Source organism: Chaetodon auriga, chromosome 11 (assembly GCF_051107435.1).
Source record: "Chaetodon auriga isolate fChaAug3 chromosome 11, fChaAug3.hap1, whole genome shotgun sequence".
Taxonomy (NCBI): domain Eukaryota; kingdom Metazoa; phylum Chordata; class Actinopteri; order Chaetodontiformes; family Chaetodontidae; genus Chaetodon; species Chaetodon auriga.
Genome location: NC_135084.1, coordinates 3,707,136 through 3,774,665, shown reverse-complemented (window position 1 = coordinate 3,774,665; position 67,530 = coordinate 3,707,136). Strand labels below are relative to the sequence as shown.

Sequence of the window (67,530 nt, the reverse complement as noted above, 5' to 3'; positions counted from 1 at the left end):
ATCTGAATTGTGTCTACTCGGTTTTGAGGTACACATTTCTGGTGTTTGTGATCCCCCTATGGGTCAGGCTCAAAATGCCTCACTAGGCCTATTCCCAATCATGGCCTGAAGATATGTGCCAAGGTTTAAAATCACTGGGCAAAAAATTAACAAGTTATGGCCATTTTCCTGCTAAGCTCCAACCCTCCCAGTGTGTTTTTGGTAATGGCGGCCATGTTTTTAAACCCATCATTCTCATTTTTAATAAAAATATTTATCATATTCCAGCAATGCTGTATACCCAATTTGATGTTGATAGAGTGAAAATTCAAGAAGTTCTATTCCAATTACTGTTTTTCAAAAAAATCTACTAGGACTTTTATGGTCCGTGAGGCTTTTTTGAAGAGCACATTGAGCTGGACTTGTGTGTCCAGTTTCAAGTCAGTTGGACCTACATGTGAGGGGCGTGGTCTGCCCAAAATGGATTTTGTTTTACCTAAAGTACAGCGCCACCATTGGGCTCACAGAGCAGATGTCAGATCATTTCCACTTATTGAGCTGAGTTTCATGTTTCTAGCTCGTTCCAGCTCACAGCACAAATAATGATAACAATAATAATGATAATAATAATAGAAGGAAGAAGAAAAAGAAGACAAAACTGGCATAAACGCACTTGAACCGTAAATATTCATTATAGCAGCTTCAGAGAAGCATTGGCCATGGGTACAAAGCTTCTCTGAACTGTGATCATACTGAACAACTGAAGTTGTTTACATGTTGTTGAGAGTACTGGGTGCTGTCATGTGTTGATGTTCTATGTTTCCAACTGTTTAGGCCTGTGAAACATCAGGCAATGATATAACTGAGCAATCACCGGGCAAACCTGACGTCTACCTAACCCTGATGATGGTTTAAAGTGAAACTGAAAGTCCAAAACATAAAATATTCCTCAAGCTTTTTTGAAGAATCTCTACTTTTATACAGAACCATTGTATCATCTCAACTTCCTCCAGTCAGACAGACACACACACACACACACACACACACACACACACACAATCCATCAACTTGCAGAGTAGTTATAATAATACTGCTGGTTTACCGACTGTAGTGAACACAGTGCAGCAGAAGAACATGGAGCCAAAAAAAGTCCACCGGTCAGGTCTCTGGAGCCATATGGACTTGAACCCATCACGCATCTTAGTCTCGACTTTCTTCACTATGTCTTGTTGCGTGTAGGCGGCGTTATCTGAAAATCAGAAAATGTTTGGTGTAGAACAAATGAATTAGGGCTCGCACTGTGCCATTGTGCCATGTTCCATTAATGACTTAACATGGTTAGCATCACAGAAATACTCATTTCCAAGGTGCAAATTGTGGATTATTTATCAGCACTAGAATGCAAAGAGGAAGAAAAACCCGTCACATATTTAATCAGTGTCGGCAGAAGTGACTTCTCAGCGTTTGGTTGCTGATATTAGGTGGTGCCACAACTTATTTGTGACTATCGACATTAGTAGGCACTTACCGCTGAAGTTCTGGACCGTGCTGACAATCTGATCCAGGAACTCAGTGTACTCTTGCTGAGTAACATTGGTGGACGCGTTTCCTCCCTCAATGTGCTGGAACATGAGCGCACCCAGCGACGCGTATGCCACCAAAGAGAGACACAGCAAAAGATGAGGAAAGAACCTCCAGAAACGCGCAGCGCATTTCCTGGACTCGGCTTTAGCGCTAATCCCTCTCTTCAGCGCCACTGACATCTTCTTCTGCTTCTCCTTCCACGGCAGCTGCTGCTGTGCCGTCCCTGCGCAGAGCGGCTGTGCGTCCGTCAGCTTGGCTTTCTGCTCCAGCACTGTGCGCGGAGGCTGCCGACGCAGTAAACACAGCACATCATCCATGCACACATTACAAACACTGCGGTGAGGCCTCCGGGGAGATCCGTTATTGACTCTCTACCTTATTACTCCCTCCCTGACTGGCCGTGGTCACCGACCAGCCTTCACAACCATTTACACAGGGGAAGTAAATCACCAAACCAAGATGAATGTGCTAAATGTCATCCCAGCTATCCAAATAGAGGATATTTTGTTAATACTGAATTGGGATAAAGCTAGGAGAATGAACCTGTATATAGTGAAAGTAAATTTGATTAGTTGTGATCAATTCCACACAATTTCTTCTATCTACTTTTACATCACTGATGATGTGTCTGAGTGCATCTGGGAATGTATTTTGGACACTGTTAGCATCTCCGCATGGGAATATAAACAACAACAAGAAAGGTTTGAGAACCACTGGACTAATCTTTAACAATGTATTTCATAAAGTTTTTATGTAACATGACAAGTCATGTTTTTATGCACCATAGCAAATCGGCTTGATTCACTCCAGTCTTTTGGAGGTCTCACTGAGTGCAAATGCAATTCTGTCCGTTTGATCTCTGAAAACAAATGGTCTTGCCTTTTGTCAAGCCATAGGGGCAACAGGTGCTGCAGGATTTCTATATTTAGTGAACCATGCAAGGGTCAATTATGGGTCAAAGTCAATGAACAACTGGGGCCTCTTTCTGTAAATACTTCATTATATTTGGAATGTCACTACTTTTAACTTGAAACTGGCGATAGGCAAAATTTACAGTGAGGTGAACAACACTGAGCTGATCACATATTCATTTATAGGAGGTGAACTTCTGAATTTTTGCACTGGAGACAATGTATTTTTCTAAAGCGTGGAACTAGCACGTTATCAACAAGACACTGGCCCAAAGCACTAGCGCGTGTGATCTAATACAACAGCATAAACTGCAGCCACAGTAATGACCATAATTGAACCAACGCCTCTTTGATTTAATTGTGACAATTATAGACTTACTGTTTTTGATTTAATTGTGTCTGCACTTAGATCAATCAAATCTAAATTAAGGAAGACACTGTAGGAAATCAGGAAATTGGTCCTGAAGGAGACCAACATGCTACAAGCAAAGATAAATTTATCTGATGAGGTAAAGTTGCAAAAATGGCAAGAGCAATAATAAAATGATTATATTACATGTTTTTATCAATCATTGTGAGAAATACATTCCTTCCCTAAAATGTTTTACCACACTGATAATATGTAGTGTCTTCAATGTCCAATAGAGCTTTGTGTCAGTAGATAACAGCATGTAAATGCTTTTTTAATAATGCTTTAGATATCTGCCCAAAACATACAGCATAACTGTTCCTAATCACAGTGTACCAGCACAGTCCGTAATGATACATTTGTGTAGGTACAAGGAAACAAATGTGAAGGTAATGAATAAGGCATTAACAAACTGGCAGTTTTTCATACTGTTGGTATCTTTGAACTGCCAGGTACCAGCTTACAGTATGACCTACTGAGCAACAATCTGAAGGAATTTAAAGACGACCCAAGGTGGGTATGTAGGGTAACTATTCTGGGGTATATGAGCGTGACCATCTGTGAGAGCTGCAAACAGATCATAAAAGTTAAGTTTTGGATGCAAGTTGAAATTGTCTGAAAATAGGCTAGAAGAGATGTGCTGAGTTTGAAAACTATGAGGTGACTGATATGTCATGTCATATTCTAATTTTGATATTGAGCACTTACTTTCAGTAAAGTTTTGCAATGACTGTAGTGCTCATGTCCTGTACTGTTCATGTCAGATCATCTTGTACATCTGCCCAGGCTGTTAGATGGACATGTCTGGTTTCCAGTCCAGCTGTATTTACTGTATAAAGTTCACCATAAAAAGATGCACTTACTGTACTCCATAACAACATGAACAGCACCCTGTGTAACAACAGCATCAAGTCCCCTGTAACTACAATGTTGTACCTCATAAGTAGATCTATGACTTTACTCTTTTTGTTATTATCTGTTCCCCTCTAGTGTTGGTAAGTATTATATGGCAATTTTGAAATGAATCACAGCCGATTTATAAAGTGTGACAGAACTTATTACCCAGTCCATCCAGACGCACAACTTTGGTGCTGAGTTGCTCATAAAAAGTTGTTACAAAATACTTTAAGTATAACTTTCCCAAATTATCACCTCCCTATTCTCTAACATTAAATATTTTTCCCATTCCTGCATTTATGTGTCACCACATACTCAACTGGTACATCATCACAACAACAACAATATATTAACTGACATACTTGTGAATAAAGGAACTCAAGAGAAAAGAGAAGTTTGATGCTAAAGAAACTGGACAGCTTTGAGTTCTGTGTTGTGCCTTGAGTTACAGTAAATGCTAATCTTTTAAATACTTTATTTATACATTTTCAGAACAGAACAACAAGGTACATAAAAACCCAAGCAATTACCTCCCTCTTCCCACCCCCTCCCCCAAAGCAGGTTGGGGAAAAAAAAAAAAAAAAAGGTGAGGGCTGTACGATGTACTCTATAAAAGCAGTTCCTATGGCCATCCAGGACTGTAATAAAATTATACTTAAAAAAAAATTAGACAAAAAAATATTCAAACATAATCAGGACATTGTATGATCAAGAAATGGTTGCCATGTCTGATGGAATTTTTCTGATGACCTTGATGTCTCAAATTGAATTTTTTCAATAAATAAGGTGTTTGAGAGCTCTGTGAGCCAGGCTTCAAAACTTGGAGATATATCTTTGTTCCAGACTTTAAGAATGATTTTCTTAGCAATAACCATCCCATACTGTATTGACAGAGCCTTCCAGTGGCTAAGAGTCTCAAGCTGGTGAGACCAGCCAAGGATGCCTGTCTCTGGGTCTGGAGGGAGATCATATCCATAAACCTCAGAGTAAAGGTGAAAAATTTCCCCCCAAAATCTATGAAGTTTATTGCAGAACCAAAACATATGTGCCAGTGTACCATCGAACTGCTTACATTTTACACATTACAGTGGTGAAGTGGATGAAAAGAATGAATGCAGTTTAACACGTGAATAATGGAGTCTATGTATAACCTTATATTGAATTAGCTGGTGTCTTGAGTTAATTGAACATGTGTGTATATTAGAAAGACATTTACACCATGCATCCTCTGAGATGACCTATTTCCTTCTCCCAACACTCTCTCACATGTTGTGTGCTTGGAGCGGTTTGAGCTGCAAACACATTTACAAACATGGACACCAGCTTTCTGGTCTCAGGTTCCTTTGCTAGAAGAGAGTAGAGTAAATGCTAATCTTATCATGCTTTTTACATGGAGGTGTGAAAAGTTAGCAAATCACTATTTCATTGTGAATTCAGTCATAAGTTTTACGGACACATTTTTGTATCCTAGTGTAATGAAGAAGTGAACAGATTGGATGGATGGGTGATGATTGGATGGATGATGGTTGGATGGATGGATGATGTTGGATGAGATTATCTGATCAATAACATAGTCATTAATAGTTTCAAATACGGTTGATGGCAGTGCTTATTATAAGTTATTATCCATTACTATCCATTAATTCTAATGGAGCTGAAGGCATGCTTCAATATTCTAGTAAGTTAGTTGATGATGAAATCTGTTGTGTACATTTGCAAAAGTAGTTCTCAGTTTAATGTAATCGTGACCATAAATGGTGTAAAACAGGCATACTGCAACACAGGGGAGGTCCAGGGAATGTTGGCTTCCCTCTTAAACGCACTACTTGAACAGCTCTCATGTCTGCTCATCATCAGTGGAATAAACACTCTGGTTAAGATAAACACCCATCAGAAAGTCACTGTGCTCTGGCCTTTACTCATCACATTAACAGCAACACCATACCAAAGCAAATAGAGAAGAAACACAGTGATGCTGTCCGTATCTTTGGACACCATGTCCTAGGCATAGCTTTTAAAGGCGAAATAAGTCAGCTGTGTTTGTGTTAATATGACTTATTTTGAGATAAATTTGAAACAAACCTTACTCAGGCTTGCCAAATCACTGTTGCCTGTGTTTATGTTTGAGGTTAATTTTTAAAGAACACACCACATGACAGTTTCAACATGACACATGTGGACCATACTGAAAACCACAAGCCAGTGGTCTGACAGTGCTTGTCAAATGGGTGCAAGGGGGTGGCCCGTGTCATATTAAAACACCAAGATAAAGGCTTCTAATGAAAACTCAAGTAGAAACGCTAAAATTCTCAAAACATGCAGAATGCAGTCTAATGAAGTTTTGCTGGGAAACACAAAAGCTAAAGACAGATTTATACCCGTGTTGTGGCGTTAAAGTCCTAGCGGCTGCAGCTACAGGCAGAGGCTCCATAGCTAAGCTGTAGTTGATGCAGACCTCCTAAAAAGGTGACCATATGTTGGAGCTACAGCAGGCTGCAGAGACACCACGCAGATACTGAAAGATGTGTGACTGGTCAGCTTTAGCTGCTGTTTTCTCCGACATGTTTGGGACACGGGTGGACATTGTTGAAACTGAAGACACGCTCAGTCATCTTCCTTTCAGTAACACACAACGAACAAAGCCATTTTCACTGCAAACCTTCTACTCATGTGCTGACTGCTCTCCATCACAGCAAATGAGAGAACATACAAATACTGCACAGCACCTTCATGTAACCTCAGCTCTATAGGTGTGCGTGTAGCGTGTGCTGCATCACCGAGTACAAGGAAGAATGTAAAGCACCAAACAGCCTGATTATGTACATTAATGTATTTGTCTCGTGTTGTTGTGGCGATAATGACAGAAGTCCAACTCTGAGCTATGAATAAAAACCTGTGTCATGGTGTAGTGTCAAAGAAGGGAGTGTTTACTGCTTACATCAAGTTTCTAAGTGCTTTCCAAAGACAACTGGACTTGCTTGTGGTTCGAAAAGACATTTGGGCTCTCATCCAAGTCGCTTCTTCAGTTCTGACCGACTCCTGGGAAGTCCTGCTCATTAATTCTGTTGCAGATCGTTGACCCACCCAGCTATCATGTGAGTCGTAAGGGTCACATGAGCAGCAGCAGGCCTAGAATTTTTTTCTTGGGGAGGCAAGCTAGGGGCACAGACTGTGGAAGGGTGGCACACTGAAATGACATTTTTTAAAATGCCCCACAGTCTTAGATCATAATAAATGGTAGGCTGAGGTATTAATAATAGAACTATTTTATTTACCCAAATAATGCACAGAACAGTGTAGCATCCAGAATTTAGAAATCTTATCTGACTGAGAGAAATGTTTTTTGTTTGTTTGAGTGGGTTGATCTGTGCTCCGGAAAGTATACTGGTGTATAATCTAGTCGTAGTAGTAGTAGTATTAGTTTCAGAAAGATAAACGCTTGTGTTTCATAGGCATGTAAGCCTACCTCTCTGTTACCTTACAGAGACAGAAACAATAAGTTTAGTTTAGCTATGAACAACTTTATTACAACTCTAACACCATGCAGAACGTATATACACTTAAACAAATCAGCCTCAGTAGACACCAAAGCACTAGGATTATGACAACTGGTTGGTGGGATGGTGTGTGGTATGAACTATGGGAGGCCTCTTCACTGTCAGTGCAGCTTTGACTATGAGACTCCTGATGGTTCATATCTTCCTGATCCAACTGATCACTAGGGGAAGTGTCTGATCACACAAAGAAATATTCAATTATTGCATCAAGAAGTTATTTAAACACACACTGTTTTTATTCAATTGCCTAGGGTTATCCATTATGACAAATATTTAGCCTACCTGCAGAATGCTGAACTGCAGATGATGGGCCCTCAACCTCATCATTATACAAAGTTCCTCGGAAAAGTTGTATCAGTTACTCAAAATGTCAATACAAGTGTAACATCAACTGATTTTTTTAATACTTATTCAAATGTGATCAGTTTTAAAGACGTCCTGCTGCCTTTCTTGACATTGTGGACATATCCTGTTCAGTTCATTTAAACTTCTTATGCTATAGGCTACTTGTCTATTCCTTCCTCTTTGATTGATAAACAGATAGATAGATAGATTTAACTGTCCTTTAGCTCATAAAAACAACAACCGCACTTCCACTCATCAACAATAGAGTATTAAAATAGATGTAAAGTATTAAACAGAATTGAATCAATAATTCTTGATTACATTAAAACTGCCCATTCCACAGTCCAGCCCAATTGTAGCGGAGGTGGTGTGTGTGTGACTGAGACTGATTCAGGATGCAGAGAGTGATACCTTGATCACCGTTATCTGCAGCCTTTATTTTCTTTATCTTAAAAAAGGTCTCAATTTTTTGAGTCCTTTTCATCCTGTTTCTCTCCCTATCACTGTCTGACCCTGAAGAAATCATGCATATTGTTTGGTTAGAAATAATATTGTTAAGTCAGAAAATCACTTTCCTTAAACTGAAACACACAGGACAGGACAGGTATCGCATGCAATTATATCATCCTCTATTGATATGTTACAGCAACCCCAAGCTGTCTTGTTTGCACATGCGTATGAAATAAATCTTTTTGCTTGTTAGCTTGTTTTTAACAAGCTAACGCCTAATAACTATCCTCCACTCTAGAAAAGCCTCCACACTTGTATTTTATGAAGCACCTAGTAACTTTTGTTTGAAAGGCGACAGACGCATACACACATACACAGTATGTGCACACATATGGTGTGTCTTTATAGTCCATTAGTCTAGCCTGGGGTTGCTGTGATGTTTGTTTTTTTCCACCTTTACTGGCGCAGGCTAATGTTTCCCATAGACTTCAATTCATTATGCTAAGCTAGCGCACTGTACCAACTCTAGATACGACTTACTTATCAACTTAACTTAAACATTTGTAAATCATTTTACAGTACACATTGTGAGCGACTTTTAGGGTTTATTTACCCTTGTTTTCTCCTTATGAGACGAAATAGTGCAAGCAGAGTGCAACTCTGCATGAGTTGAAGTGCAGAGCAAAGAGTTGTGGCATCCTGCATATTTTTGAATGTCGACTTGGACAAACTGATTGGCAGCTCTGGTGGGGGTGGCCAGGCAGGGTGGCCAATCATATTCCAGGGATAGCCGCTGCCACCCCGGTGACCACGCCTCTGCACTGAGTCATGGTGTTAATGGGTCAGTGGGTGTTAATGGGTGAGTCATGGTGTGAATGGGTGGGTTGTTGACCCACCTGGCCATCATATCCTCCTGACTACCACGAAAAAAAATATTGCCCAATCACAATTTTTGTTTTAAATTCCCCAATCTTTGTAAGGTAATTAGAACACTGAAAACATTTTTTTAGAAAGAAAAAAAAGGTGTTTTTTTTGGGACATTTTTAAACACGTAAATACTATGCTAAAATATAGTTAAAATAATTCAGGCAGTGTTTTAATGTGTTGTTAAGAGACTTATCTAAAATATACCAACAGCATTTCAAGCCAAAATTTGCTCAATAAAATGTATTATGCACTTACTTTTCCTTTTCCCATAAAATGCACTTGCACTGATGGATGCCTTAGTGAGAAAGAGAAAGGTACCAAAGCCCTACCCCTTCACATTTGGTATCATTGAAAAGCCCTGAATGTTCTCTGTAGATAGCAAAATGAGTTAATTCAGTAGTATGCAGTAGGTGGCAGGTTTACAAATGTCCTCCACAGAGGACAAATTTGGACTACTGGTAGTCCGCAGGTTATGAGTTGGTAAGGTCACGTTAAGCTGCCTGGGGAGGGATATCAGGACTGTATTGCAAATAGCTGATAAGTGGTGTTGTAGGCCACCTCCTCTGTTCAGTGTTGCTTGTTCCAGTTTGGTATGGATGACTTCTTTCATCAAGTATAAATCTAGTTTAATCCTAAACTGAGGCTTCTGTTGACCTTTACAAAGCATTGCATGTGTGGATGACAGTGCAACACATGCAAAGTGGGCAACTTGAAGGCCTTGATGTCTTCCAAAATGGACAACATATTGGGTAACTAGTTTGGTCTGCAAGTGGAACCTGGCAAATGTGGACAGATGATTGCACTTACATCACACAGACCATAGCTGCTACATGGACAAAGCAATAAATCATCTGTGGTGATCAGCCCCTGACATGCCCAAATTGCATCCTGATCCATGGATCCACCCTCCGGATCAGTCACTGCAAGGCCTTTTCAGCAGCCTCCAGAATGTTCTTGGTGGCTTGTCCTCACTGTAGCCCTTTTATTGCAAGGAGTTTGAGAATTTGGTGTAATGAATGGTCAGCAAAGCCCTGGCACCAAACTTCAACTGGTGTACAGCGGGCTCTCTCGTCATTGCTCCAGCACTTGTTGGGGTCTTCAATCTGGTCGTCACACAGGGGACTGTGATTTCCAGCAGGACCATTTGCTTTGTAGATTCCAATATTCCTTTGTCTGGTGGAAAGTATAGATGTCTCAGCAAAACTGTATGTTTTTTCACAATGACACCAATTAATTCCAATGAAAGTTGAACACTGGACCTAATGGCTCAATTCAAAGATCAAAATTTTAATGTGTGTGATTGATCATGAAATTTTCTTCATATTTTTCTATTGTAATGGATGTGTGTTGCAAAAAGTCTGTCTACATCAGAGAGCATCATGTGACGTGCAGTTTCAACTGTCGCCACTAGAGCCAAATCACCTGTGTTGCTGGAGGTTTGTTCCCAGTGGAGGAAGCTTTTTCATTTTTGACACTCCATGAGCTTTTCAAACTATGATAATACAAATAATACTATAATACCATTAAATGAGGCCGCCCCTATAGCTCACTTGGTAGGGTGTGCACCACATGTATTGAGGCTGTCAGTCCTCTGCAGTGGCCGCGGTTTGACTTCCACCTGCAGCTCATTTGCTGCATGTCGTACCTTCAGCATAAAGGCTACTCCCCCCCCAAATAATAACAACAACAACAACAACAACAACAACAACAACAACAATAATAATAATAATAATTTCAGGCCAAAGTGCAAAATTTTGCACAGAAGCTCTTTTCTTAATTAAAGAAATCAATGAACCCCTGCGTTTCCTCTCGTGCCAGCCCCAGAACAAACGTTACATTTTTAGCCCCATTACTATCATTAGCAGCTTGTTGTTCATTGTCATTTTATGTGCATCCCAGAGAGACCAGCAACCACTTTGCTGAAGCTAATGGGGGTGTGTAACACTTTGATATCATGGGGTGAAAAGAACATTGCAGCCTGTTGGGGCTTCTAGCAGGTTTCAGTCATTTAGTTTCAAAGTGCCTCAAGTGGGGACATGCAGGACTACCCATGCACTGAGTCTGTGCCCTTAGTATTCATCCATTTTCATTCTTCAGTTGGCCTGCTACTGATGATCAAGCAATTAAAACAGTTGTGTCTTTTTGTGTGTCTTTTTGTGTTTGATGCAAAATAAAGAATGGTGGTAGTCTAGAATTCCTCCTTCATCACATCAAAATTTTTAACAATTTCAGCTATTACAATGAATTTAAAGCTCAAATAGCATTAATTTTAAATTGCTTTTTTAAAACCATACAGATGATTTAGATTTATATGTTCCACAGTAATCCATTGAGTGACCAAGTCTTCAGAAGCACAGTTCACAAAGAAAGTTTAAAAAGAAAAATTAAATTATGATTCCCATCAATTCCATTTGGACACAGAGGACTTGATAGCATACAAAGCTTTACATCACACCCATTAACACAATCTAATTGTAAGTCTTAAGGCGGTGCCTTCCTTCCAGTTAGGCAGACATTTTCCAACGATAATGCTTTTACCACTCAAAGCCTGTTTGGTCCGGGACCAGTGCCAGACTGTCTGATTTGGAATAAATCTTAGCCATAAACCTTACTGTTAATACTCAGTGTCTCTGAGTGTCTTCTTCATACCCAGTGCCTCCCTCACCTGACAGATTACTAAATCTGTTTTAAAGGAATACAGCAGTCAAATATCTCGGGAAATGTTATTTTTCATTTCTGTACATCCATTATAGAGATACGCCTTCCCTCAAAATTCACACTTGACACAAGCTCCAAGAGGAGTACGCAGAGGGAAAACAGCATTGGTTTTATTTACTGAGTCACTGAATACATTTCCCATCCCCAAAATTAGAAACAGTTAACCTGGTTGTGTAAAAAGTGAAAATTATACCTCCTAACAACCCCAAAAAGCACCCATGTATGCCTATGATATATTTCATTTTCTATTTGTAACAGTATGTGCAATGTATAAATGTGACATTGTCGTTAAGTAGTAGAGGTTTAGGTCAGACTGACATATTTTCATTGTGGCACATTTCACAGAGAGAATATACAAGATATGAGTTTTCAAACATTGCTGAGATCTTTGAATAATTATATTGACATATACTTCAAGACAGACATCCGACCATATAAAGCGTCAATAAATTCATTGAATTAATACTAATTTATAATCAATATTAATTGTGATGTAAATTAGAGGTCCATCATAGAACATTGCTTTAATATGTCATAGAAGGCCTTTCAAACTCAAAATGACAAATAGTGAACTGCCATAGTTATGAGAGAGCAGGGCATCAAAGCTGGTTCAGGTATTGAAAGTTTTCCAGTTCCATGCTGTTTTCCAGTGTTTACTCATGTCATGTTTCTCTGATGATTCAACACTGCAAAAAGAAATGCATGTACAATAAACTGCATACAGTGTTGGGTTGATGTTTATGGATGTCAGCAAGCATGCATGAGAAACTTGGTTTGTTGTTTTTTCTGTCATTGCGATAGATCTATAATTTTAAGGTAGGTGAAAAAGTTTAGGGAATAAATGATAAACAATTTGTGATACTTTAACTTTCAGTTCTACAAAGTGAAGATTAGTATGTGCCACATTGAAACGTTGTTTATAGTGTTGCTAAGCAAATATCCTGCTTAGTATCCTAAACAAGAGAGTCATATCAGGCTTAAGACAAATTACTGTAGCCACATGTCAGCTTGAATAGAGGTCTGCCAATTACCAATTAAGGCAACATACAAGAACTTGGTGTGGTAAACGGAGGCCTATTAAATCCTCATCTCTTATTTCTTTATCTTGGATGTCTTCATCTCCAGGACCTTGCGCAAGACTTCAAGGATGGTCTCCTTGTTGTTTAATATGTTGTAAGAGGCCAACTCCACCAGAGTCTCATAATCTTCTTCTGAGTAGGTCACGTTTTTGGTGGCGTATGGAGACTCGCTGGTGCTCACATCCACCTCCCCAGCTTTTATTTCTTCCTCAGTTTCACGCTTCACACCTGTTAAATCATATGACATTAATACAACTGGTTAAAACTTGTTTCATACAACCCATCCACCTATGTTGTCACTTCAGAATAAATAAGGGACAATGAGGGTAGCAACATTAAGTGAAAAATGAAAAAGGAGCCGTAAACTATTATGGAATATTTTGACTCGTGATGTGTACAATGAAATTAGTGTTGAACATCAGTACATGGGAGTACATGGGATGCCCTGCTGGCCTTGGGGTTAATGAGGTGGGTATCTGGCTGGGGGACCTTTGTTGCATGTCATTATATCCCCAAATTTCCTGTAATCTCTCGATTGTAGCAATCTAATAAGGGTATGAAATGCACAAATAATACTAAAAATAAGTAACCCTGTCCTGCCATTATCAATAACATTTTTCCTTTTGAAAAGATCTTTGTTGGTCCATGACTTCCAGGATAACTAGACTAGCTTGAATAGTAAATCTTCATAGGAATTCTTCCTATTGCTATATTGCTAAAGTAATAAAAGCAACACCGTTGCACAGAAATTCAGCCACTTAAAATTTGCATACCGGGATGTTTGAAGTGTTTGTATGTGACATTGACAAGTGGGAAATGAACCACTATCGGGGCCTTGGGATTCTCCTTATCCTCAAAGATGTAGACCTCCTTCTGTGGCTCCTTTTCCAGACTGGCAAAATCAGCACTTGGAAAGGGGATGTTACGATCTTTGCAGTAAGCCGCTGTCTTCTCTAGGACCTGACAGATTAAACGTGATCATAAAGAGTAATGTTAATTAATTTATGGAATACATTCAGGAACCATTCTGTCTCTTTCCGGGATGAGCTTCTCCTCCTTCTGTTTACCCTGAGGATGTGCTCTGGATCCCATGAGTAACTCAGACATATGATGACATCCACATCTCTCTCTGGCCGCAGGACAGGCGCACAGCCAATATTGATAACGTGACCAGAGTCCACCAGGAACATGGTGGGGTCCCTGGGTGTCAGTTGGTTTGGGAAAGCATCCGGATGTGTCTCTGGACAGAAAATCCAGATAATAACAAATAAGCTTTCAGCCAGTTGCAAGAATTGGTGGACAAGTAAACAGAAAATCAAATAACTGACCCAGACATACTGTCCATTGTATTCTGTGCTTTACTTGTCTGTTCTTAGACAACCATTATATGCAAGGATGCTGCCTTGCAACAGCAAACTATGTAAGGGTCCTGACACCAAGGAAGTGAGCAATATCTGTGTATTCAAGTGAATTCAATATCTGTGGAAGACATTTGGTTTTTGCAGAGTGTCCTGCACTTTTCGCTCTCGTTGACCTCCTCAGCAGTTACTCTGCAAATTCAGCATATTGAGTTAAAGCAAATATATCTAGTTTGTGCATTTGGCTGTGTGTGCTGTTAAATTGCTGCACAATATGCTATTACAGCGCACTTCTATAGCCAAGTCTCCTCTGGAAAGTCACTACCTTGTTGTGGAAGACAATCTTGTGTTTTCCTTCAATCCAAGAACCTAATACATATCAGAATGTTGAGACTATTCCTGTCAGCACCAACAGAACAAGACATCCTTTCCCTTTCAGGTAAAACAGGGGTCAAGTTGGGGTGTATCATTGCCCTCTATCTATTTATCATTCTCCATTTCATCAATCAAAACCTGTCTCCTAAAAAACTGGGCATTCTTGAAATGTACATGCCACTTTAACTTTATTTACCCTTAATGCATTGCTGCTAGAGGTCTAGTATTGTGCAAAAGATACTGAATTTTGTGTGACTGTGTTGTGTGCAAGCAACATATCGATAACAGGAGTGAGAGAGCCTACCTTTCCAGGCAACAAAGTTGCTGTTTTTATTGTAATCAAGGTGCATGAAGAGGCCACGCATGAAATTGTACATTTCAGCAAGCACGGGACGATTTTTGAAGAAATCACTCAGCATGCTTGTGACACCAGTGAGTGGATTTATCAGGTATGTGTCGAGAGTTGATGGTCGAGTGTCAACCTCTGTCAAAAGAACACAACAGTTTAGTAACACATACATGACATTCAGAAAGTTCTGATGTAAACATGGAAGTGTCAGTACTTCAGTAGACTATGGTAGTAATTAATACTGTCAAAGGTTTTGTGTGAACAATGAATGATTGCAATGACTTAAGAAAATGCTTGAAATGATTAGTGACAATAGTCTATATTTTTCTTATTGTCAACTATCCCATGAAATGACCAAAACCAACAATAAATCCATCCTACTTACATGTATTGTGCAACCAAAGCCTGATATATCTTAATCCTCTGTGATCAATGCACAACCACAGCAGTGACAGACATGTTTGCCATCATGATGAACATGGACACTGCAGTTGAATTTTAGTCCATCCCACATACAACATCATTGTGCCATACCGTAAGTACTCACAAGCACACCAAAGCTTCCTAAAACAGTCCACACTATTCACTCCAGTTTGAATGGCATCAGTTAAACATTATGATGGCTCAGCTAGATATTTTAGGAAATTGCTGAACCATTTGTAAAATCAAAGAATATATTTGTGAACTATTTTTAAAGAGACTTGACACCGTGGGGAAGTGAGAAAGAACTGAGAAATGGAATGACACGTTGTTGGTTTTGGCCTTAAATAGGATTTTAAAATAGATTAAATAGAAACACCAGCAGCTGTACCTAATGCGCTGATATCTGGTCCGAGCCAGGGGCTCCAAGAAGGCAGGGACCCGGTGGCAAGTGTCCAAAGCTCGGTCAGGTTGACAGAAAATATGCTGCTCCATATTCCTGATAGGGTTGACAAATGAAAATAAAACACTGGACTACTTTAAATCTGTATTGTAGTACTGTGGATGGACATTGCGACAGACACCGTGGTCTTACCCATCAGATACGGTATGCGGACTTCTTTGTGCCTCTTCATGATGTGACCAAGGAAGAACTCACTCCCAAAGTCCTCACTTTTGACAAATGCCCCATACTTCTGCATGCCTACCTCGTAGGGGGTAAACTCACACCACTCTGTCAAAGAGATTTGTTACATTATTACAAAATATTAGAACAAATTCAATCATTTTCTCAGAATTTTCACTTTTTCACTTCTTCACTTCCTGCTGGATATTCACATATGCCCACAGTTGGAAAAAATGTAATATTCATTTCATTTGAAGACCTTCGTATAAAAACATTGCATTCATAGGTTTTACTTCAGTTCCACATCAAACCTGCAGTTGTTTTTGGTACAGCTATGAACAATTCCATTTGATATGCTGTATACTGTATGTCCTTGGGCCTCAATTACCTTCCACTAAATATGTTCAGGATTACAAGATAATTTTTCAGCCATTACATTAATTCATGTACACATGAAACATATCCTCCAGAATAATTACCAGCTTCAGATTCACAGCCCGATAACTTATCCTTCATGTTGACAGCAGTGTATATGGGTAAAGGGTTTTGCCCTTCATCCACTGCCAACTGCTGCTCAGACAGTGTGCTGGTGACCTCCTGTAATTGCAACCACATATAACAAATATTATTTGAGGAAAAAAGTAGTCTTTGCACCTTAATTTTAAGATTTCAAATTAATATATAATTTAACTGCCAAGTATTCAGTTACTTACTCTCCCAAAGACAAGATGCTCAAGGACCAGGCCTGCCATATCAATGAGAGACACAATGTAACCCTCATTTCCCTTCTTTGTCATTTCTTCGCTGTAATACTGCAGTTTCTCAGGAGAGAAGGCACTCAGAGTACTCTTGGTCATCTGTTTCTTCGCTGCTGAGATGACACTGTCTAAGTCCTCCTGTGACCAGTTAGCTTCTTGATACAGAGTAGACATAGCCCTGTTCACATGGAAAATTGTGTTAAGGGGATACAATGATCTGAAAACAATTCATATAACCTGGTAAATCTATACTTAGACAAAACACAAGGAGACAGCCGAGGGTTTGCCAGCATTTTCTTAAAGCTGCAGTAGGTAAGATGGAGAAGAGAGCAGATTTACCCTGAAAATTTGAACCAACACAAGTTCCACGTCACCCCCCCTCCCTCTCCGCTGCACTCATGCCCTGCCTCCAAGCCCCTCCTCCCTGCGCCGTCTGCGCAGCTGCCATGACAACCAGTAACGTTAGCCTTAGCATCGGAAACAGGCTAACTCTGCCCAGCTGCTACATCACAGTTGCTAACATACCGTACGCGCTGCAGAGTGTTACTGTAACAATCACCATATTAGCTCTCTGGTTATTTGTTGTCTTAGCCGTATATGCTGTTGTCAGCAGCAGCAGTATGGGCAGTTTCTCCTTTGCGGGTGGCTGTTGCTCCGCCATAGCTTTCAGTAGCCTCCTGACACCGCTCACAGAGTTGTTTGACTGAGCAGCAGCCGGCAGCATGAGCGGAGGGAGGGGGCGATTCACAGCATGCGTGAGCAGTGATTGACAGATGTCAGACACTCTCTCAGACGCTCCTCTGATTGGTTGTTTTGTGCCAGGCGCGGTGGATTCTTGCAGATGGCATTAGGAGCAGTAGCTGGGATCAATGGAGCCGTTTTTTTTCATAGATTACATGTTTCATGCACTGCTGTCTGGGCATAGGGACAGTTTTAGCAAATATGACAAAAAATTACTTTTATACAAGTTACCTACTGCAGCTTTAACCATAACTCTGTTTGTAGGTGTGGCCTCCATGAAAGAATTGTTTAAGGCCAGCACAAATAATTATTAATTATTAATTTAACCCATCACATTTTACTTCACAGTAAGTGCACTGCACTTTTAGCACTTTTCTACCTTAACAGACAAATCATTATTCATCTCTCATTCACCCTCACAGACCAATGCAATGCGATGGCCTGTTCATCAGGAACAACCTGGGGTTGAGTGTCTTGTCCAAAGACACTTTAACAAATGGACAAGAGGAGGGTGTGGTGGAACCTCCAACCTGGTGATTAGTGGATGATCCATTCTACCCCCTGATTTGCCCATAAGCTACAGTGACATAATGAGGCTAAGGAAGATTTAGAGGAATTGAAAACAAATCAAACAAAGAAATATAATAAAACACAATAACACTGTTTCATTTTCTTTTCACGTATGCATGTAATGTGTCACAATTAGATGAAGAACATTTGTAAAAGAAAAGGGAGAAAACATCAAATCACAACACAGAAAATAAAGTAAAGATGTAGGGGGATGAAGCACAGGTGTTTCAGTGCTGTCTAGCAGAAAGTAGCACACACCTGCCAAATACAAATTACCATTAGTTTTCATGAGGAGGGACAATTTTCTTTTTGAGATGGACACACAATGTCCATTCCAAAATACAAAAAAAAAAAAAAAGTTAAAAAAAAAACTGTGGGACTCTTGTCTATCTCTCTCTCTCTCTCTCTCTCTATATATATATATATATATATATATATTCTATTTTCTAGCATAAACAGGTCATGCTCCTTATTGACAGCCCCACTGCAATGTTTCCTTGTATGCTATGCTAACTGCCTATGAAAATAAGATTGATAGTAGAATACTGTGGACACTGACTACTCAACTGGTTTTCTCACCATGTGGATCCAGAAACTCCAGTGATATAGGTGGTAGCATCCAGGACCCCAACATCCTTCAGGGCCCTCAGACTACCAAGCAGGCCTGTCATGGCTCTGGTTCCTCCTCCTGAAGCCACCACTGCTATATTTGGCACCTGGGCAGAGGATAGAGAAATGTGGTTCTCACAGATCAGTGGTGCTTTACACCAAATGCTAATGTCAGCATGCTAACATGCTCATAACAGTAATATTAACATGGTGATCTTGAGTAGGTAATGTTTAATGTTCACCATGGTCACCTTTGTTAAGTAATCTTAGTTTAGCATGTTAGCATGCTAACATTTGCTAACTAGCACAAAACACGCAGGCTGATGGTAATGTCTTTACATTGGCAGGTATTTGGTCGGAAACCAAAGAAATGGACAAACTGACATTTGAATGTGATGAAAGATCTCTGTAGCTACATAGACTAGATGAGAAGTCACAAATTCAGTACAATTCATCCTGTGGGGAACATTTATGCTTGTACCAAATTACAACCATCTGACTGATGGACCAACATTAAAGCTTGGCCACAAACACTCCTAAAAATTAAATAGTTGCCCAATAACTCCTGATTTGAATATGCTGGGATAAAAGACATGGTATACATGCAGGAATAATGCATGTGTATGTGTGTTTATAGAGTAGCTGTGTGTGTGTGTGTATATATGTGTGTGTGTGTGTGTGTGTGTGTGTGCCAGGACTGTTTCATATCTTGGTCATGATGTCTGGTCCACTTGCATAATATTGCTTTTTTTTTGTTTTTGTTTTTTTTTGTTAAGCAAATCATTTAATTTATTTACTTTTACAGCTGCAGTGCAGTACTTTTATATATGAATAACATTTGTTACATTCAAGCCCTTGCCAAATGAGTTCACTCAATGCTGATTATGCCTTTCACCATCAGGTAAATCTCTGCATTTTGCAGTACACCAGAATTTTTAAAAAACAATAATAAGGTAATAACAACGTAATAATGTCAAAAAGTTGCACTCTACCTTTTCAGGTTCTAGTTGTGAGCCAAGGCCTAAAATCTTCTGCAAAGCCTGTGCCACAACAACTTTCCTCTTCTTCAGATACTCTTTCTCTTGAGGTGGGATGTCAAAATCCAGACGAACTGCAAGAGGTTCCCCCTCGCTGTGGATGTCCGAGGTAAATGCAAGTGAAGCAGAACACAAACCAAAAAGCATTGTTTCACTGACTGACTCTTCTGGATGAGAAGCATTGAGTTTGTTGCACCCCTGTGCAGTATTGTGTTGTCTATGGTCAGAAGGATGCGCATGTCTGTAAACTTTTGGTCTGGCTGTTTTCATGGTTTGGTAGAGGCCCCTTAGCTCCAATGAAGGGAAATCTTAATGCGAAATCATACAATGATATTTTAGACAATTATGTTCTTACAAGTTTGTTTCAACTGATTGGGTTTGCCCTTTCCTGTTTCAACATTACAATACCCATACAAACAAAAGCAGCTCTATAAAATCTATTTAAAATCTAAAAAGAATCTTAAAAGAATGCCTTTCTAGTTTGGTGTGGAAGAACTTGACTTTCCTGCACAGAGCGCTGACCTCAACCCCACCAGACACCTTTGGAATGAACTGGAATACCAACATGAATGGTCAAGTTCACTTTACTCTATTCTGTACACACATCTGTCTTTCTTTCTTTTGCTCTTCCTGAGGCCTCCTCTATTTTAAAGGGTTTTTTAGGCAACTTTTTCTGTATCTGAATTGAGGGTCTGAGGATCGATAGTGTCATATGCTGCACATTTTGTAAAGCCCCTTTAGGCAAATTTGATTGATGTTTAGAAATGAAATTTACTTGACAAATGCTTTTGTGGTAGAATGGGAGCAAATCCCTGCAGCCCTCTCAGAAGGGTGGAGGCTGTTACAGCAGCAGATCAGTGCCCATGGTTTTGGAATGACATATGGTGTAATATTTGGGTGCCCCCATACTGCTGCACCTTACCACTCATGTGTTTCCACATCTAAATCCACTGTGTCCTGTGAAGGAAAAAATGCCACATTACTATAAAACAAGTATCATTTAAACAGCCAACAAGCAAAATTTCTTCTGTTCATCTCCTATAAATCTGAGGTGAAATAGAAAAGAGTGACTACGGTAACTTGTCAGTCAGTTATTTCTTGCTGGTAAAAGATTTTTCCTGTCTTCAGGTGTCAACAGGCAAACAGGTACTCGAGCTTTCAGCACTTGTTTCATTTGAAAACCACCAGGTGAAAAGTGTTAATGTGATTATTTTGATGATGATTTTATTTTGACATATCTGAGGCAATAATGAAAAATAACAACTTGGCCTGGCTCTGCCTCATATGTTCAGCTGTTCAATACAAAGGCAGCACTTAATCTAGCTGCACACAAACTACTAAGTCCTTACCTGATCAATAACAAGGGACAATTTGTCAGCATGTTTGGCTGGTAGAGGCTTGACTTTTACAGAATATTGCTTTCCACCAGTAGAGACAAATGTATGATCATGCATCTGGAATACAAAGAGATAAGTAACATGTTACGTTAAACATTTCTTGCAATTTTGATTAATATGTTAATTTGTTGCACTTTGTAGGCGTGTAGAGAAAAGCAGCTACGAAGTTCTTATAAAAGAACAGCATGAGGGTGAAAAGTTCTTTCTGTCAAACAGATAACACTAACAGACAGTTAAAACTCACTTCCACATTTAGCTCTGTCTCCAAGTCTCTATTGATGAAGAAGCACAGTTTTGCGGTGTCCTTTGGATTAACTGTTTGGCTCTCCTGAAAGGCCCCCCTCAGCTTCACCACCATTTCCGTAATAGCTGGCAAAAATTGAAATTTGCAAGAGAATACTATCACATGCATATCTGTGAAAACTGATCAATAGCATTCAGGGTTGCTTCATAAGTCATTACTAATAGTTAGCATAATTCCAAAGCCATTCATTTGTCCTGAAGATGACCTCTCAAAGGACTCGGTTTTTGTAGAGGTATGTTACATGTCTCTTGGTCAGACTGTTTTCTTCCACAGCCTGCTGAGCTTGTAAAAACTGAGAGGACCTACAAATTTAACAAAGACTGAACAGCCACACTTAGGCTGCAATGTTCACTGTAAATAACACAAATGTAAAGATGGATAAAGCCATTGTTTAGGTTTAATATCCATTCTACATTTAGCTCCTGTTTAGTCTCAACCAAGGCAACATCTGGTTCAATGGTTGCTGAATGCTCCACGACTAAAACAGTCAACTTGCAGGCTGTGAAACCAAAACTATTAGTTAAAAACATTGAGAGTCTTTGTAGAGCTGAGGGGAATGGAGTTGAGAAGCTGAGTGATAATTCACTGTGTGTTCATTACCACGAGTTACCCCTTTCGCATTACAGTCATTTGAGCCATTGTAAATATAAAAACATTGATTTGAGCAGCTTAAAATTGAATGTTGGCCACCAATGAAGTCATTTTCCCTACAATCTTAAGATTTCAATGAAGTCATTCATGCCTGTGAAGCTGGCTCAATCATTCTTTCCAATTAATGAAAGCACTATTTGACCAGGACAGCGACAGCTTTAAGTCATTTCAACCTGACTAATTGAATTGGACAGAATTGTAGCCTACATACATTTATTGCTCAATAGCTTGTCAACATGGATATCGATTGCAGAGAATGGGGCAGCCTGGAAGACACAGAGACACAGTTACTCTTGTTAGGGTCATTAAAGCAAGATACATTCATACTTCATAATTGTTTGTGCAAGTATCAGAACCTTCCTGGTCTGTGTTGTGAGGCAGCTTGATGGTCATATATAATCACTATCAAAACTCAAATGCATTGCTTCATTTCCATGTCAAATTAGTGTTTTACTGAAATTTATGGGAGTGTGTGACCTTAAGTTTCCCGTTGATTCCTTGTGCCATTTGACCAAATTATTGAGGGCAATACATTGAGCTAGCTTGATGGCGATTTACACACTTGCTATACAAACCCTTAGAAAACGACATGAATCAGTGTCACAAGTGTGGCAGTGGGTGCGCTGATATTTTTGGTTTCACTCAATAACACACAGAAAGTCAAAGATTTCAGACTTAAACGTTAATGCCAACTTTTTGATACAATTCCAAAATCCTCCTGCAGCCGTCTTAAAGGTACAATGTGTAAGAATTGGCCACCTGTGGAAGGTTGCTTGACTAAAAAAGTTAAGAGGGCTTTGAAATGTTGTAAACTTGCATTCATGCCAGCTGAAACCACAGTGGGCTTTACTGTCAGACTATCTCCTCTTGAGGTACAAAGTGGTATTACAAGACAGGACTGGCTGAGGCTAGCTGCTTAGCATGCTAACTTCAGTAGATATCTCTGCATCACAATGCACAACGTCTTTGGAAATACATCAGAACTGTCACTCCACATTCTGTTGATAACATTCATTCATTTTTATCACTCTGGTCCATGATTTCAATCATCCTGTCCTTGGGAATTACATGGCTTCTTATATTCCAAGGTGGTGATCATCCATACTTTGTCAGGATTTCAGCTAACATGGAGGATGGAGGGGTGTGTTTATTTAGACATACAAGCTGAAGCCATTTCAAAAGTCTTACCACAAGGACGCCATTACTGAGATATTCACATGGTTGGTCCTTACTACAAAAAAAAGACATTTATTGTGAAGAAGATCAGAAGGTGTACTAGAATAAGAGCAAATTTCTGCAAATATCTTGTAAGAATGTAAAGTAAACAGAGCAATATATGAATCTCAGTTACCTGTCAAGTAGCTCAAACTCTATTTGCAGTGTGTCCTCTCTCTATACAGAAATAGACACAGGAATAATCTTGAATCATAATCATTTGGTTAATGGCCATATTATAAGCACATTCACGCTACTAACATAAGAAAGAACATGGCATACACTTAGAAACAACTTCTTTTCTTCTGACCAAGTACAGCTGGTCACAGATCAGTCCCATGCCAAAATGCATCACAATTACAGCAAGTGTTGCAAAAGTTATCTTCAATATTTTGTTGATGCTTTTACCTCAGGGTTTATGATGAAGACCTTGGTCTCCTTCTTCCCGACTGTGAGGTTGGTGATGTCAAACAAAAGTGTAGAAATCACGTCATCACGTGCCATTGGGTCCTCATCATACATCCTGATCTCTAAAATGTTCTGGGGAAACAGCAGAGGAACTCACTCTTCGCAAGTGAAGCAGCCACCGTTAAAACTGTAGCAAAAAAGACTACACACTGTTGTCATTTGAATATTAATGTGCTTGCTACACCGCCGAGGAAAGATGAGGTGAACTGTTTTTTTTTTTCCAGGGTGGACTGAGCATAACTGTACAGTCAGCCAGATGCTTGTGTTTGATGTCACGCTAATACTGAGTGGACTCACTTTCACATGGCTTGGGACCCTGAAGGTAAAAGTTTCATTCCACTCTGGGTTGTTATTCTGGGACACTGTTTTTGTGCGGTAGGTCCTTGTCGTCGCCGTGGGGAGAGAGAGAATGACAAAGCAGTCGGATTCAGACCCTGTAACAAAGAGACAGAAAAGACAGGAGCATGAAAACAGATGGCAGTTTCAGTTCAGCAATGATAAAGCACTGCCCTCTGCGTGTCACTGTGTATGTCTCATGTGAAAAGGTAAAAATAAATAAAGTCGGTGAAAAAGTGGTTGTCATTCCAAAAACACGCACAGTACAAATGTGCTATTTAACAATCCTGTGACCTGAAAGCTGTTCTTACAGTAATCATCAGATTGATGTGTGTTTGCCTTCAGTATGGTGGCATTCAGGATCCAGTGGGAGACAGCTTCTTTCTGTTGAACGAGCCAAACAAAGCAATTATAACAAGACCTATGCCATGACAACCATTCCTCTATTTAGGTGGACAGTTTTTGTTCCCGTTCCTGGTAAAGTGCAGCAGAACTCTGTTTGAAGCTTTTGGACAACACCACACAGAAGAAAGCCCAGCAGAGTTATTGTGATCAAAATATGTACAACCCTGATTCCAAAAAAGCTGGGATGCTGTGTAAAATGTAAATAAAAACAACTTTTTACCAACAATAGTTTTACAACGTGTTCCCGAGCCTGATATGTGGTAATATTGTTTATATCAGGGGTTCTCAAACGTATCACTCAAATGTCTGCTTCTGATTTTTATTCAAGATCAGATGTCCAGAACGATTGGTGATAACAAAACATTTAATCAGTGAATTAAAGTCCATCTCTTGTGATTGAGCCAGCATGAAACCAAGGCAGACAATGCTCAGACACTTAGTCCATATTTATTTCTGACTCAGACATATTCTGACAACTACATTTACACCAGTTAGTGTGTCCCAGAGAAAGCTAGACACATTCTGTATCTGTGATTTCAAGACACCTTACCGTTATGGGGACATCAGTGGGGGGCCCTGAAACTTCCTTCTCTCTTCTTTCTCAAAAAAAAGAGAAACCAAAGCATGAATTATTTCAAACTAAGTTCAAAGCTAAATAGTTCCAACTAAAACATAACTTTAGAAATACTGAGGAATGGAAGAGGAACAGTTACCCATCCAGCAGCTCAAAGGTCACCCAGAGTTTACCCTGGGACCAAAGAGAAGATGGCAGGAAAATGTGTGAATGTGTGATGGAAAGCAAACATGGTAATCGTATCACATCCAGGCATGAATCTATCTAATGTCTGCTTCTACAGGTATGCAGTCTGATTTATAGACTGCCTCCAATCTACAGTTTGGGAGTCAACAGCCTTGCTCAAGGGCACCTGAATGATGGTAATGATGGAGGGGGCCTCACTGTCTGCGCTCCAGTGAATACTGTCATTTGTGTTGACACAACCAGAGGTGCTATTAGTGGCGGACAGCAGCGTTACCTCTGCACCACCTCTGTGCTCATGCTGCAGCACAAAATATTATAGTTCCTCCACCATATGCAAACACATTACTCAGCATTTAATTGCATTGAGCAGGCTATTTCATGATGAACCTTTTATTACAATGTCTACTATGTGAGCCTCTACATGCAGCTTTTGAAATGTGGAGCTATTTTGAGACATTCCGAGGTAAAAAGTGCAAGCTCATTTTAACCACTGGAGGCCAAGCTAAACCGGTTAGCGACATTTCCACATCTGTCAAACATGAACTTAGATTAGACTGTTGCATGTCATAATGCTGGGCTTGTTAGCAATGAAATCACATATATTATTACCATATGTATGGCATATATTACATTTTCCAAGAGTACAAGGTGATGGCTTCAAATTTACAATAATGTCATAAATCTTTTGCTTAACAATCATCACAGTACCCTTTTCAAATCACTTTGCAGATACTTCAGACTTACTTCATGTAGGTCATTATGGACAGTCATGTCTGTTTCTAGTTTCTCAAATGTGGTTTGTTACAATCTGCCAGTTTCAATTCAATCAACTCTTTCAGATGGATAATCATGTAAATGTGTGTAATTACTGTGGAGGTGTGTTTGAAATTTTTACCTGAGGGTCTATGAGGAATTCCTTGGTTTCCTTTTTCCCTACAGTCAGGCTGCTGATATCAAGCTTTAGGGTGGAGATCAGCTTGTCATATTTGAGAGAGTCCTCATCATACAGTGTAATCTCAAGAGTATTCTGGAAGCACAACACAGTTGTTATAGCAGGGTCTGGTTTTTCTACAAATAACAAAGAGTTCCTGGTAGCTACAGTGATTGTCTAAGAGTAGAGAGTATTATGTGTTTTACATATTGTAGCATACAGAAGCATATATATATTTACATTTCACTCGTCAAAAAACATATATTTTTGTTTTGAGTTAAGCACAAAGTCATTTAAAATGTCCTCAGAGAACCATTAATGAAGATATATGAGAACAAAAGCTGAATTTTATAGGAGGTTCAAGGAGACACAACTTTTATCTCTATGAAAAACCAAAAGCTCTGGACTGAATCCTACATGTACTGCTTCAAGAAAAACCCTTCAAATATGATTCTTAGGCCACGTGTTGTAAAATATTCAAACAAAGAGTAAAGAGTAATTCGTACAGTACATGTGTACATTCTATACATGAAATATCTTTGTCACTATGTCATATGTATGAACAGTTGAAGCGCTCTCACCTCGAGATTATCATTGACCTCAAAAGTAAAAGTTTCATTCCACTCTGGGTTTTTGCTGTTTGCCACGGTTTTAGTCCTGGAGACTCTTGCAGATGTGGAGGGGAGACATACGGTGACATAACAGTCTGCCTCAGACCCTGGTGTTTAAAAACATGGAAAAGATTAATAGACATGATTAACATATCAAACATAGGTCATAACAGATTTGCCCTGCTCCTCATTAATGTGAATGTTGGTGTTAAAGGCCCTGAAAAGCTAGTCAGAGTACGGCTTTGTTGGAAAAATGTCATGTCATCTACGCAGTCGCGATGAAGCTGATTGGATTCATTTTTCAGTGGAAAAATTCAGAATAAATATTACATTTCTCTTTTTTCCTTCCACTCAATTTCAGTTTTGATTTTGGCTCATTTACGAATGAATATATGGAAATACTTCAGGGGCTTCAACACTTTGGCATAAATCAAGTTAAATCAAAAGCATTCTTTCATTGTCAAAGAAAAGTAATGTGAACAATGGGAAATGCAGATTAGAATGGGTGTGGAAGGTGTCGGTATCACACTTGCTGTTATGCAATCAACTGCTTAACCAGTTTCACAAAAGTTTCTTAGAACTGAAGGCCAAAGAGAAAAGAAGCTTTAATTAGAAATAATCTGTAAGGGACTATGCATGGATGGATAATGGGACAATGAGCCAAACTGACAGGCTTTACTACAAACATTAAACAAAATACTATGGAATACTACACAGAACATCGTAGGAAATCCTGAAAGGAAACCTGTGGTGTGGGTTATTCTTTCATCACACATTCTTACTCTACTCCAATCCAGAAATCAAAACAAAATAAACGAAGAAAAAACTAGATTGGGACATCCCTTTTTTATATCACAACATACAGCAAAGTACACACATCACAGCATGTTCATTCAGATCAAATTGATAGCTATACATACAATAGTCTGTAGAGAGGATGTTTTCTGCTCTCAGTATGGTGACACCCAGTGTCCAGGAGGTGACAGCGTCCTTCTGTTGAAGAAAGCAACATATGAAACTAGAAAGCTATGTGATATGTTTAAGATGACAGGTTTCGAGATAGCACAAAGTGTGTAGATTTGAAAATAAAAGCATGTATGTATTAAAAGGCTTCTGGGACTAAATGGAGAGGGTTTTTTTTTTTTGAGTGTGGCTTAGACAGTGTCAGCTCATTAATCGGTATTCCATTCTGAGCTCCATCAAACTAAACCTGTTTGTGAGTCTCTTTGATGCTTCTTTCTCTGACAAAGATTTTGAAACATCTCTATGTGATTAAGAAGAAACTTTAACATGAGAAGATTACAGTATGACAAGTCCTTTGGGGGATAGCGCTACTGCAGTTCCATCAATCAATGTCAGCTGTACATACTCTGTTTTTACATATTTAATGCTTTAGAATGGTAAAGCTGAAACCCATGATCAGGTAGGTATGTGATGAGTGATGTAAGAATGAGCTGATGAAAAGTGTTAGAAGTCTATCTTCATCAGGGTCCTAGATTCATTGTGATGCACCCCGCAGCTCTAATAAGTAGTGATGGGAATTCCGGCTCTTGTAAGAGAGCCAGTTCTCAGGGCTCGGCTCTCATAAAAGAGCCGGCTCTTTCGGCTCCCAAGTGGCTCTTCAGATTTTTTGTTGCTTAAATTTATTTATTACCAAAATAATGTAGAATTATGTGTAAAATTAATTACTAACGTGCAAAACATACGTTATATCAAATGTTACTGCATTTCCTGCGGTCACTCATTTTCTCACCTCTACAGCGTTTTGTCTGTCGCGGCTCTGTGTGTGTGTGTGTGTGTGTGTGTGTGTGTGTGTGTGTGTGTGTGTGTGTGTGTGTGTATGTGTGTGTCTGTAACCCCCGCTCCTCCCCCTCCTGCTCAGTGCGTACACACAGAAGCCACCACACATCATGTAGTTGACCAATCACATGCGGCTTGAACGGAAAAAAAGTCGAGAAAACAAAAAAAAAAACCCAAAGCGGCTCCTTCTCCGGCTCCCAGGCAGGAGCTGGCTCCGATCGTTCACTTCAAAGAGCCGGCTTGTGACCGACACATCACTACTAATATGCTCAGTCATTTTTCACTTGCAAATTCAAATGTTGGGGATGATGCAAAACGGCAAAAATCACCACGAATAACGAATAACGCCATAAATTAGCATTGAATGGACATTTCATTTTCATAGGAAAATGCATAAATCTGACTGCCTGTATCAATAGTTGAAGGCGTTGTCTTGAATGAACAGGTGCTGTCTCCTCACTAAACTGTAACGACGCAGGCATGCGGCATCAGAACGCCTTGTCAATTATGAGAAGTCTTTGAATGTTTAAAGAGAACACTGTCAGCACACAGTGTCTCCTCAGAAAGATCATCTGCTTTGAGCTGCGCTGCAACTGGAAAACATCACATTACACTGTCGACAGGTTGGGAGTTAATCACAGGGTTGACACATGGAAATAACCATCTACCCATGCTTACATTCACACCTGGAGAACACAGTGCATGCATGGTACTGGGAGACTTGTGACAGACCGGCCCCAGCCAGAAGGTTCAAACCTAGAACCTCTTCATATATCATTGGAAGGGGCTGCTTGGCTAAAAATACCGAGCTACTGAAAAATCCTGGAAAAGGATAATACTTTGTGTTTCCGTTCATGACTTTTGCAGTTAATGTTTGCACATATAGCAAGATGTGTCCTTGGCAAAACAGCTGTTGAATGTGGAATGTCCTCCTTGCCCACGTCTGTCTAAATGTCAGCCTTAGTAAGGTGCAATAAGACAAGGTTAGAGCACAAGCAACGATTGACAAGATTCTGACCATTCTGAAGATTAGAACCCTGAGCTTGGGTTTGCTAACACGTCAGAAACCTTTTGTTTGAAAAAGTGGATCTCCAAGACTAATCAAACGAAGTCATATTGAATATAATGACCAATGACCATCAAGTACAGAGAAAGAAAAAAATGACATGCAGACTCTCTGTCTATGTCTCCTCTACTCATGTTGAGAAACCACATGTTCCCCTAGCCCACAGAACTAAACTAACATTTTGGGGAAAATTCCAAAGTTTCTAATGTCCTCAACCATGTCAGGTTGAGTTTCGGAGAAATTAGCATGAAATGATGCATATTTGATTTAGGAGCTGATACCAAATTCTCTGGTGGTGTAACGTTAATGTGTGTACTCTGCAACGACAACACACCTCAACTCATAGCAGCTGCCATGACAACAATGTCAATCATAGAGAAATAACACACATTAAATCCACATTCATCTGGGCTACACTGTATATTCAGCATCACTTTATTGATTAATAGAAAATCTATTTCAAAATAGAAAACATTACACTTCATAATGTACTGTTAGCCTTTTCACAACATGAGGTACGACAACTGTATTTGTCCAAGGGCCCAAATTATTCAAAGCACTGTGGGGGCCGGACTTAATATACATATACAGTATATCCCAGGTTTGTCTGTGTTTAATGTTTGTGTAAATATTATGTTTAGATAGTTAACTTCCTTTCTGGGTAAAGTAAAACACTGAAAAGTTTAGTTTGGTTAATTGGTTCAGTTCTGTGTTAAGTCAAGCATTTCCTCCCGTTGCTACTTACCCTCCCCTCCATGTCTCGCAGGTAGATGCTGAAGTTGTTTGAACACTTCCTGCATATATGTATACTGGGTGACATCATGAGTGATGTCACTGGGACAGACCAAGTATGAGGTGGGTAATTTGGGTTAAGTACGTGTTAATTATGCTGATTGTGATCTGTGTATGTCTGACTGTAATTGTATAATACATGGTAAACTATATGAAGTGGTTCAACACGGAGAATGAATAATGTCATGACCTTCCTGTTGTCATGTAGGTACTGTGGTCACCTGCACCATGTGTGGTACAGACTAGACTGGCTCGTGCCTGACGGGTTTATTTAAGCAGTTGTGGTTACAGTAGTGATGGGAATTCCGGCTCTTTTAAGAGAGCCAGTTCTCACGGCTTGGCTCTCATAAAAGAGCTGGCTCTTTGGGCTCCCAAGTGGCTCTTCAGATTTTTTGTAGCTTAAATTTATTTATTACCAAAATAATGTAACACTATGTGTAAAGTTAATTACTAATGTGTAAAACATACTTTATATCAAATGTTACTGCATTTCCTGCAGTCACTCATTTTCTCACCTCTCCAGCGTTTTGTCTGTCACGGCTCTGTGTGTGTCTGTGTGTGTGCGCGCGCGCGCGCGCGCGCCCCCTCCTGCTCAGTGCGTACACACAGAAGCCACCACACATCATGTAGTTGACCAATCACGTGCGGCTTGAACGGAAAAAAGTCGAGAAAAAAAAAAAAAAACCCAAAGCGGCTCCTCCGGCTCCTGCCTGGGAGCTCAAAGAGCCGGCTGTAAGAGCCATTTCGTTTGCGACCAACACATCACGAGGTTACAGGAGGCTGCATGTCAGAGTGTAGCTGTTTACACATGATGTTAAATTACATTAAGATGCATTACTATAAGTTGAGTTTTGTTCAGTTCAGCCAAGTTCATTGTTCATTTGTTTCATTCTGTGTTGTACATATTTTTTTACGTGTCTCATGGCGCCACTTTTGTAAATAAGCCGCCTGTGTTAAAAACCTGGACATAGTTTCTCAAGTCAAGTTGTCCTCTCTCTCTTCTTTCTCCCTCTCCCACCTAGGTGCATGTAGATACCTGACTGGGTCTTATGGCTCCACCCATCCTTTTCTTGTTTCTGGAAAAGTACTGTACTCTGACCCAGCCACAGTGCACCGTTTCTGACTCACTTACAACAACAAAGAAGAAGCAGACAGCAGGAAAAAGATTAGTTTCCAGGGTAATGTTATTTAGCTCAGTGTTATACTCTGGTGCAATAAGACAAGCAACGATTCACAGAAACCCTGAGCTTGGGTTTGCTAACACATGAAAAACCTTTTGTTTGAAAAAATGGATTAAACCTTACAGTCCTCTCCAAGACTAATCAGACAATGTCATATATAATGACCAATGACCATCAAGTGCACAGAAAGAAAAAAAATGACATGCAAACTCTCTGTCTGTCTCCTCAACTCATGTTGAGAAACCACATTTTAGGGAAAATTCCAAAGTTTCTACTGTCCTCAACCATGGCAGGTTGAGTTTTGGAGAAACTAGCATGAAATGATGCATAATCTAATCTATAATCAGCAGTACTTCCATTGGATGTAATGGCTTGGCCACATAAGGCAGTGTGTTTTTGTTTTTTAAGATTTAACAAAGAGCAAAAGCTGAGTTTATCTGCTTTATGTCCTCATGCCAAGTCCTACAAAGTGACTTAGCGCTGATTTTAGCTATCATCAAAAACCAAGATGCTGCTTATTCTAGTTTTTCTGGGTAAACCACATTCTACAAATATCTGAAACAGACATAGATACATACACTTAAACATACATGCATACATAACTTAGGCTTTACACTATTTGCAAATAGGCACAGGCTAAATAATATATTACCTTGGACTGATAACAGAAACATTACACGATAGAAAGTACAAGAAGTATAATGATTTTTCTTTAGAGTTATCCATTGTACTCACTGTTGCCATTAGGGCTGTTGACAGTTTCACAAAGAGTTGCAAGAAAGCAGCTGTACTGCAGCCCTGATGAGTGTGCTACTATCTGGACTAATAGCTGTTGAAGCAAGCTCTTTACATGATATGTTAATTTTCATATGGCATGGAAACCATAACCAAATGAGTGGAATAGGCACAGATCTTTCATTTCCATATGCAACTGAAGCAAATGACAGATAGAGGAAATTTTGCAATCTTCTGATCTGAATGTTCTTTTATTATATTGTTTATTCAGAGAACCGCAACCGCAGGGAGTGACCCTGTTCAGCTCCATCTATTTCAACTGACCAATGTGATTCCTCGCTTTCAGGTGGAGCGCGGGACTGAATGTTGGTCTTACTCTGGTTGGATGAAAGTGGTGCTGAGCTTCTTCAGTGGGGCCTTTCCCATGCACAACTGACAGTCATAATCAACTGTCATAATCTTAACCAACCATGTCCTAGCAACCGCTCATCAGGACTCATGAGAAACTAGGATTCATTTAGAGCAGTCACAAAGGAGCATTGAATTAAGTGTGTTTTAATGGGAAGACCAAGGTTCAGTGTGGGCCTATGTTCACTAGAAGGCACTTGTCTTTTATGTCTGTCCATTCAATTGTTGATGCTTAATAATGTTATTACATGTCGTTTGTGGCAGTTTGAACATTCCTCTCTATCTGCTTCCTCCAGCTGTTTTTAGCAAACCCAAGACGTTCCAAGGCCCAAGGTGGGATTTATATTCCCTCAAGTGTGTTCTTGGTCTGCCCCGGGGTCTCTGGGGGCATTCTGATCAGATGCCCCATTATCACCCCAGCTGGAGCAGTACTTCTACTCCAAGCTCCTTCTAGATGTTCAGCTGCTCAAACTGTTACGTAGACAAAGCCCTGCAAAGTAAAGTCATTTGAGCTGTTTGTATACGCATATCTCTTCCTTTCAGTCACTACCCAGGCCATTTCAACATGTGAAGTTCCACGTCACATTAGTTCTGTACTGTGGTACACATTACAGCCAACGCCACATCTCTCAATCTCACAAAACCCTCAAGATACTCGACAGTCTTCACTTTAGGCAGCAACCTGTTCCAAACTCAAAGGGGGCAGTTCCCTATTTTCCAGCAGAGAACCACTGGCCTCAGACTCAGGTGCTGACTTTCTTCCCAGCTGCTTTACACTCAGCAGCAAACCATCCAGATTGATGATACCAGCAGAACTGCATAGGTAAAAAGCAAGTTCTATATATTTTCTATGTGTGTGCATCATGAAGGGGACACAGCTTACATTTGCACAATGAAATGTATTTCTGTTGTAAAACGACAAATAACTGAACCTTGATAACTTGATTATTTTGGTAAAATTAAAAGTTTGGCACACAGGGAGCAGGCCGGGGCGGTGATGTGAGCTGCAGCACCAAATGGAGTCAGCATGTCACGGCGAGAGGAAGGAAGGCCAGGACCCAGGAGCAGAGGCGTAGTGAACCAAGATTTATTTACAAAAGATAGAACAAAAAACCACCTGAACCAGGCACAAACACTAATCAGCGAGTCAAACTGAAAATCACAGTGAAACGGGAAAAAGAGACAAAAATCAAAAGAGCAAAAGTACCAAAACAATATCACGAAAATTCACTGGACAACCGGGAGACCGTCTAACAACTAACTAAAAGCGACTGCAAAAAGGCTACAGTGATGATCACAGGAGAACAGACAGCACACAGGAGGAGCGAGACGAGAGACGAGCGATCCCACTGGAGAGCTTGTTCAGCATGGAACCAGGAGAATAGTCCAGCACAGGAGTGGCGCATGAGGTGGCTTAAGTAGCTGCGTTAATGGCTGATGAGGTGCAGGTGTGGATCCTGAGTCTGCTCCGAGGAGATCAGTCCGCCTCTCTCCTGCTCCCTCCTGCTGTGTGAAAAAATGAGAGAACAGAATGCAGTATCAGACATAGGGAGAGCAAAACTGACCCGAGACCACAGTCGTCACAGTACCCCCCCCTCTAAGGGACGCCACCGGGCGTCCTGCCCGGTTTACCTGGATGTCTGGTGTAGAAATCTCGCAGCAGCTGTGGATCGAGGATGAGGGAGCGTGATACCCAGGAGCGCTCCTCGGGGCTGTACCCCTCCCAATCCACGAGATATTGAAAACCTCGGACCCGCCTGCGGACAACCAAGATGCGGTTCACCGTGTAGGCGGGATGGCCATCAATGAGACGAGGGGGGGGCGGTGGTGGCGCAGGAGGCTGGAGAGGACTGTCCACCACCAGCATGAGGAGGGAGACGTGAAAACTGGGTGAACCTTGAGAGAAGCCGGGAGGCGGAGACGGTATGCGCTGGCGTTTATCCGCTTCTCTATGGGGTAGGGTCCGATGAATCTGGGCGCCATCTTCCGGGAGTCGGTCTGGAGGGGGAGGTCGCGGGAGGAGAGCCACACTCGTTGTCCCACCTGGTAATCTGCCGCGGGGGTCCGGTGGCGATCCGCCAGCCGTCGGTTTCTTTCCGCCGTCCTCCCTAGTGCCGCCCTGGCTTCATGCCACACCCGCCGGACCCGGCGGAGCTGAGCTTGGACTGAGGGGACTGATGCTTCGGACTCTTGGCTGGGAAATAGTGGAGGTTGGTAGCCCATCACCACCGTGAAGGGCGACATGCGAGCTGATCAGGGAGTTGTGGGCGTACTCGACCCAGGGGAGGTGGGAGGACCAGGAGGCCGGTAAGCGGGAGGCTACACAGCGCAGTGCGGATTTCAGGTCTTGATTTGCCCGCTCCGTCTGGCTGTTGGATTGTGGGTGGTAACCGGAGGAGAGGCTGGAAGAGGCTCGCAGGGCTCGGCAGAAGGCCCTCCAGACTTGTGAAGTGAACTGCGGACCCCGGTCTGAGACGATGTCACGTGGTATGCCGTGTAGCCGGAAAACGTGTTGGATCAACAGGTTGGCGGTCTCCAAAGCGGTGGGGAGTTTAGGAAGGGGGACAAAGTGCACTGCTTTGGAGAAACGGTCCATAATGGTTAGGATCGTGTCATTACCTTCAGACGGAGGGAGACCAGTGACAAAATCCACCGCTATGTGCGACCATGGGCGTGAAGGGATGGGCAGCGGTTGTAGGAGGCCAGCCGCAGTTTGGTGAGTGGGCTTGCTGCAAGCGACATCAGCGGCCAGGGAGGGCCACCAGAAACTCTGTCTGATTAGCGCGAGCGTCCTGTGGACCCCCGGGTGACAGGCTATCCGGGATGCGTGTCCCCATGTCAGCACCGCCGACCTAGCGGATGGAGGAACGAACAGCTGGTCGGGGGGACACTCGTCCGGTGTCGGATGACCCTGCTGGGCATCACGACCTCCTGCTCCACCTGCCAGTGGACCGCCCCCACGACGCACTTGGGACGGAGGATCGTCTCCGGGTCACCCTCCTCCTTCTCCTGCGCGAACAGCCGGGAGAGGGCGTCCGGTTTGATGTTCCGGGAACCCGGGCGGTATGTGAGAGTGAAATTGAATCTTCCTAGATACAGCGCCCATCGCGCCTGACGTGAGTTCAAACGGCGAGCCGAGCGGAGGTAGGCCAGGTTTTTGTGATCAGTCCATACCACGAAGGGGTGGACTGCCCCCTCCAGCCAGTGACGCCACTCCTGTAGAGCTAGCACCACAGCCAGCAGCTCCCGATTATCGACGCCATAATTCCTTTCCGCTGGGGCAAGCCGTCGGGAGAAGAAGGCGCAGGGGTGCAGCTTGTTGTCCGCAGGCAGGCGTTGGGAGAGGACGGCCTTGACCCCGGAATCTGAGGCATCAACCTCGACCACAAACGGCAGCTCTGGATCTGGGTGGATGAGTGGTGAGGTGCATTAGTAAAACAATTTCTTTAGTTTTTCAAAGCTGCATTGGCTTCGGGTGACCAGGTGAAGGGAACTTTACTGGACGTAAGCTGGGAGAGGGGGGCTGCTACGCGGCTGTAATCCCGGATAAACCTACGGTAAAAATTAGCGAACCCCAGGAATCTTTGTAGGTGTTTTCGGGTAGAGGGGACAGGCCACTCTCGGACCACCTCCACCTTGGCCGGGTCAGCCTGGAGTTGTCCCTTCTCCACAATATAGCCCAGAAAACTTACGGATGTGGCATGGAAATCACATTTTTCGGCTTTTACGAATAATCTGTTTTCCATCAGTCTACGCAACACATCTCTTACATGCCCGACATGTTCTTCTAGAGTGCGAGAAAAAATTAGGATATCGTCCAAATAGACAAATACCACCCTGTTCAGCAAGTTACGTAATACATCATTAACCATCGATTGAAAGACTGCGGGGGCGTTAGTTAAGCCGAAGGGCATGACTAGGTACTCGAAGTGTCCGAGATGTGTATTAAAAGCTGTCTTCCACTCATCGCCTTCCCGTATCCGCACCAGGTGATAAGCGTTGCGTTGATCTAGCTTGGTGAAGATCATGGCTCATTGTAGGGGACCGAAGGCAGAGTCTATAAGAGGAAGAGGGTACTTGTTTTTTACCGTAATTTCATTTAGACCGGTGTAGTCTATGCAGGGGCGGAGTGTCTTGTCCTTCTTTTCCACGAAGAAGAACCCCGCCCCGAGCGGTGAGGAGGATGGTCTGATAAGCCCGGCAGCCATGGAGTCGTTTATGTATGTTTATGTAGGCCTGGAGAGATTATACAGCCTCGCTGTGGGAAAAGACGCCCCAGGGAGCAAGTATATGGCGCAGTCGTAAGGACGGTGTGGTGGAAGAGAACAAGCAGAGTCTTTACTGAACACCTCCTTGAGATCATGATACTCACGTGGTACGTTGGTTAAGTCTATTACCTCCGGAGAGTGGACTGGGCCAGCGGGTCTAGTTGAAACCGCTGACTTTAGGCAATGCGCCTGGCAGTGTGTACTCCAGTCGCGGATGGTGGCAGTGGCCCAGTCTATGTGCGGGTTGTGTTGCTTCAGCCAGGGAATACCCAGAATAACAGAGGTGAGTGGAGACGATATAACAAACAGTTCTATATACTCATGGTGATTGCTTGAGAGGATTAACTTAAGGGGCGCTGTTCTGTGTGTTACCATTTCCAGCAATTTCCCGTCGATGGCTAGCACCTCTTTCGGTGTGGTCAGTTTGTGCATGGGAAGATTATTAGCTTTAACAAAGTCAATGTCTATAAAATTATCATCAGCACCGGAGTCCAACAAAACTTGAACCGGGAGAGTTTGTTGGGGCCCGTGTATCTTACCTGATACCTGGATCCGGACCGAGGATGATGAGGAGATCTGGCTCACCAGCGACCTCCGTCCTGCTGGTGAGCCTGGTCTTTTGGCAGCTCCGGGCAGTGTCTCAGGAAGTGACTGTTTTGACCGCAGTAGATAAACAGCTTGTCCCGAACCCGTCGCTGACGCTCAGCCGGGGAGAGACGGGCTCGTCTCAGCTGCATGGGCTCTTTGGTCGGGCTGGGTAGGGCTTCGGATGTCTGGTGGTCATCTCCTCGGGCAGATGGCGCGGGTGCAACAGAGGTGGGTTGGAAAACGACTGGTCATTGCCATCGGGATCTATCTGATCTCTCCCTGCGTCTTTCCCTTATGCGGTTGTCGAAGCAGATGGCAAATTCAATGAGGCTGTTCAGAGAGGAGCTCTCCTCCCAGACAGCCAGCTCGTCTTTAATTTCCCCCGACAACCCTTTTACAAAAATTGCCTGTAGGGCCGGGTCCCCCCACCCACTTTCTGCAGCTAGAATGCGGAACGTGATGGCATATTGTGAGACCGACTGAGTTCCCTGCCGTAGATCGAGCAGTTGACTCACGGCTTGTCTGCCCTTCACGGGTTGATCAAAAACTCTTTTCATTTCGTCTGAGAAGAGAGTGTAGTTCGTAGTTATGTCTGAGTGTTCACTTGAGATGGCTAAAGACCAAGCTGCGGCTTGACCGGTCAGTAGGCTCATCACGAACGCTATTTTCGATTGATGGGTGGAATAAGTGTGGGGCTGCTGGTTAAAAACTAGTGAGCACTGGTGCAGAAATTGAGAGCATGTGTAATCTACAAAGTGAAGATTAGTATGTGCCACATTGAAATGTTGTTTATAGTGTTGCTAAGCAAATATCCTGCTTAGTATCCTAAACAAGAGAGTCATATCAGGCTTAATACAGATTGCTGTAACCACATGTCAGCTTTAATAGAGGTCTGCCAATTACCTTAAAATCTCTTTAATACAAACGCCCCCTGTACAGGGTGCTGGTGAGATGCGTGCAGTTCAGATGGCCAGTGCTCATGCTAGGAAGCACCAATTCTAACTTGTAGCATACCAGAATGATTGGGAGAAACTCTGCTAAAAGCCTCTACCAAGCATTGCCACCCAAACAAAACATAATTCATACAGCAATAAATCAGATGGGCATATAATGAAAACACAAAAATAGTGTATGTCCACTTTAGAGCGTCTGCTGTGTTCACCACTTCACACACGCCACACAAGCCTGGTATTATATGAAAGCAGAGAGTCTGATGATCACGACAATGTCTGCCTCCTCGCTGTATGACGAAATCTCGGTGAGCCAGCAGCCAAACAGTAGCAGAAAAATATTTCGCAAAATCATACAGTATGTCACCTTTGCTGTTTTGTGGTCAAAAGTTATATTCCAGCTCGAAAAAATGCTGTGAATACCTGCTCCTATGACTCTGTGTTAGTTTGAGATCGCCTGCGATGGTCCTGGTTGTTTGCATAAAGAGGAGGGGGTTTCTGGCGGGTGGGGGGTGTGCCAACCTATGCCCAAGTTCACCATAGTAACACCAATGATGATCCAGAAGGAAGTAAGCCCAGAGATAGTATATTTCATGTTAGCACCATAGACATATTAACAGTAGACGTTGCATTGGTTGCTGGGGCGCAAGAAATGTGGCTACCATCTAGGACCTGTCATCGTACTCCTAGTTGAGCAGCAGAAGGAACGAGATGCCAGAGCACTGTGCAGCATATTCCTGTTCAAATCGGTGGACCGTCGAAAACAGGGCATGGGGGATTACTTTTCACAAGTAAGATTGAACATTACTATTGGTTGTATTTTGTGAATCGAATATTACTGTACTGTATTTATGCCCACCAGCGAAATCATAGCCAGCTAGCTAGGCTATGTTAAGTGCCGGCATTCACCCATCTATGAACTGAGACTTTATAAGTCAAATTCCATAACACTGACTTAGATTACAACTGACACAAGAATGCTATTGTAGAAATAAAACAAATATTACTGGTATAACATTGACCAGCGAATTTTACACAGGTGGCACAGACTGTATGATTCACATGTAATTCACTCTAACAACAGTAAGCTACCTCTCATGTCTCATATCCACCCCACTTACTTAAAAATACAGACAACTGAACATCTGACTGTAGAATAGTTTGCAAACAAGCTTATTCACAGTTTTAGCAGTTTTGGTTCATTATCAACAGATATGCATCAAAATAGGAGTTTTGTTGAAGAAAGGTTGTAAGAAATTTGAAGGAAGAAAATAAGCTTGACCTCTGTAAAATGTTTTTGTGTAGACTCTCCCAAATCTCCCGTTTTCATTTTGAAGGTTTCCCAAAGACAAAGATATAAGGAAGAAGTGGGAAATGGCTTTGAGGAGGGAAGGATTCACTGCAAGTGACTCCTCAGTGCTTTGGTGTGAACATTTTAAGCAGGGCGATTTTGATAGGACAGGTCAGATTGTCCGACTCAGACATGGTGTTATTCCATCCATCTTCAGCTTCCCAGTTCACCTCCAAAGAGTAGGTGTATCATCATAAGGCTATTAGCATTCATAAATGTCAATATTCTATTATCAATCACAGGGCAGGGTGAGATTCTTACCCCTGTATATTCTTCTTCATTTTAGCTGGAAAAGGGCAGGACTACATCTACCTCCAGAAGAGCTGAAGAGAGCCTGTCTGTGGCCTCTCAGGATGATCCAGAAAGTGGAACCTCACACCCACAACCTCAGCCTAATGATGTGAGTATTTCTGCTGTAAACATCATATCATAATGGTCCTGGACATATTCAAATCTCACTTGTTTGCTGCCACTCATATTAAACACACTCACAAATAAACCCATTCACACGCAATTGAAGACATGTTGAACATGCATTCCTGACACACACACTCATACTCACACACACACACACAAACACACGCACACACAAACACACACACACACACACACACACACACACACACACACACACACACACACACACACACACACACACACACACGGTGCTGGCAGTGGCTTTGACAGGTGATGACTATAAGAAAGAATGTGGGCCATACACTAGCGGTGTCAAAGTGATGTGTGTGAAGTGAAACATCACTCAAACCATGTTCATCCCTCTCTCTAGGATCATGGCTATGCTTTGCCTGCTTCTCCTACCGCTCTTAAGACCAGACTCGATGAAGCCCTAGCAAGAGTGGAAAGTCTGGAGCGAGAGAAGAAGAACGCCATGGACAGAGGAAAGAGGGCAAAGACCACAGTACAGAGTCTTTTGGGGGATTTGAGGGAAAAGAACCTCATTAATGAAGAGCTCAAACAGAGGCTTGAATTCTACTCAGGTAAAATGAAATTAGCACTTTGAAATTCATGTACATGTTATTCTTACACTCTTTATTAAACTCCTTAGTTATTATCTGAAGGGGACTTGTTCATTTTTGCTCATAAAATTTCAGATCTTCAGATAGACTTCATGGCAAAGCAGGGCCGTGAGTATACAAAAGACTACAGGGAGTTTGCGCTCACGCTCCATCTACATGGTCCAAAGGCAGTCCTTAGAGAGACTCAACATTTTCCCCTCCCACAACCACATACATTGCAAAGGTAGTCTTAATGTAGTCCATGATGCAAGCACGTTAAATAGCTAGTTCTCAATTTTTTTTTTTTTTACAGGTGGCTGCGTTTGGTGGATGACAAGTCTGGCCTGAACAAGATGATGCTGGAGGAAGATGCCAGGAGGACCAGGCTAAACATGGATGTGTTGCACTCATGTTGGATGCCATGGCCATCAGAAAACATGTACAATATAATCCAAATACCCAGTCAATGTCTGGATTTGTGGACATGGGTGATGGAAGCAGTGAGACTGATGTTGCTACTGAGGCTCTTGCATTCATGGAGGTTGGCCTACAAGGACATTGGAAGGCTCCCATTGCATACTACCTGACTAAGTCTCTGTCTCCAGACACACAAACGGTCCTTCTCAGTCATGCTTTGGAGGAGCTGCATGCACAGGGCATTCAGGCGGTATGTGTAACTATGGATGGACATGCCTCCAATGTCAGCATGTGCAACCATCTTGGGTGTGAGCTGAAGGGAGACCCACAAGAGCCGCTTCAAACCAGTTTCCCGCATCCGGTTGTAGACCTATTTGTACAAGTTATGACTCTGCTGCTAGAAGTTATATCTAAATATTGTTGTCTGATCCTTTGCAGTTATGGCTGGATGGGATGATCACATTTTGCTGTTTGTACTTGTTTGAACAGAGGCAACAGCAGAATTCATTGAGGTAATACAATTAATGATTATAGGACATGTACCGCACATGTTTAAAAAAAAAAAATTATTAAAATTTGATTTGAGCATCAGGAACAATTTGTTGACAATTCTGACTGACTCTAAATTCAACATGCAAATATTGTCATAAACTGTGATTTTGCATATTCATAATAAATACAAAAGTTTGTACATAACCTTATACATACCTTCACAAATTTTAGTGTGGTAAAGCTCTGAAATTTACTGTATTACAAAGCAGACCTATGGAAATAAGGAAGTTAAACAAATACTAATACTTGTATATTAACTCGTTGAACATACAGTTTAGAAATAAGTACTCTGTTATATTTTGAATAGATAAGTATTGACTTCAACTATCTGATGCCTAATGAAACCCTGTAATGATAGTGATGTAGATGCCGGTATTTCTTTATAGATGACTGACAGGCTGTTCGACATAATGAATGGACGCAATCCTCGTGCCAAAGGATTCAAAGCTCCCTTGGGTGCTTTGAATTGCACGGAGAGAAAAGCATTTTTGTTGAGAGGCAGGGAGTACTTGCTCACTTTGGTGACAAAAGATGGAACACCCCTTCACCGATCGAAGAGGTCTATTAAAATAGTGCTTGTTATTCATGCATGAAAAGTTCATGACACGAGTTCAACGACACTTTGTTCCCTTATGCATCGAGTTCCTAAGATGCTCCGTTCTCTACGTCAGGTTCATATGATGCTACTGTTACAATGTTTTTTCTTTAGTTTTGTCTCTCAATTCAAATTGTTTTGTATTCAGTCCCACACAAGTGTCATAACGGTATGTATGCTAACATGATGCTTATTGAAATGTTTTTCAGTGTTTTGTTTATGTCGGAATTGTCTTGTTTTCAGTGTGTTTCAGGTCCTCGATGTTTCGAAATGGTATGTATTACACAATATCAAGTACATGTAGGTGTCAAAATGGTAGGTGTTGCATGTGTTCTTGTTCTCAAGTTCTCCCAGTTCTGCAATTACATTGTTCCAAGTTAGTTAAGTGTCCTAAAAGTATACTGTATAAGGTAAACAAGAAACTGATCCCATTCCTAAAAACATGGATGCAAACTACTTATCTATCCGCCCTGGTAGCTGTCTACCATTTTCATTCTCTGTGAGTTTGCATCCCTGTGATAGGCAACCAAGAATTGGTGATTACACATTACTGATGGATGTGATGGCAAATTCACTTTACTGCTTTGAATGAACAAAATTACATGGTGCTTTCTTGGGGTGTCTTGTTTCACCATGATCAGAGTAATAAATACTTTTTCTTTTGCAGGTACTTGTCTGTCATCAGACTTGTCATCAGTATTGAGACATTGATGCTGATGATTCCTGAACTGCTCCAAGTTCAGTGGTATGTGCTCACCTACAGGTTCAGCCAGGATCACTTGGAGCTCCTATTTAATTCAATCAGAGCGTCCGGTAGGGTTGATGTTATTTTAATTACAATAAATTCTGAAAATATACTTAATTAATATCTTTATATGTTATGTCTTGGGAGTACTTATGTATTGTGTGCCTGTTTTCCATACAAGGCAGCTGGAATAACAATCCATCTGCATGCCAGTTCCAGGCCATCTTCCGCCGTCTGATGGTTCGGTGTGGTGTGTCACCTAGTGAGACCGGCAATGTGGCAGCCCAAGATGACACTGTGTCCCTGTCTGCAGTAGAGATGTCCTCTGCTGAAACTGCTGAAGAGCACCCATCTCCATTCACCAACATTTCGGCTGTTGTGTGTGACCACAGTTATCTTCCGACTTGATTTGGTGGTCTGGTAGAAAATGCTGTGGTCTACATAGCAGGATTTGTTGTCCAGCAGATTCTACGAAAGCTGTCCTGTGATGTGTGCTGTTATTATTATTATAAGGTGCTGAGAGTTGCAGAGGGTGATTTGCCAGGCTTCAACAAAGCAGGCTCCAAAGGTGTCAACAGTCACACACATCGTCCAGGAGGAGATTGGAACAGAGGATGTTTTTCTGCTTGGGGAACACATTGAGGAGACGCAGTTTGGTATCGACAACCATCATTCCACCTTGTTGTCATTGGTTGTGCCTGTGTTTCTCAAGATAAGGCTGCACCACATTGCCAAACTCACTTCTCTTATTATATTGATACTCTATGTATGATTTATATATATTATAGTTTTCTCTGATATATAACTATATCTGATATATATGTCTATATATGAATGATATTGATACTCCATATATGATTTATATATATATTCATTTTCTCTGATATATATAACTTCTATCTATTGTTATGTTTTATATAGAAATTTAATGTATTCATTACTCAGTATTTTGTTTAGATATGCAAATATTTATATATAGCCTAATCATAAATTGTCTCTTCAAATTATTAAAATAGTTGACTTTACTGCCACTATCTGCTTCTCTCTCATATATTAGTCTGTGCAAACAAACAAACAAAAAAAAACGCGTGAAAATCAGTCTAGTAGTCAAGGGTTATGATGGATTAAATGCGCCTGCCAAACAGCGCTGAGTGGAGCGGGTGACCGGTCCAAGATGGCAGCCCCACAGCTCATCGGCGCCAATAGGCAGTAGCGGTCGATGTGGCGTCTACTCTTTATATGTCTATGAACTTGGGTCCTGCCCCTCGAATGACCAAATGGGGGTCTATAGACTGGTCTAACTGCGCAGATTGTTTCACATTTCGTCTCATTTGCACATGAATGAGCAGAGCGCTCACAGAGGACCCTGCTGAACAGCCCAAGCTGTTATTTTACTGTTGTATCTGCATTTCGTCCTTTTACGAGAGCTAAGAACAATAGCAAGCAGAAAAAAAGGCTGCAACAGAGAAGATTCTCCGTGTGCCTGGGGGAGACAACCATAGACATATACACGTAGATGCCACATTGAGCGCTGGAGTCCTATGCCAACCTCGCCGCCATATTGAATGTGGCAGGAGCGAGCAGAGAAGCTGCCGCATTCTTGTGTAGCGTGGAATTGTACCAACAGGTTTACACTCCAAACTCGATCGCAAGGGATTACCTTTCACAGGTAAGAATGAAAAAAAAACAACTTTTGATTGTATGTGGCCATTATAACATAACTTTACATACAGAATATGCTGACTTTGTGGCTATAACATGAAGTCCCGCAAATAAATACTGTGGATTCCTGTGCGAACCCAGCCTCCGAACAACGAAGTCTTTCCTGACTAAAGTGGCCCGAAGTAACTACGCTGATTGTTGTTAGTTGGTTACCTTTTCATACACTCTGTAGGTTTCCCAAAAATAAAGAGCTCAGAAAGAAGTAGGAAACAGCTGGAATGGTTTTCTGCTAGTCAGTCATCTGTGCCCTACATTTAACACTTCAGACCAGAGGAATTTGACAGCCCCCAGCACTCACAGCGCCCCAGGTGGGAATCGAACCCATGACCTTCTAGCTGTGAGTGCCACCGTTCCACCAAAGTGAGACCTCTGTAGGTCTGTGTCTCTGAGGGAAACTATCCCAGTACAGTGTGTCCAGGGGACGAGTTGGAAGTCTACACAAGAAGCCTCAAGCTGTGACAGCATCATGCATGTACTACGGTGTTGCTTCAGTCTATATTACCTTCAAGCTGTAACTCCCTGCAGAATGCAACAAATGACGACTACAACAATAAACTGTAATGCAATACCTGATCAAAGCATTTGTATTTTCTTTTTTTCTTGTCTGTAAAAACATGTTTTTCCTTCTCGTGGAATGGCTCCTGATGTCCCTCCAGGCAGGTCATGATGGTGATGGTGGAAGTCTTCAATCAAGACCAGATCCAGAATGTCACTAGCTGAGACCCAGGAGTGCTCCTACAGACAATTTAGGCCCTAAACACGATGTTAGTGTTTTAATTTATGGTATGCTACAGTATTTTTTGCCAACTGGTTGTTGCTTGGAGAATGCTGGATCTTGATGAGAGGTATTGATAGTCTACGTTTGGTAGTTTTAGATCTTGTAATTATTACTGTTTTGTCAAAAATTGTAAGTTAATTAACCATTAGGAAAGAAAAGTTAGAAATAATTTCCCAATAGGATCTTGTGAGGGGACACTATTAAAAACAACTGTATTTTCTTCATCAGGATCTTATTAATGAAGGTAATCAAAAATAATACCTAAAAACTGATGCCCAGCAAGCTCGCTGCCTAGCAAGTGGGTGTTTGATTTGAAAATGTTACTTCAGTGAGGCTGTAATTTGAATAGCTCACACTGTGACTTTGTGATTAGTAGCTGTTGTTTGTAGCTAGTCATTTCTGTTAGGGTCTACAGTTTTCCTCTCCTTTCCCAATTGTGTTGTTGTGTTTCCCTTCCCCTCTGTCTCTTTCCTGTCTGTTGTGTATTTGTTTTACTGCAGGGTGTAGCTGACAGGTCTGTTCTGGCCTCCTCCTCTCTTGAGCACACCTGCTCTCAATTGTTCAATCAAGACTCACGCGCTGCCACATTATTTAAACCCTGGCCTTCTATCCAGTATTCATCGAACCGTCTGTCCATCCTTGTGGTAACAACTGGGACTCCTGTTTTTTTTTTTTTTTTTTTGTGTCTAGTTGGACTTCAGTCTGTGCTTTGTTAGTCTGTCCCAGAGGAGACCTCTGGATCTGGATTTCTCTCCAGCCTGTTCACTCTCTTGTCATTCCCTTTGTTTGAGGCTCTACGAGGCTTGTCTGTTTTTGAATACTCATCAAACTGTTACCTTTAAACTCTACACCTGTCTGAGTTAAGCATTTGGGTCCAGTTTCTCTGCATGCAAATGTAATATTATCCCTTTTTTATATCATTAGGTGCAAACACGAAGAAAGAGCAGCCAGTAATTATCCTGGGCTTTCTGTGCTTTGTTGTTTTGGTCTAAGGTCAATGCAGAATATGTTTAATTCTGCATTGTGTCAACACTAATTAAGTCCAGCACTTGTGTGGGTTACTTGCATTGCAAGCAAAAATGTTCCCTTGTCAGAGCTGTGTTCATAACTGTGTTGTGATATTTGCTTCTGTAATGCACATGAGAATTCATAAAAATACACTTCATTTAAATTTACAGTGTGCTTTTCAAAACTTGTTGACTTTGTCACACATACAGACATTAAGGACAAAGGTGTGGGTAGGCCAAGTTTCACAAGTGTAGTTGAATTAACGTCATATGGACTTCTACAGTACAATATGTGAGAACTTGAAGGCCTTTTACTCTCATTTGATACAGCTTGGTATGCATTTCATTGATGGACATTATTCTTTGAGTTTACAGACATTTACACAAGGTGAGATGCATTCTGATGCTGCTATCATATGAAATTTAGTACCAGTTTGCAACACATATCACTTTATGTAAGACCCAAACTGCACCTTGTTCTCCTTTCAGTCTGTGATCCACACTATTCTCATTTCAGGCACTTCATTGGTATCAGTCCAGAGAGAGAATGCAAGGCCTGCCAGGGCAAGGTTATCTGCAAGAAGATGGTTGTGATCATCTAGAAGAAGTCTGCCACCGTCAATACACACATCTTCACACTCCACACATCTGGGACTTATAAAGGTCAGTGAGCTCTTTCTCTTGCTCCATGTGTTGTTTTGACAGTTCGATCATGCCACATTTAAGAGTTGAGTTCAACCTATTGGTCCGGCCTTCCACAACAGTCCTGGTTTCTCAAGTGGCCCCTTAAGAAAATGAATTGCTCACCACTGACACAGAAAAAGCCATCTGCTAATATATGTTGAGAAATTACCTAATGGTGCATTAAGATTAAGACTCATACAATGTTTAGGGAAAGGACAATACAATAGGCGTGGACAAGTACAGTCCCAACTGTATAAAGCAGAGGCACCAGCCATTTTAGATCAGAGCTCTTCATGTGTATCTTGTGTGCACGTTGAACAACTCTCCTTTTGTGTCGACATAAAAGTCTTTGCTACCCAGAACTCTGACTCCTGCTGATGATTTCATTGAACACCAACAAGAACATTTTCTTGAACAATTGAGCATAGCTAAAAACTTAGAATTCTTGGTCCATGTGGCTTGGGGCCTCGGTTCCAATACACCACATTAATTTTCGGTGAGCCAGCCAGGAGGGGATAGAATCCTGAGGAATCCACCAACACGTCCACACTCTGCTACCAGACCCTCGGGCCCAAAAGTCTAAAGGTAAGCAGAGCCTTTATTTTCTGCAAATTCTGAGTGAAGGGTGTGGTCCGCCCAGGTAAAGGATAAACCTTTAATGTTGAGGAAGTGAATTTAGAGAACACCTTTTTTTATGTTTGGGAAGTGTATTCGATAGAGGTAAGAAGTGACACAGATCCTAGCAAGAAGTAAATGAAGCTTAATGTTGAGGAAGTGTAATCAAAAGCGTCTTTGATGTGCAGGAAGCATATTCGAGGACTAGAAGAGAGCCCCTGTTGATGTAGAGGAAGTGGATTCACTGGTGAGTATCAGGCAAAATCAATTCAACTCCATTCAATTCAGTTCAATTCAGTTTTATTCGTATAGCGCCAAATCACAACAAAAGTTGTCTCAGGACACTTTCCATATAGAGCTGGTACAGGCCGAGCTCTTTTATCTACGGAGACCCAACAATTCCCTCATGAGCAAGCACTTGGCGACAGCGGTGAGGAAAACTTCCTTTTAACAGGCAGAAACCTCAGACAGAACCAGGCTCTGGGTGGGCGGCCATCTGCCTCGACCGGTTGGGTGAGAGAGGGAGAGCGAGAGAGAGAGAGTGAGACAGACAGAGAGAGACAGACAGACAGAAATGCAGTCAGAGAGAGAGAGAGAGAGAGAGAGAGAGAGACAGAAAGAGACAGACAGAAATGCAATCACAGTAACAATGACAGTGGATGTAATAACAGTAGTATGGCAGGAGTCACAGCTGTAATCCACAATCCAGATTCAGCCACTACCCGTGGGAACCTGTGAGACGACAAAGCACAGAGACTCTGGGGAAGGAGCTAAGTTAGTAACACACCGTGGTAGGACATGAAAGCGTGCAGATGGAGAGGGAGAGAAGGACAGAGGAGCTTGGTGTATCTTTGGAGGTCCCCCGACAGGCTAATGCTATAGCAGCATAAGTAGGGGCTGGTCCAGGGCAAGCCTGAGTCAGCCCTAACTATAAGCTTTATCAAAAAGGAAAGTTTTAAGCCTACTCTTAAATGTAGAGACAGTATCTGCCCCCTGGGCAAAGACTGGAAGATGGTTCCACAGGAGAGGAGCTTGATAGCTAAATGCTCTGGCTCCTGTTCTGCTTTTGAAGTCTTTATGAACCATAAGTAGGCCTGCATTCTGGGAACACAGTGTTTGAGTGGGGTAATAAGGTACTATGAGCCCTTTAAGATAAGAAGGTGCCTGGCCATTTATGGTTTTGTAAGTAAGGAGGAGAATTTTAAATTCTATTCTTAACTTTACAGGGAGCCAGTGCAGAGTGGCTAATATCTGAGAAATATGATCTCTCTTCCTCGTTTTTGTCAGAACACATGCTGCAGCGTTCTGGAGCAACTGGAGATATTCAGCAACAAATTTGGGCAGCCTGATAGTAAGGATTTTTGCAATGATACGCAGGTGGAAAAAGGCAGTCTTTGAAATTTGTTTTACATGGGAGTGAAAGGACATGTCCTGATCAAAGATAACTCCCAGATTCTTTACAGTGGTGCTGGAGGCCAGCGCAATGCCATCCATAACTGCTATGTCATCAGAAAGTGAGTTTCTAACATGTTTAGGGCCTAGTACTCTAACTTCAGTTTTGTCTCAGTTTAGTATCAGAAAATTGCAGGTCATCCAGGTCTTTGTGCCCTGAAGACATGCTTGTAGTCTAGTTAGACTAGTTTCTTCTGGCTTCATTGATAAATATAGCTGGGTATCATCTGCATAGCATAATCTTCCCTAAAGGAAGCATATATAAGTTGAATAGAATTGGTCCAAGCACAGAACCCTGCGGAACTCCATAGCTGACTTCAGCGAGCACAGAGACGTCATCATTAATGTGTACAAACTCAGAGCGATCTGACAAGTAGGATTTAAACCAGCTTAGCGCAGTTCCCTTAATGCCAATGAAGTACTCCAGTCTCTGCAAAAGGATACCATGGTCAAGGGTGTCAAATGCAGCACTAAGATCCAATACGACTAGTAGAGAGACAAATCCTTTATCAGATGCAATTAGGTCATTTGTAACTTTAACCAGTGCTGTCTCTGTGCTACGATGCACTCTAAATCCTGACTGGAAATCCTCAAATAAACTCTTTTTGTGTAGAAAGTAGCACAGCTGCTTAGCAACTGCTTTCTCAAGAGTTTTTGAGAGAACGGGAAGGTTGGATATTTGTCTATAGGTGGCTAAAACCCCTAGATCAAGAGTAGGCTTTTTAAGTAGAGGTTTTATTACAGCTACTTTAGGGTTAGGGTTAAAGGTATATCTTATCTTATCTTATCTTATCTTATCTTATCTTATCTTATCTTATCAAAGAAGCTCATGAAGTCATTATTGTTCAGAGCTAAAGGAATACACGGTTCAACAGAATTATGGCTCTCTGTCAGCCTGGCTACAGTGCTGAAGAGAAACCTGGGACTGTTCTTATTTTCCTCTATTAGTGCAGAGTCATAGGCTGCCCTGGCACTGTGGGGGACTTTCCTTTATATTTTAAGACTGTCTTGCCAGGCGAACCGAAATTCTTCCAAATTTGGTAGAGCACCATTTCCTTTCTATTTTTCGTGAAGTTTGCTTTACTTTGCAGGTTTGAGGGGTATACCATGGAGCTAACCTCCTCTGTTTTATAATCTTCTTTTTTAGGAGGGCAACAGAGTCAAGTGTCATACGCAGTGAGCCTGTAGCACTATCAACCAAGTAGTCAATTTGGGAGGGAGAAAGGTTAGCATAGGAATTCTCTGTTGTATTGAGACATGGCATTGAATTAAATGCTGATGGGATCATATCCTTAAATCTACAGCACTATCAGACAGGAGTCTGGTATAAGAATTTTTGCCTACTGGCTCGTAGTCTGGTAATGTGAATTCAAAAGTTATTAAACGATGATCCGATAAAAGAGGATTCTGTGAGGAGACTATTAAGTCTTCAATTTCAATGTCATATGTCAGAACAAGGTCGAGGGTGTGGTTAAAATAGTGAGTCGGTTCATGTACATTCTGACAGAAGCCAACTGAGTCTAATACTGAGATAAACACAGTGCTAAGGCTGTCATTATCAACATCGACATGTACATTTAAGTCACCTACAATGATTACTTTATCTGCTTTATGGACTAAAGACTGGACAAGGGACAGGATGGATACCAGTGGTAGGCCCCATAATAAACTGGCATTATATAGCACGTAACAGTAGATGGGTGAACTTCCTATGGTACAACCAACAGCGATTTATTAACTGGACAATATCATCATTGGAAGGAATCAATTTGCAATTGCACACTACAACTAAGATGACTTTACAAAACTGATTTGCAATAGATAAATTAAAGGCTGAGGAACAAGGTGTCTGTAGCTATTTTGGGGATGAGTGTTGCACAGTTATACTGAGGGCAACGGGCACAGACGGTAATCTGACAAAACTACTGAACAACCTGAAGACCCTAAGAGATGAACTCGTAGCAATGTCAAATTGGAACACTAAAAATCAAACCCTCTCTCAGATTTGGGAATGGCTGAATAACCTGTGATGGCATAAAATCCTTCAGATCACAGGAGTGCTCCTAGGAGGATTCGTACTGATAGCGGCGATTGTCATGTGTTGTTGTTGTCATCCAGGTCTTTGTGCCCTGAAGACATGCTTGTAGTCTAGTTAGACTAGTTTCTTCTGGCTTCATTGATAAATATAGCTGGGTATCATCTGCATAGCATAATCTTCCCTAAAGGAAGCATATATAAGGTGAATAGAATTGGTCCAAGCACAGAACCCTGCGGAACTCCATAGCTGACTTCAGCGAGCACAGAGACATCGTCATTAATGTGTACAAACTCAGAGAGATCTGACAAGTAGGATTTAAACCAGCTTAGCGCAGTTCCCTTAATGCCAATGAAGTACTCCAGTCTCTGCAAAAGGATACCATGGTCAAGGGTGTCAAATGCAGCACTAAGATCCAATACGACTAGTACAGAGACAAATCCTTTATCAGATGCAATTAGGTCATTTGTAACTTTAACCAGTGCTGTCTCTGTGCTACGATGCACTCTAAATCCTGACTGGAAATCCTCAAATAAACTCTTTTTGTGTAGAAAGTCGCACAGCTGCTTAGCAACTGCTTTCTCAAGAGTTTTTGAGAGAACGGAAAGGTTGGATATTTGTCTATAGGTGGCTAAAACCCCTGGATCAAGAGTAGGCTTTTTAAGTAGAGGTTTTATTACAGCTACTTTAGGGTTAGGGTGAAAGGTATATCTTATCTTATCTTATCAAAGAAGCTCATGAAGTCATTATTGTTCAGAGCTAAAGGAATACACGGTTCAACAGAATTATGGCTCTCTGTCAGCCTGGCTACAGTGCTGAAGAGAAACCTGGGACTGTTCTTATTTTCCTCTATTAGTGCAGAGTCATAGGCTGCCCTGGCACTGTGGGGGACTTTCCTTTATATTTTAAGACTGTCTTGCCAGGCGAACCGAAATTCTTCCAAATTTGGTAGAACGCCATTTCCTTTCTATTTTTCGTGAAGTTTGCTTTACTTTGCAGGTTTGAGGGGTATACCATGGAGCTAACCTCCTCTGTTTTATAATCTTCTTTTTTAGGAGGGCAACAGAGTCAAGTGTCATACGCAGTGAGCCTGTAGCACTATCAACCAAGTAGTCAATTTGGGAGGGAGAAAGGTTAGCATTGGAATTCTCTGTTGTATTGAGACATGGCATTGAATTAAATGCTGATGGGATCATATCCTTAAATCTACAGCACTATCAGACAGGAATCTGGTATAAGAATTTTTGCCTACTGGCTCGTAGTCTGGTAATGTGAATTCAAAAGTTATTAAATGATGATCCGATAAAAGAGGATTCTGTGAGGAGACTATTAAGTCTTCAATTTCAATGTCATATGTCAGAACAAGGTCGAGGGTGTGGTTAAAACAGTGAGTCGGATCATGTACATTCTGACGGAAGCCAACTGAGTCTAATACTGAGATAAACGCAGTGCTAAGGCTGTCATTATCAACATCGACATGTACATTTAAGTCACCTACAATGATTACTTTATCTGCTTTAAGGACCAAACCTGCTAGAAACTCAGAGAACTCAGCTATAAATTCGGAGTAAGGAACAGAAGAGCGGTATACTATAACAAATAAAAGTGGCTGCACTGTTTTCCATTTTTCATGAGAAAGAGTGAGAACAAGGCTTTCAAATGAGTTATAGTCGAGTTTAGGTTTTTAGGGTTGATTAAAAGGCTTGAGTTAAAAATGGCTGCAACTCCACCTCCTCCCAGATTAGGACCAGATGGCATAAAAATAAACACACATGCAGCTCACATATACGATGTGAGCTGCTGCATGTGTGCATGGTAGCCCGATATATGATAACATATACGTGGCATGAAATCAAGAGCCTACTGGGTTGCCAGATGAACACCGAGCTATAGGGGAAGACTGGATAAAGACTGGACAAGGGACAGGATGGATACCAGTGGTAGGCCCCATAATAAACTGGCATTATATAGCACGAAACAGTAGATGGGTGAACTTCCTATGGTACAACCAACAGCGATTTATTAACTGGACAATATCATCATTGGAAGGAATCAATTTGCAATTGCACGCTACAACTAAGATGACTTTACAAAACTGATTTGCAATAGATAAATTAAAGGCTGAGGAACACGGTGTCTGTAGCTATTTTGGGGATGAGTGTTGCACAGTTATACTGAGGGCAACGGGCACAGACGGTAATCTGACAAAACTACTGAACAACCTGAAGACCCTAAGAGATGAACTCGTAGCAATGTCAAATTGGAACACTAAAAATCAAACCCTCTCTCAGATTTGGGAATGGCTGAATAACCTGTGATGGCATAAAATCCTTCAGATCATAGGAGTGCTCCTAGGAGGATTCGTACTGATAGCGGCGATTGTCATGTGTTGTTTTCTTACCTACATGCTTTCTGACCTACATGCACCAATGGGATCTATGCGCTCACCTCCACCATATCCATCTGGTTGGCAAGCATAAATGGCAGCAAGAGAAGACTATTAAAATTAAAGAGAGCGCCATTCAGATGCTGGATAAACCACAGTCTGAAACATCACATTCAACGGATTTTCCTGTGCACTCTCACACTACTCCTCCTCCAATAGAGCCATTAACAAACACACACACCTTTCTGTACCACTATCACTTGCACGGGAGCACGATGTCACAAACTAAAAAAGCAACAACATCACTTGCACTGATATCAAGGACTATATACCTTGCATGCCTGAAGCACTGAATAATCACTAAAGAGGAGTAATCTGGGTCACTGAACTATGTACACTTATCTTACAACTGAATCATGTATTGAGTATGGTATTACTGTGTATTAAATAGAAACCTAATAGCAATGCTTAAACCTCACTAGCTTAAAGAAAGTTGCTACATTTTCTTTCTTAAAGGAAGTGGTAACATTTTCTTTATCTTTTGTTGCTCCTTAGGATCTCTGCTAATATTAGCAAGGTGCGAACCATCAATGACAATGTGACTCTAGAGTCACAAAGGGGGGAAATGTAGTATAATTTTAACAGAGATACGTGAAGCGGCACTCCCTGGCAACTGCCAGCCGACAGCAGAGACCCTGGCGCCCCTCCATCCTCGCCATTAACAGGGCTCTCGCCTACTCTAGGGGAGTGTGGAGGCTGTTGTCATGACAGCGGGAGACCCGCTAACTTGAAAGTGGCCACCAAAACTCAAACCCACTGAAAACACTTTTAAACCACCAAAACCTCTTATAAACCATTACAATCATCTCTGAGTAATTCCGTGCAAAAATCAGAGAAAACTCGTACAAACAATGCATAGTTCTAAAATATCTACGGCTGCGTAGCTTCAGGCTAACGTTAGCTTAGACTAGCAGCTAGTTGCTATCTTTCATATTAGCCACTTGCACTTTGGCCAAAATCTCTTCTCCTCTAAATGTGCTGTTAAATTGTCAGTAGTTTTAAGCAAAGTCTCATCTGGAGATCACTTACTTTAGCATGATGTATCAGCAGCTCCTCTCGATCCATACATGCTTGCCAGTGACTCGAGACCTGCTTGGCTTCCTCGTTCACGTTCCTGCCGGTGGACGACTGAAATAGCGGCGTCGGTCGTTGACTGAGGCGGCTGCTCAGTGGCGTCCAGCGGTGATCGGCACTCCGTCGCAGGTAGCCCTGTTGATAACACCAGAAACCCTGGCGCCCCTCCATCCTCGCCATCAACAGGGCTCTCGGCTCCTCTACGGTAGTGTGATCCTGTGAATCCACCGAAACCTGAAAGTGAATGCGCTGATCCTTCGAAGTCAACCCTTTTTATAGGCCAGCGAACAAAGCCAGCGTTTTAGTCCTTTGAACGTCACTATGTTCTACGTTCCATAAATGTGATTTGATCGTCGCGGATGACGTCACTGCTCAGCGTTATCGTTTATTTTCTTCATTTCCATAGCAACAATCAAAACAATATTAAAGTCCTTTACGGTAGCAACGCAAAAACAAACAAATTCTCCAAAGTCTAATATTTCCTGAGAAATTTCAGTACATTAAAGGATTGGTTCACATCTTTTCAAGTAAACGTTACTGTTGACTGCAATCATTGCTGACTGTACTGGGCCTGAACAGATCCCTTCCCCAACCCACGCTTGTCATTCATCTAGTATGTGTAGACATCCAAGGAATGAGACTGGTTTTAATTTTCTGTTTTGTGTAAATACTAGTTTCAAAGGTCAGGTGAAGGCTTTGTCGCAGCTCACCGAGAAAACACTATCAGACGAATTACAAAGCGGGAACTCCACACTAAGAAAACCCAAAATCAAAATCTGCCATTTGAGGCCCCGCTTCCACTTCAGCTGTGTTTCAGAATGCATTTTTGCACAGATAGGGCTGCAAATGAACCCCATCACTCACATTTGAATCGCTTTAGAAAAGGGTCTCCTCTTTGCTGGTTAGACAGGAGGAATGGTTACAAAAATCAGTAACTCTTTCAGTGTTTTTATGGGCATGTTGGTGATGTTTTAAGACACACTTTAACTGAAATAACTACATGCAGAGGCCCAGATCACATGTTAGTCATCCATTTCAGTTGTTTAGGTTATCAGATGATAGTACCAATTATCAGCTGGCTCTCACATGACACGATTTCAGCATTTTGACCGACGTTTGCATGAAACCAGAGTTTCAATATGTTTACAGTTTAAGTAAGTTTAGTTTCTACTGTGATAAAGTTGCACAGTTAATGTTAGGGGGTGTTAAACACTGCAACTGCTCGTCAGTTGCATCAAAACATTTCACATGCATCACCTGAGACTGATCTTTGTGACACTTGATTTTACTGAAGGCAGGAAAGAAAAAAATCAGGTACAACTGAGCGAGAGCATAAAGAAGTGCTTTGATTTCTATTTGTGGTTTCAGCGTTCAGTCACAGAAAAACAATTTTCTTTCACTCAGCAAGAAAACACAACTGAAGAAATGTCCACAACATTCAGTGTCTGTAAAAGCAAGTGTGTGAAAAGTGATGGAAATGCGTGGCTGTCCTGCACAAAGCGGGACATGTGGTCACCTTAACTATGATAGATAAACCGTCTTCGTAGGCTGTGTAGACTTCAAAGTTTCTGTGGTGAGAGCTACAAGAAAAAATGGACCAAGCCGAAGAAAGAATTATCGAGGAGGTACGCAAGTACGACCACCTCTACAACTCCTCTTCGCGGCAGCAAGAGCCCCCCGAAACCATACAAAGACACAGCCACACCCCCCTAGCGGCTTGGCGGCGAATTGCGGAGCAACGCGTTCCCTCGACGCAGAACTATGAATGCTCAGTGACGCCGTCGGGTGTTTGCCGTAGGTACGGCGGATTTCATGCGCTGTTTGTTTTTCATTCGTAGTGTGGCGAGAGGAGGGGGTTGGTTAGTGTATCACCAGAGTGTCCAACAACGCCACCTGGGGAATTGCACCCCAGGAAATGCTAAGCTAAGATTTTAACCAGACAAGGTCACACAGGTTCAAAAATACCACGGGGCAAGACGGTTTATCATTTAAAAGGTAACAAACTTTATTAACCAAATTAAAGGAAAAGAACAAAATAGCACACCCCACACAATAAAACAGACACCTGGGCAAGAAGGGGGGGGGGTAAGGTCAGGGCTGGCGCTTACCATGCGGCAGGAAACCAAAAAGGGAGAAGGGATCCAAAATGAACCACCCGTGACACTGCACACACACACACACACACACACACACACACACACACATACATACGCAAAAGCAAAACGGGAGGGGACTGTGAGGAACGCACCACCACCAGAGGTTAAACTGCCGCTGTCAGCAGCCAGCACCTGAAACAAAACAAGACAGAATTAATAAAACATGCCCTGGGGCTTCACAACAGTGGTGTAGGTGCAACAGAATGAAAGAAATGACAAAGAATGAATTTAATGAGTAATTAAACAATCTGGAAAGAAACAGAAATAACTAAATCAATCTAACACAATAAAGGACACAAGAGATTACTTAAACTAATCAAACAGTAGCAACTAAAGAAAACAAAAGAGACAAATGAATAAAGGATTTAAAATATATCCATCACGTGGCGTGGTTCATCAATTAGGCCCCATAACAGCCCCCCAGCCAGCACACTCATGTGGGGCCCAGATGGATTCCATCAGGGCTGATAAGAGGGGCCCAGATTGGCTACCCAACTGGGGCCCAGCTAATTTTGTCCTCAGTTTCCATGGAGGCCCCACATGTGTTAGCCCTAATGGGTTGATGATGGGCCCCTGTTGGGCTTCATACAAGTCCCACATGGGCAGAGCAGGTTATCCCCACTAGGGGCCCACAGAAATTCTCTTACATGGGTTGATGAAGGGCCCCTGTTGGGCTTCATACAGGTCCCATATCGGCAAAACCAGCATTTCCCATGTGGGGCCTATGGAGTTCATGGGTTGATGATGAAACCCAACTAGGTAGTGCTCCTGTGGGCCACAGCAGATGTATATGGGCTAAAATACATTACATTATACCCAATTAAATACATTTAGCTTACTAAAGAAGGGCGTATAAAAATAAACTAAAATTAAATTTATGTATTTAATGAACAGAGACCATTGATATTTCCTTCAATATAGCTGCACTGGTATTGAATATGATAAATCACAAAATCTAACTGAAGAGTAAAAGAATGAGATTACAAGCATATAAAGCTAAACATGTAGAATTTATTTTTATCCACAGATCCACGGTGTCATGATGACACCGTCAAATTTGTTTTTAAGTTTCAGGCAAGAAGCTAACATATACAACCATTACAAACTCAAAGTTTCTCCAAAAAAGATAATGAACAGAGATTGATCAAAAACTCGAAACATGGAATATTACATCAATATATGAGACTTGTGCTTACTTTTTAAAGTTGAAATAGAGTCTCTAGATTAATGTATTCCAGATTATAATGGCACACTGATCCCGATTAGGACACGTCCAGACATCACCAATGCCCGATGCTATTGTCCGGGGGTGGGGGTGGAGGGGGGGATCTGAGTGTGGTCGATAGAGACCAGCTGTCCTCTCTGTTCCAACGACCCTTTAAATAGAAGAAAAAACAAGATGAAGACACACCTTGCCACATTTATTAGTGATATGAGCTTGCTGATTACTGTGATCTACAGGGTACCTAAGACCTTTATTCGTCTCATTTTTTACACACAACATGCAGAGTTGAGGGGGAAACTGTACATGCCATGCATCTGTGAAATTCTTTCCACTTTTTGACCCATCCATGGTCGTCCTTCCTCCACAGAAGGACCAGGAGCGGTGGGCTGCCAGTCGACCAGCGCCCAGTTGGTCAGGTGGTGATCTTCTTGCATGTTTTTAGTGGGGGTATTTTATGGAGGATACCCAGGTGAACATGGGGAGAACATGCAAACTCCACACAGAAAGGCCCCTTATTTTTCCTCGAGCAGCAGGAACCAAAGGCATGGTGCACCTTCTAGCTGTGACGCGACAGTGTTACCACCGAGCCACCAGACCCGTTAATACCACTTTCAATGAAATGTACTGCCAAGATACACTGTCAAAAATATGAAGATGTGTTGTAAATCAGTATAGATTTTAAGCCTCAGAAAACAATTATTTCCTAAATATTATTACTCATTCATATTGCCTGGGATAATCTTAACTCAAACTCGGAGACTGAATTTAAAAAACAACAGCAACAACACCCCAGCTAAATTCAAGCCATAGGAATCAATCACAGCTAAAATTAAAATCCAAAATGGCAACAAAAAAAATGTCAACAGGATGAAAAAACAGGTAAACCATCTAGAATGGTTAATATTTATTGCACATTTATACAATTAAGTGAATTATTAGTGATCGAGTGAAAATTAACCAGAGAGGACAGATGCTGATCCAAAAGCGATGAACAAACAACCAGCGTCGTGTCCATTTTTTCCTAGGATGGAAAAGGAATGCCTCCGCCTCTGATTGGCTAGTACTTGTTGCCGTCGTTGGTTTGGTTAGTTTGGTGTAGGCATGAGGACTGATGATTGGTTAGGGCTAAACAATCGCAGGCAGTGCAAGGCGGGTCATTCCTTCGCTATCCTAAAAAATGAATATTTTGACAGTCGGAACACAATGAGTCTTCATCAGACTAAAAAAACTTTCTTCCCGTGTCAGCGAGTGTTTTCTTTTTCTCTCAGATTTCCACTCCATCTCAGCCGCACAGTCGATCAACATGGACAGAAATGCTACAGAAGTTCATCTTGTCCTGAGAAAAACAACAGAATCAGAATCAGAAATACTTTATTGATTCCCGAGGGGAAATTTTCGTTACAGGTGCTCCTTACAAGAATAGAAGAGATAGAAGAGATTTAACATGTAGTGCAATTAGAATATATATATATATAAAATTTAATAAATTAGGTATGCCCACTATAGCTCACCCGGTGGCACATGCTGCGCATCCCGCTGGGGCGGAGTCCTTACTGCAGCGGCCAGGGCCCTCTGCTGCATGTCACCTCCCCTCTCTCCGTCCTGCCTATCCTGTCTGTTTCCACTGCGACTATCAGAAATTAAGTGAAAAATCACCAAAAGAAAAAAAAAACACACACACATACAAAGTAATAAATTAATATGATTCTCATCTTTCGTATATCATTAACATAATTTCTAATCATAAATATAAAGCATTCCTTATTTGTTAATATATTTTTAACCCTTTAAATGTCAGGTATTTTGTCTTAATGCCAAAATTCATGCCATGATCATGAACACAGCAAAAATTATCAAAAAATAAAACGTGAAGAGTGCAGAAAAAGCACCTAACCATGCTAATGTTGTGGCTGAATAGTGTCTAAACATTTTGTAAATTGTACTGTCATGTAAGACAGTATGCATATCTTCAGACTTACGTTTGCTCTCCGCCACATGCTCTCATGGCACGGTTTCCTCCCCTGTCCCTGGCACCAATGAACCATTTGGACGCAGCCTTTTCAGCATCCTTCCTTGTGATTTCCTTAGTGAGGGAATTTTTTTTCAAACTGCCTGTAAGTAACATCCAGAAAGAGCATAAAAGTGAGATACAATTCCACATTTGAGCTTTTATTCAAAGAAGTTGCAGGATCTCCATTTAAACATCCCATGGAAAGTAAACATACCGTACACAACTTCAAACAATTGAAGCTTTCGGAATTCTAGTTTCCCATGGCGGCCAACAAAGTTTTACTTTCTTGCTAAGGCATTGTCCATCAGGAAGCCCATCATCCTCCTCATTGCCTCATCAACAGTAGCCCCCCCTGATATCAGCCACCACAGCAGCCTAAGAGAACATAATATATTCATGAAACTGGTAGGCATCCCAGAAATAATGACAGAAGCAAAAAGCATGTTGCATGTTGGTCTTCATTTCAATATTCTAAGAAGTCCATAATCTCAAAATTTTGCGCACACCTCAGACATCACCACCAAAGCCCCTTTCTGAGCCAGGAAAAAAACCCTGTATGTTAGCTCATACTTACCACTTCTTTGTGGAAGGTGGGGTCTGCCAATTTCTGCTCCATTTCTTGAACATCTGAGACAGTCCTCAGTGGGAATACTGTACCCTCTGGTAGAACTGAAACAGCGGGCGCATCACCTTGTGAAAGGAGTGTTTGTATCATCCTTCCATGGACCCTCTGCGTGTCCTTGATTTCCTCCAGGAGGGTTAGAATGCGTGCGAACATACCATCTCGAAATGCAGAGTTGTCAACTTGCACTCTATGGCAGATGTGTGGTGTAGTAGCTACTGCTGAAGGTGTTGAGAGCAAAGTTGGCCAGACAAAGGGACGGGTGTTGACTGATTGGGGAGTTTTTGATTGCGTGTTCCCTTGAACAGGAGAAGGTACAGACCTATTGGATGATGGTTGATCTTGCGTAGCAGTGCCGGATTCGTCCTCAGAACTTGATGCAAGTCTTTGCCTTGAGATAGACAAAATGGGGTAGATTATTGTTGTTGTTGTTTTTAATTGCACTGCACATAATGGTTTTGTCGTGTATAACTGTCTATCTGTTGTATCTGTCTCGGTAGTATTGTGTTGATTGTCCCTCTTTTAGTGTCATATTGATATGGTGTATTCTTACTTCAAATTTTATCTCTCCTATGTCCCTGTTTTTTTTATGTATTATGACCCTTGCATGTCTTAATGGCTTTTAACACCATGCCGGAGGACTACGGTTGGAAACTAGCCTTTGGCTAACACTGGCACATTTACAGAAATGTATGATTAATGTGCACTGTCCTCTCTAAATAAATAAATAAATAAATAAAATTATGTGTTAACATCTTTGATTTACTGATTAATAGTGTACACCTGTGTTTCTAACTGAAACAAATGCAACATTCACTCATACATTATAAACATTATAAAAAAAAAAAATCCTCTGTACTATGCATGTGACATAATCAAAGTGTCCGTAAGCACTAACTTTCATATTTGACATGAAAATGTATCATTTACACCATGTTTTTAGCCTAAATCAGGGCCAAACACTGGGCATGGGATTATGGGAATAGCACACCGGTTTTCCAAACATGTCTGACACCATATTGACTGTCTCACTTACCACCTTTTACGCTTTCCTTTTCCCATTCCAGAATCTGAGTCGCTCTGCAAGTCCGAGTTCACCTCCGATTTCAAAAGCTTCTCCCTCGCATGGGCATAGTTTGCTGCAATACACATACACAAAAACAGTAACTACTCTTTCAGAAACATGCCTTATGTATAATTTGTTGGTACATATATCATCCCTATTGCCACTCAAAAAAGTCACATTACCTGCTTTTCCCAAAATTCGCACTCTGAACTGTGGCCAGTCTGTGTTTGGAACAAGCTGATCCTTCACTGCTTTGGTGATGTTGAGTCGTCCTGGTGGCCAGCGACAATAGTCTTCCTCTGGTCCAGTAAACCACTTGCAGGGTACAATAGCTACACCTCCACCATCCAAAAAGTCCACAACTGCAAATGGTAGCATGCTGGAAAATCCAAAACAAGCAGGCTAGTGAAGCTGTGGAAATGCCACATATCCAGATTTGAATGGCAAGAGGACCACTTTTCTCTGTAATTCCTCAATGGATACAACATGCAAATCTCCAGATAACTTTGAGACAAAGTGAATTCCAAGGCATGCTGAGTCGATTGGGTTGTTGAAAAAAGAGTCATAGTTTTCAAAGAAGTGACAAAGTACTTTGACATTTTCACAACGAGGAAGAATAATATTTCTCACAACGAGAATTCTTCCCCCTACGGTAAAACAGTTATTACCCTTAGAGCAAGAAATGAATGTCTGTCCATCATTATACTGCCTATACTGCTGGCATGTTGCAAGTTCCTCAGTCACTGGTCCAGAGAGATGAGGCTGTTTAAGGGGAGAGGAAACAGATACTTTCTTCTGTTTTCCTGCTCTCTGCTTCTCATGGATGCGCCGGACAATTTGCTGCACAGGGTTTTGGGGCCTCCTTACCATCTTTTTAAGTTTACCTAAAAACGTTTCAAATGGGAAACAGGAAATGCTATCCAAAGGACCAAATTTCCGAGCATCTTGGGCAAGGTGTAGCAAGAATGTACATTATATCCAACAGATTCCATCCCATAAATCAAACCAAAATCTTTCACAAAAAGCTTCAAAATATCTTCAGCCTAGTCACAATTTTCAATACACAAATCAGGGCTAAGAAGAATTCTTACAGATACAGACAGAAGCATAAAGTGTCTATACATCTTGTTAGAAATATTATTAACCAATACAACAGGGCCAGTATAAAGCAAAAACTGCCTCAACTCAGTTGCTTTCCACATGCTAATTTCTAGGAGAGACCTTGGTTTCCTTGCAAAATCCCTGGGCAAATGTTCCCTGACAGAGACCATAAATGCTGAAATCACAGCCAGAATTTGAATAGACTGCCTGCATCTTAGAGGGCCCTTCAACCAAAGATAAATCAGCTTGCGCATCACCCCCAAGCACACAAGGTGCATATAGTCGAGCACAAAGCTTGAAACTAACCCCACACCTAACTCATTTAGGAGTGAAACACCTGTTTGGTGCTCTTCGTAGGCCACATCCCTAAATGCCTCATCCGTCCTTTGTTCAGCAGACAACTCAGGAAAAGTCATCCTTCCATTTAAATATTTACCTTTTTGAGTGCAGCGTTCACATGAATAATAGCCTGTGTGACCTTTGACACATTTGAGGAAAGCGCGTGCAGGTGCATCACAAATGAATGCATCTGGAGCTGCAACTCTGAAATACACACCATCATATTGAATACCCTCCTGTGAAACAGATTTCATATCTTGTATAAATTCATTCAAATAGTCTTGCAGATTAGTAGGTTTTGTCACACCTGAGTACAAACCAATCACAAACACATTTGAAATTGGGATCTCCTTAATCTTACCCAGAATGGGCCACAAACTAACACCTGTGCTCCGGAATAGAGGCAGGCTATCAACATTGACTCTAAGGTTGAATCCCATTTCTCTTTTCTACCCCTACCCCTTAGCCCTACCCCTTGTCCCTTGCCCCTTGAAACGGAGTGCCAAGGGGTAGGGCCGAAAGTCAACCCCTCCGAATTGGGACACCCCTTCGACAATCGCGTACGTCATCAGTAGTCGCCGCTGCCTCTTACGTAGGCAGATGCGACAAGTGTTTGCCGGAGATCTCGAGGAATCATGCCGTCTGCTGCTGTGGTAATCTCTGTTGCGTGGGCTATTGGGATCTTTTTACGGTTGTCTGCTGCTAGTCGGAGGAATGAAAGAAAGAAGAGACGCCTTCGACGCCTGGGAATGCTGGTGGATCGTTTTATGGTATGTAGAATTTAATGGAGAACGTTTTTGTGCAATAAAAATAACTGTGTTCCTACTGACGTTAGCATGCTAATGTTAGCATGCTAACGTCGGTAACGTTAGTAGGTTGTGCTCAAAAGCTTGGTAACCTAGCGATAGCATTTGTTACTTTGCATTCGACCGTTTGCTCACTGATCAGTGTGCAGATCTGATAATATGTAGCATGACTGCATTGTAAATGCTATTAATGCATTAGATTTTTGGGCTGGGGAAAAGCCAAATGTCCCCCATATAAAACTATAGTTAAATCCTTCTAACTGAGACTAATGATATGAACATATTTCTGTTTTCAGACTGGTCACCCTACAACATACTGCAAACTGAACCACAACGTGCCCGTCCTGCGGTTGTGGTTTAATGTGGAGGCAGAGTTGAAGCAGGACTTTCGCCTCAGCAGAAGAGCAATGAACAGTCTGCAGAGGCTACTGCAGAGTGAGCAGGACCATGGCTGGGGAAGTCAGCTAGAAGTGCTCATCTATGTTTTCTGGCTGGCTCATGGACTGTCTTATCGCGTTGTATCTTGTGTTTTTAATGTGCCCAAATCCACAGTCCACCGCATCATCCACAAAATAGCAAATGATATATGGATCAACCTGAAGCGTGTCATCTCTTTCCCCCACATAGGACAGCTTCATGCAGTTGGACAAGGATTTGCCCACCTATCAGGGACCCCTGCATTCAACAATGTTGTGGGTGCAATAGATGGAAGCCACATTAGGATAAAAGCACCAGCACGGTACCGAATAGACTATTTAAATTACAAGGGATTCTATTCAGTAAACATGCAGGCAATATGTGATTCCAGTGGAAGATTCCTAGACATTTTTGTTGGTTACCCGGGGTCAGTTCATGACACGCGTGTAATGAAGAACAGCAGCTTTTACAGAGCAAGATGGTACCCTCCCACAGGCTACATTCTTCTAGGAGATGGTGGCTATCCGTGTTTGGACACACCAGTCTGCCTGATGACACCGTACAAGGAGCCAGTTAATGGACTAATACAGGGGCGCTTCAATTATCATCACTCCAAAGGCCGCAGCATAATCGAAAGGGCTTTTGGAATGATGAAGACCAGGTGGAGGTGTACACTTTTCAAAGCCTTGGAGGTAAAACCAACATTTGCACCTCAGGTTATTGCGTCCTGTGCCTTTCTGCACAATGTGTGTCTGGACAATGGGGACGTGCTGGAGCCAGATGAAGATGCTGCACAGGATATGCTAGACCCCCAACCTCCTCGGGAACCCCTGGCTGCTAATGAGAGGTCTGGCAATGCAACAAGAGACCACCTGGCTGCTCTGATCTCAGGCAATGTGCAGGCCCCATGAGGATGCTGACTGATCCAGAAATGGACAATGTATATAGTTTTTTTGTTATGCTGCCTCAGGGATGTGTGTTTGAATATCTGACTGATTCAGAAATGGTCAATGTAAATAGTTTTTTTTTTTTTGTAATCTTATCTCAGGGATGTGTCAAGTTTTTTATTTTGTTTTTTCAAATAAATCTGACTGATCCAGAAATGGACAATCTATATAGTTTTTTTGTTATCATACATCAGGCATGTGTCAATGTTTTTTTCTGAATAAATCTATTTTAATGCTAATATCTGTTTCAGGTGTTGTTAATGTTTAGCTGGTGTGATATTCATGCTCACAAACTTGTAGTGGAAAACAATATTGCACTTTATTTGGTAAATGGCATCACATTCAGATGCATTCATGCACTTGTCTTAAAAACATTAAAGAACTATATTAAAACAAAAAACAACAACAGCCAGCTGTGTCTTTGAGGTAGACATTAGAATACACACACAGGACAGCACAGCAAATTATTTCTTAAATTGGTCCTGAGAACAACTTTTCAGATGTAAACATCGAACAGTGCAAACATACACACAGGAACTAGTGTGATAAGGGGCCATATCGCACAAAAGAAACTGTTAAATTTTGTCAATGAGTTTCTCAAACAGGCTTAAAAAACGCTCTGTTTTCCTCTCACTTTCCTCGTGTCTCTTCTGCTCCTTCTCACTCTCCTGTACCAGAAAATCCAAGATGTGGTTTAGCTTCTTCTTCTTTTTTTTGGGTGAAGGGGTTGGGGGCATGTCCACAGTAGCAGCTGCAGTGGTAGGGGCATCAGATGCGGCTGCCTCAGAAGAAGCTGTGGCTGAGGTGGAAGGAGTGGGCTCGACGATCTCCTAAGAACAAAACAAATGAGAAGGTATTATATTCCTGAAGTAGGTCATATGGCCATATGTATGTATGTACAATACATAACTACGTAGAAAATACATTTCTTAAAATGCTGGGTTATAATCAACAATATAGATCAGTAATCAATAACAATACATGATGTGGCTGTAGCTTTACCATAAGCAGTGTAACAGGATCATCATATGAGGCAACCACAATGGGAGGGTCCATAGACGGCCTGGCTCCCAGCACCTCGTGCATGTCCTCAAAAAACTGCCAGGTAGAGGCTGTGGTTTCCCCGGCATCAGTTCCTGAACCTGTCTTGGGAGTTCTCAGCTCCTGCAAAAAAACAAAACAATGTTATAACTTATAAATATGAAGTTCATCATTGCAGCGCTAACTGAGAGATTACAGATTACTTTAAAAGATTACAGTTTAGGCATCGCCTTAAATTTCAACTAAAGTGCTTCTCGCTTACCTTGTATTTCTTTTTAAGATTTTCCCATTTTTTCGATGCTTGTTGGCAGGTGATTTTACCCTCAAGCCCAAGCTCTTTGATCAACGTCCTGTATCACAACACATATGAGGAGTAATGTAAAAACAATGAAAAGCAAGAAAAAAATAAATCAACATAAGCATGTATGCTGTCAAGCAAGCTAAAAAAAAATACTCACTCCCAAAGTTGTTTGGCAGCAGCTTTGGATTTGAGAAAACGCTGCTCATTTTCAGCCCTGAATTTTATGAGGCGTCTGGTCTCTTCTGGAGTCCCTGCATAGATAACACACATGGATAACTGTGATCTCATGATCTCTGATCTCATATAAACCAGTGATATTAACGTTACTTGGGTTACAACATCCATATAACATGTTAGCACGGATTGTCGCAATTCGTACACAACTTCAATGGAGTTACAGGCTAATGCTACTGTCACATTCGATTTGTGTATGACATTCCTGCAT

At 41.6% G+C, this 67,530-nt stretch overlaps 3 protein-coding genes and 1 pseudogene across 4 annotated transcripts in view; 1 reads left to right on the top strand and 3 right to left on the bottom strand.

Moving 5' to 3' along the window:
• kcnk18 (potassium channel, subfamily K, member 18) overlaps positions 1-1,742 on the bottom strand; it is a 9,905-nt gene extending 8,163 nt beyond the window's left edge. Inside the window, exons 1-2 of the mRNA XM_076743954.1 lie at positions 1,508-1,742; positions 1,082-1,228 (exon numbers count right to left, since the gene is read on the bottom strand). Of these exons, the coding sequence (XP_076600069.1) occupies positions 1,082-1,228; positions 1,508-1,742 (382 nt within the window). The remainder of the gene's footprint in view (positions 1-1,081; positions 1,229-1,507) is intronic.
• A 10,634-nt stretch (positions 1,743-12,376) lies between these two features.
• Positions 12,377-35,354, bottom strand: LOC143328287 (cytosolic phospholipase A2 beta-like). The gene is made up of 25 exons (XM_076743354.1): positions 34,895-35,354; positions 34,391-34,756; positions 26,747-26,883; positions 26,130-26,261; positions 25,188-25,222; positions 25,025-25,070; positions 24,381-24,453; positions 24,031-24,167; positions 23,674-23,805; positions 23,402-23,442; positions 23,239-23,281; positions 22,262-22,316; positions 21,340-21,464; positions 21,048-21,152; positions 20,621-20,655; positions 19,654-19,792; positions 18,632-18,768; positions 16,697-16,919; positions 16,463-16,580; positions 15,954-16,091; positions 15,750-15,857; positions 14,894-15,073; positions 13,924-14,096; positions 13,630-13,816; positions 12,377-13,084 (listed from the first exon to the last, which is right to left on the bottom strand). The coding sequence occupies exons 1-25, from the start codon at positions 35,352-35,354 to the stop codon at positions 12,870-12,872; spliced, it is 3,540 nt and encodes a 1,179-aa protein (XP_076599469.1). The 3' UTR covers positions 12,377-12,869.
• Positions 35,355-39,275: 3,921 nt separating this feature from the next.
• On the top strand, positions 39,276-41,703 carry LOC143328612 (THAP domain-containing protein 6-like; annotated as a pseudogene).
• A 16,499-nt stretch (positions 41,704-58,202) lies between these two features.
• LOC143328252 (uncharacterized) overlaps positions 58,203-67,530 on the bottom strand; it is a 12,359-nt gene continuing 3,031 nt past the window's right edge. Inside the window, exons 2-8 of one of the 2 annotated variants that reach the window (XM_076743320.1) lie at positions 62,316-62,512; positions 62,104-62,206; positions 61,020-61,458; positions 60,660-60,820; positions 60,414-60,546; positions 59,946-60,064; positions 58,203-59,770 (exon numbers count right to left, since the gene is read on the bottom strand). In XM_076743320.1, the coding sequence (XP_076599435.1) occupies positions 60,782-60,820; positions 61,020-61,458; positions 62,104-62,206; positions 62,316-62,511 (777 nt within the window). In that variant the 5' untranslated portion in view covers position 62,512 and the 3' untranslated portion in view covers positions 58,203-59,770; positions 59,946-60,064; positions 60,414-60,546; positions 60,660-60,781. Of the gene's footprint in view, positions 59,771-59,945; positions 60,065-60,413; positions 60,547-60,659; positions 60,821-61,019; positions 61,459-62,103; positions 62,207-62,315; positions 63,984-67,530 lie in introns of those variants that run through there. The other variant, XM_076743321.1, reaches the window with a different exon arrangement.

Coding starts and splice junctions, on each gene's coding strand:
- LOC143328287 (XM_076743354.1), bottom strand. CDS start 35,354: ATGGACCGTTTCTCCAAAGCAGTGCACTTTGTCCCCCTTCCTAAACTC. Junction 24,168..24,380: donor ACATCAATCTGATGATTACT/GTAAGAACAGCT, acceptor TCTTTGTTACAG/GGTCTGAATCCGACTGCTTT. Junction 23,282..23,401: donor GAGTTTGAGCTACTTGACAG/GTAACTGAGATT, acceptor TTTTTTTTGTAG/TAAGGACCAACCATGTGAAT.